Source organism: Ranitomeya imitator, chromosome 5, assembly GCF_032444005.1.
Source record: "Ranitomeya imitator isolate aRanImi1 chromosome 5, aRanImi1.pri, whole genome shotgun sequence".
Lineage (NCBI taxonomy): Eukaryota > Metazoa > Chordata > Amphibia > Anura > Dendrobatidae > Ranitomeya > Ranitomeya imitator.
In genome coordinates, this window is record NC_091286.1 from 580571351 (window position 1) to 580643439 (window position 72089).

At 42.8% G+C, this 72089-nt stretch overlaps 1 protein-coding gene across 1 annotated transcript; it reads left to right on the plus strand.

Annotated features, from left to right (window-relative positions):
- Positions 1 to 681: 681 nt before the first annotated feature.
- GRK7 (G protein-coupled receptor kinase 7) lies at positions 682 to 47696 on the plus strand. The gene is made up of 4 exons (XM_069727873.1): positions 682 to 1404; positions 5629 to 6066; positions 22543 to 22817; positions 46918 to 47696. Exons 1-4 carry the CDS (start codon positions 799 to 801, stop codon positions 47258 to 47260), a joined length of 1662 nt encoding a protein of 553 aa, XP_069583974.1. The 5' UTR covers positions 682 to 798; the 3' UTR covers positions 47261 to 47696.
- Positions 47697 to 72089: the final 24393 nt, after the last annotated feature.

Here is a 72089-nt window from a genome sequence, read left to right on the forward strand (position 1 = left end):
GTAAGGAAAAACTTCCTTAAAGACATATTTTTTAAAAAATATCAAGGTTGGACGGTGACTTTGTCAAAACTTTTAATTTTGTCCCTCTGTGTAATTGAGTTTGACATGTCTGAACTACAGTATATCATTACCCAATGTAGTGCTAACAGTCCGAATTTGCTTTTAAGCTACTTTTCTAAAATATGTAGTGCTGAGACAAATTTAATTCCACATTCTTATTTTATGGTCTGTGTTTAATTCACAAATCATCTAAAATTGAGGGAAGATCTTTTACTTTTCTACTTTACCTAATTTTGTTGCTATAAATCTGATCATCAAATATGGTCTAAAAAAATCTGTCAGTTCTCCCACTGCTTTTAGAAGTTTGATCCAATTATATAATTTGAAATAAAAAAGTAATGCAGAAAAGTAGATGTGCAAAGTGTATAAGGTGTAAAAGATTATGTAATTTCTTCTGCTCCATTTCACAACTTCTTTCCTCTTTCTGCGTCCATGTGCTAATGTCCCTCTGCCTATTGTGACACTCCTTGCTGTATGTAATCAGCAGCTATACATAGCATACCGAAAGCTCCTTACAGCAGAGAAACCTCTTACCAGTCACTTTCCACAAATGGTACAAGCAAAGGGTCTTAATGAAAATCCCTTAGTGGTATTTAATGGTAACTCCGTCAGCTGGACCCACTGTCACATTTCCTGTGGAGAGAGGAAAGGGAGCCACAAGAGCGCAGAGAGGAGAAGTCATTGGTCCTGTGACCCCTTTCCCTGCGGGTGGCGTATAGCTAACTCTCCGAAGCAGCCATGTGTGACATGGGAGGCCTCGATAATCTGATCGCTAACACAGCCTACTTGCAGGCTAGAAAAACTAGCGAGGGAGATTTGAAAGAAATGCAAAAGAGGCGAAAAAGTTTGTCGCTACCTTCTAAAGACACTAGTCGCAATGAAATAAAAGACTCTATACCCCTGGACTATCAAAGTATCTGTGTAGACCAACCAATTGGCCGGAAACTATTCAGAGACTACCTAGCCTCAGTGCCTGAGTATCAGGAGGCGCAAACTTTTCGGGATGAAATTACTGACTGGGAACTGGAGGAGGACTCGGCCAAGGATCAATTATTACAGAACATGATTAGCAAAAGGTTCAAAGATGGCGCTGAGGGTAAATTGCCTTTCATGAGTGAAGATCTTTGTAAAAAAGTCCAGCAGGCACAGGCCAGTGAGCACCCATCATTGATTCAGCTTGCCAAGGAGGAGGTAAATAATTACCTGAAGGAGGCACCATTCCAGGACTACCAGAACAGCGTCTTCTATGATCGATTCCTCCAGTGGAAAGCCTTTGAGAGGCAACCGATCACTCACAAATACTTCTATGAATTTAGAGTTCTGGGAAAAGGTGGCTTTGGAGAGGTATGAAATATTTACAGAAGTATTGCACTTTCAAGCACCATTGTATTAGAAATACTATATCTGGCCATAAATGCAGAAATATTCCGGTTCATGTGACTGATGGTGTACATGGTAATCAAAATGTCTAATTTTTTATGGGTTAGAAAGTCTTTTTTTTTTTGCGTATTGCTCTAAATTCCTCTGATTAAACGTTCAGATCTGTATGTGATTTTGGGAGCAATGGTTGTATGGACGAGCGCTGTTGATTTGCCCTTTCCTCATCCCTACAACTGGCTCATCCCTACAATCTGTCTCTGTGACATGCCAGGAGATGTTTAAATATGAACCTACCTTTAAATACAAGTATGAATGTCATATCCCTAACAAGGCAGTGTGCCAGGCAGTTCGTGGGCCTGGTGAGTGCCACTGTTTCCTTATAATGTGGAGTTAAAAATGGACCAGAAAAAAATCAGCATGAGGTTTGTATGTTCCATCTTTCCATGGGTATCCTATGGGAGGTAAATAAAGGAAAGTCATAGTTTTTTGCAGGACCAGATGACTATCTCATGAATCGGGACCTCCGGAGTCTCCCCAGATAGATGATCTACGGATCAGGCAGGTTAGACTTTCAGGGTGGATAAGCTGCCATCATGGGTGTCTATCAGTAACTTACTCCTCTCTCTTTATTAAAAACCAATGCTCTGCCGAGCTGAGTGTGCATGGTGGTGGAGTCTTTGAACGACACCAGTAATTATTAATTACATACATAAAGTAGCAAAAATAATTAAAAATATGAAATCTATTTATAAGAAAACTTCAAATAAATGACAAATACTGCCTATGAATAAATAAGAGCATTACCTCTAACTGGTTATTTCCTGATGCCGGGCATGGAGCGTGGACAGATGCTTCATCTTAGTCTAGATTGTGAAATATATCGATTGGGTAAACCATTACAATTTGCCTTCTCAGCACTTATGCCTACGAGTTGTTCACCAGTACAGCAGAGGTGGTTCTGCTTCCACCATTCTCTGCTGATAACACTTCAATATGATAGAAATCAAGCGCTGTAGCCTGGTGAATCCCCCGGAGAAGCACTGAGCTATGACTTAATCAATATCTGATCAATATGAGCTATTGGGACTAATGGAATTGTGGCTGCTTGATAATCATGCTAGAATATAGTAAGTGATAATAATCATAATTGGGTCTCACCCCACAAGTGAGTCCTATATGCTCCTGTATAACCTGGGCTTCCATACGTAAACCTAATCAAAGCAGAAACAATGACAGCTACAAGTTGTGGAGGAAGCCATAGTACCGTAATTACATTGCACCAATGTTTTACAGTAGCTTTAATATACTGAAAAGATGTAGAAATTGAATTTTTTTTTTTGCTGGATGATGAAGGTTGTGTATATGCCTCTTAAGACTTTGATGTCTAGTTGATATGTGACTAGCTCCAGCTACTGATTCACAAGGATGACGGGATAAATCTTCCTCAGTTAATGATCCACTTCAATCTGTCTCAGCAGGAGATGATTGTATGGTTCTTTCGAAATACGAGCCTATATAGTCTCATATATAAAGCTTAGTCATTTATATGGGGAGCCATATTTCTTTTCTATTATGCTTTTATAGGGCCATGATATTCAGCAGAACAATAACCATGGCATTCCTTTTCCCAATCTAATTTCAGTCCTATACCAGGATAAATTTCTCTTCCAAATTTAGTAATCTGCTAGTCCAGTTTTGGGATGTGGTAGGACAATGCACACAATAGAAGAAACCTAAGTAAATACGATAAGAACATATAAACCCCATGAAGGTATGTAACAGTGCAAACCAGTGAGAGACCTAGTTGTTAACATTGCTTTTCATCTTTATTAAATTATTTCGTAGCAAGAAGCCTTAAGGTTTTTGGTTTCTCTGATTTACCGTAGTTGATCATTAGTTTAATGACAGCTCCATTCAGGAGGAAACCTGTAGTAATAATGACTCTGTGTGGACTTATGGTCCTGCTGTAAAACTATCTGATGGGCAAGTGTTATAGCCCAAGGTGAATGATTTCTCCTTGGAATTACTCTACAATACATCAATGCAATTAGGAGAGACTGGAAACCTGACATCCCCTCTACCCTCAGTAATTCCCTGTAATCCTCTGCATACTGTGAAGACTTCCTACTGTGAAAAGAAGCATTTCTTCTTGTAATCACCAGGGTGAAGAGGTGACCATCTCCAAATTCAGCCACAGTTTTTTTTATAGATGGGGTGCTGACAAAAACAAGATTTGGGGACAAAAATACATTTTTGAGATCACCCTTAAGTTGTTTGTAGACACAAAAGTGAGTGATTGGTGGCCTGGGCTAATATGAGAATCTTTTTCTTAAATCTCTACATATACAGTACATAGATGTTTTGCTTTATTTAATAGACCCTTACTTTTGTGGGCAATAAAAGCTTTTTGTCGGTATTCTCCCCTCTATGGCAATGACAGGAAACAGGTTTTTGGTTGGAAGAGTCAAATGCAGGAACGTTAGGACCATAGGCGTAATTATAATAGATGCAGGGGTTGCAATCCCACCTGGGCCCTGAAACCTAGGGGGCCTATAAGGTTCCTTTTGATCTATATGAAAACACCAATACTATTAAAGACTAGCAATAATTAAGGGGCCCGTTGGAGCATTTGCATTGTGGTCCATGCGCTTCAGGTTAAACCACTGGTTAGGACTATGAGAAACCCTCTCCAACACATTTATGATTGGATATTGAATGTCCTGAGGAAAATGTGTACATGTGTTAACCTCCTCACACATTAGACTAATGTCGGCCCAACCTGCCAATATTGACGAGTTTGGCCAAAAGTGTCGTGAAGTAAGGGTGCAAGGTGTTCAATTTTGGACCACTGATCCTTTTTGCCCCAAAATAAGGAGCCGCCAAACATGTTTGGTAGCAACTCTCTCATAGAGAATGCAGTTTCGCTCAATCCAGCGGGCGCTCCTCTATATGGGGTAGACAGCTGGAGAACCAATCAAACCATTGTTTGGCCGACAACCATCTAATGTGTAGGGTGGGCTTTAAAGTTGATGAGATGCTCCATAATAAATGTATATGAAGGAACTGGGAGAACATGTACATTTATCTCAAGGAATAGAGGTGAATAGAAATCTCTGGCTTATCTTCTGGCGGAACAAAGGATTGGACATATTGAAATCCATTATACTCACCCTAAATACATATTCCTGGGCCAATTGAATTGAAATGTAATTGTTTTAATCTCATGTTATTATTTGTGATTTGTTTCCAAAGTTTTGAACACAGAATCAGCACCTGCAATCGAAGAATCTCAATAATAGGACATTTGCTAATAGTAACCTTTTGACATGATAAAGGATTTTCTGATCCTATTTTCTTGGGACATACCTGTTACTGTTTGACCCTATTTATTAAAACTGACTAACATTAAATCTGTCTTTGTTGCCCAAAACAACCAATTGCAGTGTAGCTCCCATTTCTTAAGTTGCTGTAGAAAAATGAAAGCTTCACTGTGATTGGTTGCTATGGGTATCAAAGAAAATGTTAGTGGAAGACAGTTTCAATAAATGTGCCCCTAAGCTGGCTTCCAATCCGAGAACTATTCAATACTTAGAATTAACTTATAGATCTGAAGTGCAATCAAAATCTGACACTGTACACAGCTTGAAAAAAAAAACCATATCCTGAAACATTACCCACAATGGATATGAAAATATATTATTTCTAACATAAAAAGGACTGGTCCTCCCAAATAATACTGTTTTGTATATTACTCTTTTTTGTTAGTCCATATAGTACTCTAATTGTTACAGCAGAGGTTTATTTTCCACAGTTAGTCTTAACACTTTACCTTGGGACAGGAAGTTGCACTCATAGACAGCCATTTTGAAATGTATGTAGGTCTTTGTGTTACCCATTTACCTACCATCTAAACACTGACTGGCCTCTTTTCCACTCCTGCTTCACACTTTATGTGGGGATATGCTACTCATATGGTCACTTTAATGTGGCTTTTGTGACAACTTAGTGCTGAGATTATCACATTATTGAGTACCATGGGGTAAGACTTACAGGTTCATGTACTTCTCTGCAATAGTAAGCCTCAGAGAAGTCACATAATAAGTCATTTAGGGGTAAATAAAATACACAAATCTCTGACAAAGTGTATATATGGCTGCAAGTATTCTAACACATTGTTATTGGCTGCAGGTATGTGCCATCCAAGTGAAGAACACAGGACAGATGTATGCATGTAAGAAACTGGACAAGAAACGTCTTAAGAAAAAAAATGGAGAGAAGATGGCTTTGTTGGAAAAAGAGATTTTAGAAAAAGTTCACAGCCCCTTCATTGTCTCTCTGGCCTATGCTTATGAAACTAAAAGCCATCTGTGCCTAGTGATGACCATTATGAATGGAGGAGACCTCAAGTTTCACATCTATAACATTGGAGAAAAAGGGCTGGAGATGAAAAGAGTGATATTTTACTCAGCTCAGATCTGCTGTGGGCTTTTGCACCTTCATTCTCTTCAAATCATCTACAGGGACATGAAGCCAGAAAACGTTCTTCTGGATGACAATGGCAATTGCCGGCTGTCTGATTTGGGACTTGCGGTCAAAGTAAAGGAAGGAAAAGCCATCACAAACAGGGTAAGTAGCACATTGTTAAAAGACTACTGACATCCCATGGCAAGGGAGAAGAGGTGACTGAGCTATTTTACCTTGTATTATAAGAGCAAGTCTTAATTCCTTGGGATTTGGCCTCCGCTAAGGACCTTATGTGGCTATTTAATTTTAAAGGCAGATGGTAAGCAGATTTTGCCAATTAACTATTTGAGAGCTACTTAGCTGCCAGTTTACATAATATATGAGGTGCTAAGGTCTACATGTCCCCGTTGGTAGTACTTTGAGCTTCACATGCTTTTGTGCCATGTGACTTGCTTGAGATACAGGATCATTGGTATATCGGTGATGCCGGGAATGGTAGCCTTGTCAATCTCCATAATTGGCTTCCTTAATCAGCTTCCAGGAGAAGTTTTGGCCTCCGATGGCCTAGCTGTTGATTCTTGCGTAAGTTTATCAGTGTGATTCCATAGAGAGATAACAGGGTGATTATAGTTTGACACGAGGATATTGTCCACTATGTCAAAAGAAATTGTGTCAGGACTACAAACCACCCATTTTGTATAGGAATCCAAGGGGTAATGTTTCTCCATGTGGACAGTGACATGTCAAGCCAAATATGCCAAGGTGAAGAAACTTTTAAGCCTTGCAGTGCCCCTCTGGGAAATTAAATATGCAAATTGTCTCTTCAGAGAGGAGGACTAGAACTCTAGTGCCACCTATTGGAAGTAGCAATCCTAAAAGTCAATATTGACCCTTCAATGAACCTTACCACATGACTAAGGATAAAAGACAAAACCAGAACCTCAATTTGCAGACACAGTGTTTCAGTCTACTGCCCCTCGTCAGTGCAAAGTATGAGATCTGGTTTGGTGAGAGGTGTCTGACCATGATCCAATAGGTAACATTTATCCTTGGCTCTCCTTTCTCCTTCTGACATGCAAAAGTGAGGAGGCTTGACATGTCATTCTCCCAGTCAGAGGCCTCTCACACAACCAGACCAGATCTCACACTTTGCGCTGACAAGGGGCAGTACCCCGAAACACAGTGTGTGCAAGTTGAGATTCTGTTGAGATTTTGTGTACTGACGAATCTTTGAAAGAACATTCACAGAAATATTGTTTGTCAGTTGCCGTTGTCATTGGACATGTACTGCCAGTATGAATAACTCTAATGGCCAGTGTGGACTGAAATGTGAACAGATGATTATAAAAATGGTCGACTACTGGATGACTGTTTTGGTTCCATCAACCTACTTCTATCTAATTTACGGTCCCCTTTGGAGTAACAGAAGGTGACAGACAGGTCAGAGATGCAGATCCTATCATAAAGGATCAAGATTAACATAATGCAAATGAGGCGCATGAATAAGCAAAATCACGACTTTAATCAGCATAGCTGCCAACTACAGAGGTATTCCTACAGGTAGAAAGGAGAATAAATATCCGCTGATAGCGATATTGGATACAGCATACGGACTAGTCGCTGATAAACAAGGAGACAGAAGGGGGAAATGGGTAAAAAACAAAACAAAATAAAGACCATAAAGTCCACAACTTATAATAAAATATAAATAATCTTTATTAGATACAGTATAGAAAACAGGTGAGGACACAGTGCCACATCAAGTACAAGCCACCGCATAAACGCATGACTGCACCAGGGGCGCACAGAGCCAGGGGACCATGGCTGCCTAGATTTCAATAAAGTTATCAAAACCATTCCCTCCCTAATAAGGGGGTATAGAAAAATAGTGAAAAATAGTAAATTACGTATTGTAATAAATGATTATATCTGCACCTGTGTGGCATATGGAATCTAACAAAATTCTAAATTAGACAAACAAATTGCTTATAGTATAAGAAACTCAATGCCACCAAAGGCAGAAATTCTAACAACAGGGGAATGAATGTTATTACCTTTAGATAGAAAGCAACCGTACAGGTTCCCGGGGTCTGTGCCCACCCTGACGCACGTTTCGGAAGCACTCCTTCAGGGGGCATGAGGCATATGTAAAACCAAGAGCCAATGTCATAAAATAGCATTAAAACAAACATAATTACAAATGCATACTGTAGTAGGGGTGAAACCCCTTTAAAATATATACCTTTGGAGTTTGCATATTGGTATGTTCTTCTCATGCTTCAAAAAGATAAAGTTACCTTATTTGGCTTCCTATGAATTTGGCTATAATGTGTATATGTCAGAGAGAGGTTAGATTAGATATTAAAAAAATACAATTTGATAATTCATGTATGAGATAACAAATTTTAGCAGAAATTAGTAGTTTTTTGCAAATGTTCAATAACAAGGTTAACGTTTCTCCTTGTGGAGGGTGACATACCGGCTCTGGCAAGCCAAGGTAAGGAGGCTTATTCGCCATGCAATGCTCCTCTGGGAAATTTAATATGCAAATTGCCTCTTCCTGATCTTGATGAGGAAGTGTAGTGGAGTTAGCTGCTCCTGATTCATGAAGTAGCGCCCTTCTCTCCGGGGTGCCTGATCAGTGGGGAGCGCCACAGTGCGCCACACTAGAAATCTTACTCCAGTCAGGGGCTGGAGTGATATTTCTGACATAGGGAACACTCTAGCTCATCATCAACTAAATGAGCTGTGGCATCAAACCTCCGCTGCACTCCCATCCTGCCTTACCTCCACCCATTTCAGGGGAGCAGGGAGAAACTGGGGTTAAAACTAAACATGTGGGAAATTTTTGGTGCAGCTCTGAGTTGTGCCAAAATTTTGCAACTTTTCAAAGCTTTTATAACCCTTTTTGGGCATAAAAACTTTGCAGATCCGAGCTCATAGTCTTAATGTGGCTGTGTCATCAAATTTCACAATACAAGTTGCATACACTATGAAATACAGCTCTGGCAAAAATTAAGAGACCACTGCAAAATGTTCAGTTTGTCTGATTTTTCTCTTTATAGGTATATTTATTAGTAAATTGTAAATTGTTCTTTTATTCTATAAACTTCTGAGAACATGTCTCCGAATTTCCAAGCAATAAATTTTGTATTTTTTTCTGACAAAGAAAAATGGTCAAAATAAAAAAACAGTGCTTTCAGACCTCAAATAATGCAAGAAAACAATTTCATAGTCATTTAGAAACAACAATACTAATGTTTTTACTCAGGAAAAGTTCAGAAATCAATATTTTGTGGAATAACCATGATTTTTTATCACAGCTTTCATGCGTCTTGGCATGCTTTCCACCAGTCTTTCACACTGCTTCTGGCGCAAAAATGTAAGCAGTTCTTCTTTGTTTGATGGCTTGTGACTATCCATCATCCTCTTGATTACATTGCAGAGGTTTTCAATGGGGTTCAGGTGTGGAGATTGGGCTGCCCATGACAAGGTTTTGATGTGGTTGTCTCTTAATTTTTGTCAGAGCTGTAGGTCTCTTAGAACTGATGAGGCTGATGTACTTACTTTCAAAATTGATGTCAGAATAATTTTATAATACTAATAATACTGATTATACTGAGTCTAGGAAAGAGCAAGCAGTTCATGAGACTAATTTCAGTCTGTGACGGCGAGACTGTCAGCTGCAGCTTGTTCTGAGCAGTCTGAAATCTCAGGAGCAGCAGGGAGGAGGGGCACTGAGGAGGTGTCAGTCAGGCTAGATGGGTGGAGATTTAGTGGAACCTGAGATGAGGAACACTGATGAGCTGTCAATCCAGACGGGTGGGAGGAGATTGAGTTTAAACTTTAACAAGGGATTATACAGCCATTATGACATTGATTATCAAAGTAAGTTCACCATCCTCATCAGGTCAAAGAGATCCATTTAATACTGTATGCAGAAGTTTGGATCTGCTTTAAAGGGAACCTGTCTCCTCAAATTGGCGGGATATGTAAATGACTTTTTTCCGGTCCGATGGGCAGCGTTTCGTCTTTCATTTCTCCACCCCATCCATCCCTGTTGTCGACAATATGTTCGAGAATTAGAGTACTTGTCCTCCATAGTTTGCGCGTGCGCAATGCAATCTTCGCTCGCGCATGCGCAGTATGCTTTGTCCTATGGAGGACAAGTACTCTAATTCTCAAACATATTGCGGACAACAGGGATGGATGGGGTGGAGAAATGAAGGTGAAACGCCGCCCATCGGACAAGAAAAAAAGGCACTTACATATCTCGCCAATTTGAGGTGACAGGTTCCCTTTAAATCAGGTTAAGTGTACACAGAGAATCCCCCTCCATAAACCACCACAAAAGCTGCAAAAAAAAGGAAGAAAGCGATCAGAAAGTAATGTTTGTTGTATCTGGTTATCCTGTATTTCATTATCAAGACTGTTAGTGAACTGCATGTTTGCACAAATATGACAGATCTTTGTCTTGCTTCATTTCAGTATTAAATATCAGTTTTTACAGAATATTTCCACTGAAATGTGTCTAGAAGATATTTTCCTGAATGTGTATCCTTCAGCGGATGCGTGTGCTTTGTCATTGTTAGCTTGCTGGTTATAACTGAACTCCACTTATAACTATCATCAATCATCTCATCTGTTTGGCTTCCAACATTTCCCTCATTCCAGGACAGGCAGATATCACTATAATTTGTGTATAGTAAGGATTTATTTGCTAGTAATTTTTTTAAAGGGAACTTATCACACTGTTAATCTGCACATATAGGATTAATCTGCAGGTTAATAACATTCCAATGCTGTCCGCCCGCCATACTGAAAACGCGACCATCAGGAGGAAATGATCTTTTTCCCCATAAGAGCTGCCGGTTTTCAGTCAGACAGGCGCAGCCGACGCGGCTACAGTCACTGCTCCCAGCATGGTGAGTGGCGGCTGTAAGCATACCCCAGTTCTTTGATTCACAGCATGCTCTGCACAGTTGCACTGCAGAGTGAGCTGTCAGTCAAAGTGATGAGGTGTGCTTACAGCCGCTGATCACTGGTGAGTACTGCATGACTGAAAGCCGGCAGCATCCGGGAGGATTAAAGTTCATTTTGGCCAGATGGCCGTGCTTTCACTAAATCAGACAAGCAGCATTGGAATGCTATTAACTTGCAGATAAATCCTAAATCTGCTGGATTATAGCATTTGGGTCCCTTTAAATTAAGGGTGGGGAGCCTCACGCCCCAGGGCCATTTATGGCCCTCGATGACCTTTTATCAGGCCCCAAGCAGATTCTCAGGGACAGCATTCTTGGGCAGGGAGGTGTATTTTGATTGCAACCAGCTCATTAACTTCTTCTTGCTCTGTTAGCACACACACAGTGTTCACTACTGAACACTGAAGGGCATGCAATGAAAGATTACGTCCTGACATCAGTGCCACAGTCAGGATGTACTTTGTGGGCGGAGTTTATACGGCCCCCGAAGGATGGAATAAACATCCAAATGGCCCTTGGCAGAAAAAAAGATTCCCCACCCCTGCTCTAAAACATTCTAGACATTTAAAGATTTTGCATATCTGTCCCATAAGAGTCTAGGAAAGCATTGCTACAAGAAAGGATCATCAGATTCTCTGGAATTGTGAAGGGCCCGTCGGCCATAGACGTGTGTCTACCATACACATTTCTAATACTACATTCCCGTGATTCCTGCTTTCGGGGTATGTATCTGCTGCGGACCTCCTGCAGTGGAAAATCCTCAGTGTCAAAAACCAGTGCAGATTTGATAGCGGATAAGCAGTTGCTCTTCTGCAGGCGACGTTTGCGGCATAAATTGACAAAATGCAGATTAAAAATCCACAGCTTTAGTCAAATGGAGAAATTGCTTTTTCATTTCCTTTACTTGCACAATTGTGCAGTATTATAATATTTCCTGAGACAATTTCCTTGTTTTACAGGTGTTTTGGATAAATTAATATTCTGACTTTCAGGAAGATTTTGTCAATTATGGGAAAGGAAAGTAGTTGAATGTCGGAGCCCAGATTCTTTTAGGGTTTTTAGACCCAAACCATTTGAAAGTAAAATATATCATCACCTGTCTGGGGTTGTCCCTTTTATTAAAAAGCAAACACTAGGCGGCCGCAGGCAGGCGATTTTTTTCGGCATCTCAGTGAGGGGCGCTGTGGAGGTTTCTGGGATCCTATTCTGCATGCAGGGATTTCACAATTCGGAAGTTCAGACTTGATATTGCATGAAAGTTCAGACATGAATTTTGCTAGAAAGTTGGGTACTTTTGGGAGGCATTAGCAACACTTCTGGGCAATTTTTCTAATAAATATTATTTAAAAGGAACCTGTCATGTAAAATAATGCTATTAACCTGCCAAAATGGGGTTTATATGCGGTTAATAGCATTCTGACACCGTGCAGCCGCCTGCAGAAATGGGGTTTATCTGCAGTCAGTAGCATTCTGACACCGTGCAGCCACCATACTGAGAGCCCCGCAGCCAGAAGGAAATTAACTTTATACCACCCAGCAGCATCGCTCTTTCAGTCACAAGTGTGGCACCGGCGCGGTTTCAGTCACTGCTCTGAGCCGGCTGTCAGTCAGCGTTAGGGGTGCAGATAGAGGTCACGCTCACTATGCACAGACTGAAACCGCACAGGCGCCACCCCCGTGACTGAAAGAACAAGGCTACCGGGGGGTATAAAGTTCAGTTCATTTCCTCTCGGTAGCAGGGCTCTCAGTGCTGACGCTGCATGGTGTCAGAACGCTATTAACCTGAAAATTAACCCCATATCTGCAGGTTAATAAAGTCATTTTACATGACAGGTTCCTTTTAAATATCATTAATTTGAAATATTGCCCAGAAGTGTTTCTAATGCCTCCCAAAAGTACCCAATTTTCTAGCAAAATTCATGCATGAACTAGCAAGTTGTGAGATCCCAGCATGTAGAGCATCCCAGAGCTGTCCGCAGCCCCCTCAAGATCCCAGCATGTAGAAGATCCCAGAACTGTCCGCAGCCCCCCTCACTGAGATCCAAGCATGTAGAAGATCCCAGAAACCTCTGAAGCCCCCCTAACTGAGATCCCAGCATGTAGAGGATCCCAGAAACATCCGCAGCCCCCCTCACTGAGATCCAAGCATGTAGAAGATCCCAGAAATGTCCGCAGCTCCCCTCACTGAGATCCCAGCATATAGAAGATCCCAGAAACGTCTGAAACCCCCCTAACTGAGATCCCAGCATGTAGAGGATCCCAGAAACGTCCGCAGCCCCCCTCACTGAGATCCAAGCATGTAGAAGATCCCAGAAACGTCCGCAGCTCCCCTCACTGAGATCCCAGCATATAGAAGATCCCAGAAACGTCTGAAGCCCCCCTCACTGAGATCCCAGCATGTAGAGGATCCCAGAAACGTCCGCAGCCCCCCTCACTGAGATCCCAGCATATAGAAGATCCCAGAAACTTCTGAAGCCCCCCTAACTGAGATCCCAGCACGTAGAGGATCCCAGAAATGTCTGCAGCCCCCTTCACTGAGATCCCAGCACGGAGAAGATCCCAGAAACGTCCGCAGCCCCCCTCACTGAGATCCCAGCATGTAGAAGATCCCAGAAACGTCTGAAGCCCCCCTAACTGAGATTCCAGCATGTAGAGGATCCCAGAAACATACGCAGCCCCCCTCACTGAGATCCCAGCATGTAGAAGATCCCAGAAATGTCTGAAGCCCCCTTAACTGAGATCCCAGCACGTAGAGGATCCCAGAAATGTCTGCAGCCCCCCTCACTGAGATCCCAGCAAGTAGAGGATCCCAGAAATGTCTGCAGCCCCCTTCACTGAGATCCTAGCATGCAGAGCAGGATCCCACAATCCCTCCGCAGCCCCTCAATGGCAAATCACAAGTTCTATGTGCACACGTACAGGATTTCGCGCAGAAAATTCCTGAGAAAAACTTCCAACAGGTGGCGCTATAGAGTTTAAGTCCTCTTTTTTTCAGAAGTGGCAATTTGCATATTATATTTCCCAGAGGAGCATTGCACGGCGAATAAGCCACCTTACCTTGACAAGCCAGAGATGGTATGTCACTCTCCATAAGGAGAAACGATACCCCTTAGACCCCAGTCCAGAGCCTCTCACCTAGCCAAATTAGTTCTCATGCTTTGCACTGACGACGGCCAACAGCCCGAAACACCGTGTCTGCGAATTGAGATACTGATTTGGCTTTTATCCTAAGTCATATTGCACGACTCGTTAAAGGGTTGATTGTGACTTGTAGGATCGCTACTTCCAACAGGTGGCGCTATAGAGTTTAAGTCCTCTTTTTTTCAGAAAAGGCAATTTGCATATGAGAAAAACCTGAAATTTTCTGCAAGAAATCTGCATGCGTTTTTGCTGCGTTTTTGCGGAAATCCGCAAAAAAAATGCAAAATTAATGAACATGCTGCGTTTTTTTACCGCGATTCCTTTTTTTTCGTGGAAAAAAACGCATCATGTGCACAAAACATGCGGAATTCATTCTAAATGATGGGATGCTTATTGTATGCTGTTTTTTTGCAGTTTTATAGCGTTTTTATCGGGAAAAAAAACGCGAAAAAACAGCAACGTGTGCACACAGCCTTATATTATGAGCTCTTGTGCTGAAGCAGCGCTGGTGCATTTTGTCCTCAGCAGTTACAGCTCTGCATGCTGGGAGCCCACATCTCAGACGTTTATATCCAACTTTTTTGGAGAAAATCGTGCACTGCGTCCTTTAGATTGGAATTAGGGGCACTCCTGGACATTTTTTCTAATTAATGTTATTTAGTAAAATCATCAGTCTGCGCTGCACACTGTTTTCTTAAAGAAAAAGGTAATCCCTGAGCAGGTGATAATTGCTCAGTAAATATGCAAGATACTTTAAGGCCGGTTTCACACGTCAGTGGCTCCGGTACGTGAGGTGACAGTTTCCTCACGTACCGAAGCCACTGACACACGTAGACACATTGAAATCAATGCATCTGTGCAGATGTCATTGATTTTTTGCGGACCGTGTCTCCGTGTGCCAAACACGGAGACATGTCAGTGTTCGTGGGAGCGCACGGATTACACGGACCCATTAAAGTCAATGGGTCCGTGTAAAACACGTACCGCACACGGACGTTGTCCGTGTGCAGTCCGTGTGCCATGCAGGAGACAGCGCTACAGTAAGCGCTGTCCCCCCCACATGGTGCTGAAGCCGTGATTCATATCTTCTCTGCAGCAGCGTTTGCTGTAGAGAAGATATGAATAATCCTTTTTTTTTTTTGTTTCTCGTGTTTAACATAAAGATCCCATAGGGGTGGAGCTGCATATTCATGACTGTAAATGAGCAGCCCCACGTGACCGCTCATACAGTAGAAGGTGCGGCCAGGACAGGAAGCAGCGCCAGCCAGCGAGGGAGCCGGGTGAGTATTTTAATAACAGCGGGCGGGCGTACAGGGGGTGGGAGGGGGGTGGGGACATGGATCTTTATGTTAAACACGAGAAACAACAAAAAAAAAAGGATTATTCATATCTTCTCTACAGCAAACGCTGCTGCAGAGAAGATATGAATTGCGGCTTCAGCACCATTTGGGGGGGACAGCGCTTATCTCTAGCGCTGTCTCCTGCACGGTGCATGTGGTACCCAGTGGGCACACGGGCGGCACACGTGTGCCGCTTGTGTGCCAGACTGATGTGCCACAGAAACGCACGGGCACACGGACACGGATAATTCCGGTACCGATTTGTCCGGTACCGGAATTATCTGGACGTGTGGGACTGCCCTACAGCTGAACGCTCCAGTCCCGAGTGCCGGCGGCAGTGCCGTGTATTGATGCGAGAGACTCGCGAGAGTTTCTCGCATTGCACTCACAAGTGTGATCCCGGCCTAAAAGTTTCAATAACAATTTAATTCTGTTCATTGAAATCTCTGGTGCTTGTAGGCATATGAGTCCAGTGGGCGGTCCTACTCAGTGATTGACAGTCATCGAACCCCCACCTCCTGGACTCATATACATGCAAACACCAGGGATTTCAATGAATAAAATACAAAGTATGCTAAATCTTTTCCCACAAGCCAATTCATCATTCTGCTCATCGTCTCCTCTATACCACCCTGTTCACGGATCAGATGCATATACAATGTGACAGGTTCTTTTTAAACAGACCGAACATCACTGATATACAATAGCACCTAAATGAATGGGTGTTGACTTAATTTGTATTCATTACTACAGGGTTTTTTTAATTTGAGGATTAAAGGCAAGTAAAAGAAATATTTACAACTTAAAGTTTTATTCCAAGAATTGCAAATTACCCCCTACCAATAAGAAAATGCCTAGCACTGTACTTGGCTTTCTCCAGCAGTTCCATAGACAATGAATGGAGCAGAAGTCACGCATGTGCTGTTATTCCTCTCTGAGGAGCCCCAATCTTATCATTGTGGACCCATGTTGTTAGGAACATTTGTGGTCTCAGCAGTCAGCCCTCTAGCAACCAATATGTTATCCCCTACTCAATGAAGAGGATATAACCTTGCAATTCTGGGAATAACCTTTTAAAGGTAACCTGTCACATCATTTCAAGCATCTAACCTGTGCCCAGGGCATCTAATCTGCTGGCATGAGTGCAGAGGCTGCTGTAATCACAGGACTATATTAGCCATCTCGTTACCTCTGCAGGCACACCGACAGCTTATTATTCCCTGTTTGGGTAAGATATTAATAGTATTTTTATATCTTTTTCTATGGTGTATGTTTTTAATCAAACCTCTTCCAATGCATAGATAATCTTCACAATTAATATTTACCTATTGTAGGATCTGAATCACTCCAGTAGCAGTGGTGGTAAATGGCAGACAGCTTTCATGGAATTATCAGGATTCTCATTTGTCCCTTTCAGTGTTTGGAGTTAGTATATTTGTACTTGTTGTGTAGTCTGCTGATTTTATGGCATTGAAATCAGACAGTCTGATCATAGAGGACAAGAACAAGCTCTTTGGTGCCATCTATAGGAGGTAGCTGTCAATATCGACCGGCCCTTTAAAGGGACACTGTCACCTGAATTTGGAGGGAACAATCTTCAGCCATAGAGGCGGGGTTTTCGGGTGTTTGATTCACCCTTTCCTTACCCGCTGGCTGCAATATTGGATTGAAGTTCATTCTCTGTCCTCCATAGTACACACCTGTGCAAGGCAAGATTGCACCTTGTGCAGGCGTGTACTACGGAGGACAGAGAATGAACTTCAATCCAATATTGCAGCGAGCATGCAGCCAGCGGGTAAGGAAAGGGTGAATCAAAAACCCCAAAACCCCGCCTCCATGGCTGAAGATTGTTCCCTCCAAATTCAGGTGACAGTGTCCCTTTAAAGAGCATTGTCACATGGCTTACAATATAAAGCTAAATTTTCTCCAAAAAGAAAGACGTCTAATTTCAGACAGCTGTTTTGGAGTTCTTACATCTTGTCAGTACAATTATGGAGAATGATTGACTACTGAGACATGTTTGACAGAGGGTTTCATAAGCAAACATCCTTTAGGCCGCAGTCACATTAGCATATAGCATCCAATGCGAGAACATCAGACGTGATAAGCGCAGCTCCAGCTCTGCTGCAAGCGTGATCCGAGTGTCAGTGCTCTGTGCTTTGATTCTCTCGCATGAGACGATCGCAGCACAGCTGCAGAAGAGACGGAGACAGTAATTTCTCCATCTCCTCCATTGCCAGCATTCGCGGTACTCGCACTGCACTCTGATCACATCTGAGTGCAGTCTGATGTTTCACATGCACCCATTGACTTGTATAGGTGTGATCCGATTCTCTGATGCACTCGCAGCATGCTGCCATTGCTCTCTCATGCCGAATCGTAACGAGAAAATAATCACAGATGTGATCTGCCCCATAGAATAACATTGTGCCGAGTGCTGTGTGATGTTGTGCGGTCCTGAAAGACGCGCCACATGTCTGTCTCTGCGGGTGATCCGCAGACATCTCTGGACGCATAGTGACAAGGAATTTGTAGAAATCCCATCCACTATGCTGTCACATCTGGCCACTGCGGGTTGGATGCTGCATAAGTGCGCAGCGTCAAACCCGCAGCAGTTCCTGATCGTGGGCACATACCCTTATTGTAAAACGCTGCCTTTTTTCAGAAAAAAAAATACTACTTATGAACATGCCCAAAACTCTCTTATGAAAGGTTCTTACACATCCAACCAGTCTCTTACATTGCAAGGAGCAAAAATCAGCCAGAACCCTGACAAAATGATCTGCAATTGAGGGTCATTTAACGAGTATTCTGATTCTAAGGGCTTGTTTCCACTTGCGAGATATACGTCCGTGTCTCGCATGTGGAAACGAAGCTCTGGCGCCGGCACTCCGGAGCGGAGCGTGTGGCCGCATAGGAACACCTGGAGCCGCACGCTCCGCTCTGGAGTGGCGGCGCCAGAGCTTCGTTTCCACATGCGAGACACGGACGTATATCTCGCAAATGGAAACAAGCCCTAAGCCATGTATCCAGGCTCTTCAGCCGATCATAGGTAACGCCTAGGTTAGCTAGCTCCAATAGGTGGCACCAGAGACCCTGTTCTGCTCTTGGGTGAAGACTTTATTTGCATATATTCCTTCCCAGGGGAGCATTGCATGGCCTATAAATCTCCCTAAGCCAGTTTACCACTCTCCTTAATGAGAAACATTACCCTTTAGACCCTTATTGCCAACAAATCGAAATTTTGGCTTTATTCTAGGGGTGATCTAGTTACTAGCATGTTCCTGAAGCTCTAATCCATGTTTCTTATCTAAAATGCCTTGGAAGCTGAGGATTTTTTAAAATTATGATTCATAAAACCAGTATTTTTTGTCTAATAATAAAGACATTGGAGTCACCTGCAGATATTATAGGGTATGTCGAATTTAGTGAATCATATAAATTAATTTCACCCTCATTTCAACTGCGTCCTCAATTCCCCAGTATTCCTTTTACAGTAATAGCCTAGTTCTTCTCTCCAAAATGTTTGCTAATTGGTCTGACTCTACAATTCTTGGCAAAAAAAATACAATCCTCTTAGTGCGGAGCAGCAGCAAAGTTTCCCAATGCCAAGTAGTAATAAGTCTATAAGGCACTTATTGGCTGCAGAGTTGGTTCATATTGGCGTCCCGAATGCAGCTGCCGCACCCTGCCTGGAGATGCCATAGAACTTCTCCTTTGTATTAAAACCACGTGCTATGAAGAGTTGCAATCATCACCCTAATGTGCTCTGCATACTGACTACACAGAACTCCAGGGGTAGCCTGGCATAGCGCGGCTTCTATAGAGAAGTCATGAATAGCTTTAAGAATTGTGACTCCTTACCCACCCCTCATTGAATTGTTACAGGTCCACTGGCTAGCTGGCACTCGTCCATGAAGATCAGTTCCACCCTACGATGAATGCCACACTGCACAATCCCGAACTGTAAAGTGATTCATGTTGTACTTTGTGAGTCTTACGTTGGGGGAGTTTGTGTACACTTCCCTACTGCAAAGCAAATTTTAAGACCTCACAAAAGGGTTTATGGAGGCCATGCCTAAGATTTGCCCACAAAAAAATATTTTTTTAGAGGATATTCTAAGAACATAGCTCTCCAGATTTACGAGGTTAGAGCTGTAAATCCTATACACTAGAACAGAGAAAGCTACAGCCAAGCTCTTTGTGTCAGGGGACCCCAAGTCTCCTTGTAGGTAATGGCCCCAAAGGTGGAACTCTCATCTATCAGACATTTATGGCATATCCCGGAAAGAAAGAGCCCTGTACCTGAGTGCTGTCTTTGAATATGAGTGATGGTTGTATCCAAGTATCGAGGGGGTTGTCCAGGACTTTTATACTGATGGCCTATCCTTAACGTAGGTCAATATCTGATCGGTGAAGGTACAATGCTCAATACCACAACCGATTAGCTGCTCTCAGTGCTGGCGGAGGACGGATGTACACAGTTATGAAGCTGCACAGCTCTTAGAACTGTAGAGTGGCCATGGCCGGGTACTTCACATCCGTCCTCTATTTGAATTGATAGGGGGCAGAGGTGCAGTACTCATCCGCGGCCACTATGCAGTTGAAGGAGCTATGTAGTTACATTCCGCAAGTGAGCACATCCGGCACAGTCCTCACCAGATACAGCTACAGGTGGAGGTACAGGGTGTCGCACCCCTACCAATCAGATATCGATTACCTATCCTAAAGAAAATCCCTGACAACCCGTGTTAGAACTTGGATAAGATTTGTACTGTAACATATACTTCACATTATTTAGGCAGATAGGTTTTACCTACATTTTATTATCGATGCGTATGGCAAAGCTCTACTACATTTCTGTAACATTTCAGCACATAGCACCTGCTCATATCCACACGATAAAGAATTCATAGAGAAATGAATGCAATCTGCTATACGCACGGAAACACACAGCTGGCATACTGGCATGGTGACTCATGTCCTTCAGTCGCAACCAACATAGACTTGATTAATTTGCAGTTGCCAACACAATTCGTTATGGATGTCACATGAATCAGTGCAATCAATACAGTCATATTTGCCGGGGAAGAAGAAATGGTCACATCTTGATAGTATAGTTTTTTCATATACTGTATATGTTGTAGCGTTTGGTAGATTAATATACAATTCAGTCATCAATCAAATTCAAAAATAGGTGGAACCATGAAAGACGAGAATGTTTCAGTGCTCCAAATGACTGCACAGCAAGAATTACAGTATTTCATATAATTCCAACATATTTTGTTAAATGGCACAAATACAAAAACAAATGGTTAAGGGCTTAACAAAAAAAGGGAGAATCCAAAATTGAATAGCTTATGTTTCGTAATGAGGAGGCAACATAAGAGCAAAAGCCATTACATCTTACTACAATAATCATACTACAAGGACAGTTAATAGACTGCAGTACTGGTTCTTTTTGAGTAACAGTCACAACCTTTTGCACAGTTGTCACTTCTTTTTCTCTATGGTAATCAAACGGGTAGGTGGGACACTCAGTGAATTAGACTTAGCTTGAGATGGGTGCGAGTTCCTCTGGTGCCAACCACTGAGATCCTGTATTATTATTATTTATCATTATAGCGCCATTTATTCCATGGCGCTTTACATGTGAGGAGGGGTATATCAATAGTAGACAGATGGAAGGAGTGGCACACCTAAAGGCATGTGGAGATGCTTAAAATAGGATTTATTGACAGCATTTCATATCCATTGGTTACACTGCATTAAGTACAGTATTGCATAACTTTTCATGTGAACAACCCATCATCGGATGTATAAGCTATGCTTACTGCATGTAGCAAGACCAGGACAGCAGGGTATGCAAGTATGAGATGAAACAGGCCAGGTGTGTGGAGACACACAAGAAATTAAAATATATGTATGTATATAAGCACAGCATCACTCTGTAACGGCCAAGGTATATGCAAATGCTGAATATTTGAGATATGAACTGCATTATTGCTAAATAATATGTACTTACAAAAATAAATGTTCTTAGCACATAAATTGGCCAATTCAGGTATGCATATCAACCACAGCAAGGTGACACTTCTCTGATAGACCTACTCTAATATTTAGCAAACACATAAATAAAAGAAATTTACTAGAAAACTGGTAACTTGCTTACAGAAATTTGTTACCTTGATAGCAGAAAATGAAATGTGCCAAGAACATTTGTAAGAAGTTTCTAATCTGGAATCTTCATGGCAGAATGATAAGTGAGTACTTAGATTGAAAACAGCACTGATAGTAAAATGAAAGCTAGTAGGCGCAGAGGAGATTTTTAGACATCTGGCTGGAACTGAGTCAAAAAGAAGGAAAAGCAATCTCCTAACAAACAAGTTAAAGTTAAAAACTATGCTTTCTAACTGCTCAGGCCACATGGTTGCGTGAGCCTATCTTGGGTAATGACATCAATGGTATTTGCCGGGGATAATACAGTAACTCGGCATGGACTATCACACAGGGAACCAGACATAAGAACACAAGACCTGGTGCTGGAGCTGGGACAGGTGAGTAACATGGCTCCAGAAAGTCATTGTGAGTTGGTAGAGTTGAGGATTCCCAAAGTGCCAACAAACATACCTTAACAGTATTGAGAAGATACTCAGGAAGGTGCCATCATGTTCTCATCATCTTCAGCACAGTGTGGAGACTGTGGGGGAATCAAACGTTTTTAAGAATTTGGGCAGTATTGATTGAATTTAAAGCTTTATAGAGAACAACTGGTGTAACTCAAAGATTGCACACCCTTGTTTTTAGCAATTTGTTATTAAAGAGGTTGTCCATTTTGGATAACATCTCTTTTTAGAACAGTTTGCCAGTCAATTAGCTGATGCATAGAATTCCCCGCTGCTGAGACCACCGACAAACTACCTTGTGGAAAATGAAGCAATGCATGATGCTCATTGATGTGAAATATGTCTTTTTTGCATCTTTTTGACCTCTCTGGTCTAATAGAAGAAGGACGCACTGAGAATTTGACCTCTGCTGAAGTAGTTCTAGAATTGAGGCTTGCTTACCGTAATATATTTATACCATAATTCATGTCATCCTATGTATGTATTCTATAGTAGTGTATTTTGTAACATGACATATTCTTACTTGTTCTTTCTCTGTGTGTGTTGTAGGCTGGTACTAATGGTTACATGGCGCCTGAGATGCTAAAGGATGAGAGTTATCTGTATCCAGTTGACTGGTTTTCGGTGGGCTGCACTATATTTGAAATGGTCGCAGGCCACACGCCATTTAGGGATCCAAAGGATAAAGATAAAAGTAAGGATGAGCTGAAACGCAGGACATTGGAGGAAGATGTTGTATTCACCCATGCAAATTTTACTAATGAATCAAAGGATATATGTAGACTATTTCTCGCCAAGAAGCCTGAGAATCGGCTGGGAAGCAGGTGAGATTCACAATACATGACCGCTTTATGAGTTATGACACAGGGCACAATGTGTTACTTTTGGGTCTGTACAGGGGCAACAAAGGGTCCTGTAAAATGGAGATGATTCATTCTGATAAGGCCAACTAAAAACTGGAAAGCTAACACTCATGTGCCATTTTGATTTGCACCCAAATCTGTGTATACTCTAAAGGTACCGTCACACTTTGGCGACGCTGCAGCGATACCGACAACGATCCGGATCGCTGCAGCGTCGCTGTTTGGTCGCTGGAGAGCTGTCACACAGACCGCTCTCCAGCGACCAACGATCAGGGGAAAAACTTCGGCATCGTTGAAACTGTCTTCAACGATGCCGAAGTCCCCGGGTAACCAGGGTAAACATCGGGTTACTAAGCGCAGGGCCGCGCTCAGTAACCCGATGTTTACCCTGGTTACCATCGTTAAAGTTAAAAAAAACAAACGCTACATACTTACCTTCCGCTGTCTGTCCCCGGTGCTGGGCTTCTCTGCTCTGGCTGTGAGCACAGCGGCCGGAAAGCAGAGCGGTGACGTCACCGCTCTGCTTTCCGGCTGCCCGCCGCTCACAGCCAGAGCAGAGAAGCGCTTAGTAACCCGATGTTTACCCTGGTTACCAGCGAAGACATTGCTGAATCGGCGTCACACACGCCGATTCAGCGATGTCAGCGGGACCTCAACGATCAAAAAATGGCCCAGGCCATTCCGACACGACCAGCGATCTCACAGCAGGGGCCTGATCGCTGGTACGTGTCACACATAGCGAGATCGCTACTGAGATCGCTGTTGCGTCACAAAACTTGTGACTCAGCAGCGATCTTGCTAGCGATCTCGCTATGTGTGACGGGGCCTTAACAAGAATCTCAGTAAAGATATTGATAGCATATTACTGGTATAAGCTGTCAGTGTTTAATTCATGGAGAGTGCACATACATGATACCCACCAATCATTATAATGATGTGGTCTTTGTGCTTGGATAGTACCTTATTTGAGCCTTCACTTACAGACTCAACCTAATTCTTCCACCACAAAAACAGATCTCCTATTTCAAAATTGCTTCCAAATGACACATCATACCAAAAAAGACTGTCAAGCTGGCTTCACATATCCAACATTCATGGTCCAAGAGTGGACCATGATACATGGACTGGCCGCAGGTCTCCTGACCCAAACTCAACAACCTCAAATGCCAGTTTGTACGTTTCAGTCTGTTCTCAGACTGTGAATTTTGGATGAATGAATCCAGTCACACTGTGTGATTTCACTTATGTAGATATCAGATTTAGAGATCGTTCACACAAATGTATCCTGAGAACAATTGATGTTCCCGAAAAAATTTGTCAGTGTGTCCATGTATAAAAACACTGGACCATGCACTGTTCTCTTCTGTATCTTGGTTGAGACTCGCCTATACAAGTCTATGGGTGCACCAAAATAATCAGGCCCATAAGGAACCTCCATTTTGTATCCAAGTTTTACAGACCCATTGACATCATTAACCTAAGGAACTGTAGTTAGTCATGTACAGTTTAAAAAGTTGATGTATAAATTCAGATGCCACATAGATATAAAATATAGACATAGGGATGGCACACGGATGACAGAATGGAAAAAAATCATAGGAGTTTTCTGGATGAAAATTGGACAATTTTTCATGCGCTTGTCTGAGCCTGGCAGTAAGCATGAGGATCTCTCCAACTGTGACAAAAGGTGGTGAAAATCTCATGTCTGGGGGACAGACTGACTTCAGTTTAGGCAGGATGGGTTTTCATCTGCAGATCTATGTGCCACATACAGTACTGTACAAATATTTCAGGCAAGGATGGAAAGAATGCTACCAAAAAAAAAATGTTAATACTTTATTCGTATCAATTAACAAAATGCAAAGTGAATTGACAAAAGAGAAATCTAAATCAAATGAATATTTGATGTGACCGCCCTTTGCCTTGATTATAGTAAAGGTGAATGAGTAACCAATTATACTAAACAGGTGATAATGAGCATTTTGATATGTAAGTTGAAACATGGTTATTAACTGAAACTGCTGTGTGTGAGGATTGAAACTGGGTGAGAAGCAGCCAAACTCTGCTGCAAAGGTGAGGTTGTGGAAGACAGGTTCATGTTGCAGGTCATACACCATAGTAAGACTGAGCAAAGCAGCAAGACACAATATTGTATCAGCTAGGGCTCACAGGCAAGGATGTCAAAGCAGGCTGAGGTTTCAACATGTGCTGTTCAAGCTTTTTTGAAGCACCAAGTAACGGGCAACGATGAGAACTGTAGATGCAGTAGTCGGCGAAGGAAACAGTCCAGCAGATGAAATACGTATCAGACTTCTCTTCAAAATCAGAAGATGGGACCAGGCTACATTTATCTACTGTTCATACATGTCTGTCCAGAAGGCCATAAAAGAGGGACTGCCAAAAATCATACCTTTTACATAAAAGCAAGTGACTCAACTATGCATGAAAACATGGGAACATAGGAACAATGGCAACAGGGGCATTGGACTGATGAATCAAAATGTGGAATATTTGGCTATAACAGAAAGCAGGGCTGGAGAGCAATAATAATGAGTGTCTGCAGTCAACCATGAGCCATGGTGGAGGTTCCTTGCAAATAGAGTTGAGATTTTGGTCAGGATTATAACACCATGAGGAAGGCATCTGATTGGCTCCAAATTTATTCTGCAATAGGACAACGACCCCAAATATGCAGCCAACGTCATTAAGAACTATCTTCAGAGTAAAGAAGAACAAGGAATCCTGGAAGTGATGATATGGCCACCACAGAGCCCTGATCTCCACATCGATGGGTCTGTCTGTGATTACATGAGGAGACAGAAGGATTTGCAGAAGAGACATCCACATACTATCTGTGGTTAGTTCTCCAAGATGTTTGGAAGTATCTCACTGCCGAGTTCCTTCAAAATCTGTGTTTAAGTATATCTAGAAGGATTGATGCTGTTTTAAAAGGTGGTGACACCAAATATTGATTTCATTTACCGTAGATTTCTCTTTTGTTTATTCACTTCACATTTCGCTAATTGCTCAAAGCAATCTACCAACACATCCATTTTTGAAGGCATTCTTAATTTGAGCATTTTCTCTACACCCGCCTAAAACTTTTGTACAGTACGGTATATCTTTTAGACACATATCTACATTGTCCCAAATAATAGCTTATCAAGAAGTATAGCTGCAAGGCAAATAGGTTTTGTTTATCAATAGCAAAAGTAAATTGTTTGAGTTTGTTTTTTGGGCCTGTAGACAAAATTTACAATTTTTGGGGCCTGTACACCAAATTTACATTTTTTCCCAGCAGAGGGTGCTGTAGGTATCAGATAGAGAGGATCAGTCATCTCAAACACACAGCCTTAATTGGACTGTATATACAATTTATTGTACTTTTCAAAATAAATTAAGAAAATAAAAAAAAAAGTTAAATAAGTATTATTATTAATTTTATTCCCATTATAATTCACTACAAATTTGACATACCGTAATTCCATTGTTTTATGGCAATTCATGTAATACACTGATAATTACCAGTCATAGAGTAGGTCATAGAGTGGGTTTAGCGAGAACTGGTTGAACATTTTTCTGACTCAAAAGTTCTTGAAGTTTTTTTTTCGTTCATATTTAAAATTCCACAAAACATCAGTTATAGTCCAAAAGCGGAAAACTACTGACGGTATACACATTGGAAAAGCGTCGGTAGTGTTTCGGTTTAGGATGTTTTGTGTAATTTTTAATATGAACTAATAAAACGTAAGGAATTTTTATCCCTGTAGCTTGATAGTACTGGATATTTTGTCTTCCCACCTGAGCAGTGGCATTGATCTGAGCTCCGAAGAATTACGGACTATTGTCGTGAGCTGGCAATTCCTTATTTTTCAGTATTTCTTACTTAGTATGATATCATTAGGGATAGTAAAGCCTTATTTATTTTGACAAAATATAATATATAATTTTTTGGGGGGGCTGGAAAATGTGTTTATTTGCAAGATTTTTTCACCTATTGAGATAACTGCTTTGCCATTAGATGGAGAAAGAGTAAACTAAACTACATGGTTGGTAAAAAAAAAAAAACCTCGATAAACACATAAAACTTTGTGTGATTATAAAGTATTTGTAAAAAGCAAAGACATTAAGCAAGATCTAAAAATCCAAGACTGTGAAACCTTTGTGCTGGTACTGTGGTACTGGTTGTCATAGTAGATTATGGGCTACTAAAATATGTGGTCATGGACAGCCCTACGATCTCTCTGCCAAATTCACACATAGCAGCGAAGTTGCAAGGACATCAGAAATGGAATTGGATGTAAAGAGTTCTTCATTTTTTTTGTAGGAGAATGATTGAGCAACCATTTACCACAGTGTTAAAAAATGATTCCACCATCTCTTCTGTAGTCCCTCTCCCCTCTAATCGATGCCTCCGCGACATCATCTTGAGGGTCCAATCACTGTCATAGTGACTGAAGGTTGTTATGACGACACCGGGTCGTTAGGCTCTAGCAAGCTTGTTAGACATGCTCACAACATGCTCTAAGGCCGGCGTCACACTTGCGAGTTTTACGGACGTAAGAGCGCAGAATCTACGTCCGTAAAACTCGCAAAAAATACGGCACAATAATTCTCTATGCCTCTGCTCCTATTTGCCGTATTTTACTGATCAGTATTATACGGCTTTCTACGGCCGTACAAAATCGCAGCATGCTGCGTTTGTCACCGTACTGCGCAAGAAATACGCCAATGAAAGTCTATGGAAGCGTGAAAAATACGGATTACACACGGACAAGCAGTGTGACTTGCGAGAAATACGCAGCGCTGTTAGAGAGAAAAGCCGGCAATTCAGTGCGGTGTACAGTAAAATCACACTGACAGCTTACAGTCCAATAGGTAGAATAAATGTGTACACATAGAATAGGTATATATATATATATATATATGTCAGTGAGACACATATATGTATATATATTAATATTTATTCCAGCGCTATACAGCTTGAAAGCCGGTAATTCCAATACCGGCTTTTTCTTTCTCCTTCCTAAAACCCGACATGATTTGAGACATGGTTTACATACAGTAAACCATGTCTTCTCTCCATTTTTTTTGCAGATTCCACACTACTAATGTCAGTAGTGTGTATCTGCAAAATTTGGCCGTTCTAGCTCTTAAAATAAAGGGTTAAATGGCGGAAAAAATTGGCGTGGGCTCCCGCGCAATTTTCTCCGCCAGAGTAGTAAAGCCAGTGACTGAGGGCAGATATTAATAGCCTGGAGTGGGTCCATGGTTATTGGCTCCCCCCCCCCCCCGGCTGAAAACACCTGCCCCCAGCCACCCCAGAAAAGGCACATCTGGAAGATGCGCCTATTCTGGCACTTGGCCACTCTCTTCCCATTCCCGTGTAGCGGTGGGATATGGGGTAATGAAGGGTTAATGCCACCTTGCTATTGTAAGGTGACATTAAGCCTAATTAATAATGGAGAGGCGTCAATTATGACACCTATCCATTATTAATCCAATTGTAGTGAAGGGTTAAATAAAACACAAACACATTATTTAAAATTATTTTAATGAAATAAAAACAATGGTTGTTGCAGTATTTTATTCAACGCCCAATCCAGTCACTGAAGACCCTCGTTCTGTGAGTAAAAAAACATAATAAACCAACAATATACTTACCCTCCGCAGATCTGTAACGTCCAACGATGTAAATCCTTCTGAAGGGGTTAAAACATTTTGCAGCAAGGAGCTGTGCTAATGCAGGCTGCTCCTCGCTGCAAAACCCCGGGGAATGAGTCTAAAAATAGATCAATGATCTATATTTAGCTTTATTTGCGGTGAGGCGCCCTCTGCTGGCTGTTCATAGATCGTGGGAAATTACCTAGAAAGCCAGGGAGCTTTCTAGGTAATTTCCCACGATCTATGAACAGCCAGCAGAGGGCGCCTCACCGCAAATAAAGCTAAATATAGATCATAGATCTATTTTTAGCCTCATTCCCTGGGGTTTTGCAGCGAGGAGCAGCCTGCATTAGCACAGCTCCTTGCTGCAAAATGTTTTAACCCCTTCAGAAGGATTTACATCGTTGGACGTTACAGATCTGCGGAGGGTAAGTATATTGTTGGTTTATTATGTTTTTTTACTCACAGAACGAGGGTCTTCAGTGACTGGATTGGGCGTTGAATAAAATACTGCAACAACCATTGTTTTTATTTCATTAAAATAATTTTAAAAAATGTGTTTGTGTTTTATTTAACCCTTTACTAGTATTGGATTAATAATGGATAGGTGTCATAATTGACGCCTCTCCATTATTAATTAGGCTTAATGTCACCTTACAATAGCAAGGTGGCATTAACCCTTCATTACCCCATATCCCACCGCTACACGGGAATGGGAAGAGAGTGGCCAAGTGCCAGAATAGGCGCATCTTCCAGATGTGCCTTTTCTGGGGTGGCTGGGGGCAGATATTTTTAGCCAGGGGGGGGCCAATAACCGTGGACCCTCTCCAGGCTATTAATATCTGCCCTCAGTCACTGGCTTTACTACTCTGGCGGAGAAAATTGCGCGGGAGCCCACGCCAATTTTTTCCGCCATTTAACCCTTTATTTTAAGAGCTAGAACGGCCAAATTTTGCAGATACACACTACTGACATTAGTAGTGTGGAATCTGCAAAAAAAATGGAGAGAAGACATGGTTTACTGTATGTAAACCATGTCTCAAATCATGTCGGGTTTTAGGAAGGAGAAGGAAAAAGCCGGTAATTGAATTACCGGCTTTCAAGCTGTCTAGCGCTGGAATAAATATTAATATATATACATATATGTGTCTCACTGACATATATATATATATATACCTATTCTATGTGTACACATTTATTCTACCTATTCTACTGTAAGCTGTCAGTGTGATTTTACTGTACACCGCACTGAATTACCGGCTTTTCTCTCTAATATATGTGTCTACTGACATATATATATATATATATATATATATATATATATATATATAGACAGTATATATATATTTTCTTTTCTTTTTGGGACACATGGATCACTTCTATAGCGGTATGTTGGTTTTGCTAGCCTGCGAGAAAACCACGCAGTACGGATGCCATACGGATTACATACGGAGGATGCCATGCGCAAAAAACGCTGACACACCCTGCCTACGGAGGAGCTACGGACCACTTTTTTCGGGACTTTTCAGCGTATTACGGCCGTAATATACGGACCGTATTGTTTTACGCTGTGTGTGACGCCGGCCTAAGAAGCTGGTGTGAGAGCTGAAGTGACAGTTAGCTAGAGGGAGTAAGTAAAAAAATTGGAAAAATATTTTTTAAAATCACAAAATAAAAAATATATACAGTATATACTGTATCCATAAATCAGTATTTTTATGTACATAAAAAGAAAGCAAAAAAAGTACACATATTTGGTATTGCTGCATCCGGAACCTCCTGACCAATAAAATTGACACATTTATTAAACCCTTCAGTGAACACTGTAAAAAAAAAAAACCAAAAAAACCCCCCACTTTTTCATCATACCGCCGAACAAAAAGTGGATTAAATCGTGATCAAAAAGACGAAGGTAAATAAAACTTGTATGGATAAAAATGACATCTTGTCCTGCAAAAAAAGCAAGCTGCCAAACAGCTCCAGCAGTGGAAAAATAAAAAAAAAAAGTTATAGCTCTCAGAATACAGCAATGCAGAAATAATTATTTTTTCTATAAAATAGTTTTTATTGTGTAACAGCGCCAGAACATAAAAAAAATGGTATAAATGTGGTATCGCTGTAATCGTACTGTCCCGAGGAATAAAAATGCCTTATCAATTTTACAGCACAATTCCCCCCCCCCCCAAAAAAAAATAAAAAAAAAAATCCTGAATTGCTGGTTTTTGTTCATTCTGCCTATTAAACATTGGAATAGAAAGGGATCAAAGACTTTCATGTGCTCGAAAATGGAACTAATAAAAATGTCAACTTGACCCACAATAAACAAGCCCCAACATGACTATTGTCGGCAGAAATATGGAAAACGTATAGCTCTCAAATTATGGCGATACACACTAAAAGATGCTTTTTTTGCGCAACAGCAACTAAGCATAAAAAAATATAAATCTATTAGCGCACCTATCTGAAGAATAAAGTCGTCTAATCACTTATACCACACGAAGAACAGCATAAAAAATAAGACCAATTCTTGACCTGCTGTTAATTTGTTCATTCTGCTTCCTATAGATCGCAGTAAGGCTCAGCGCACATTTATTCTGCTCTCTGCCCTGGGTTCTTACACCAGGGCTTTGGTGTAAATCTCTGAAATACATGATTCAGATGAAATCTTCAGTGGAAGATTCTCTATATTGAGGCAAATGGAGGCACTGTGGACGCTGTCTGGCCTGAATTTTCACAGTTCAGCGTTATAAACTTTTGTGAAGCACCTGGGAGTTCAAAGTGCACACCACAAATCTAGATACATTCTTTAAGGGGTTTAGTTCCCAAAATGGCATAACTTGTGGTTTAGGCACATCAGGGGCTCTCCTAACATAAGATAGCGTCTGCTAATGACTCCAGCAAATTTTGGGTTCAAAAAGTCAAATGGTGCTCTTTCCCTTCCGAGGGCTGCCATGCGCCCAAGCAGTAATTTTTCTCCACATATAGGGTATCTGCGCACTCAGAAGAAACTGAACAAAAAATTGTTACCCGATAACTTCCGGGAGGCGGTGCTACGAGATGGCCGCATTTTAACAGAGCTCCCCAACAACAGTCTTAATCTGTTGCCATCATGCCCTAAAATCAGGCAACAAGCGGGGATAAGGACCAGGCAAGAACCCCCAGCATTGGGTCCAGCTTTCTGGGGACACGAGAGGTTACAAGCACAGGTAGTTCTGAGAAGCACAGAGCACGTGGCTTCAGACGGCAGCGGCTGCGGGAGGTCACATTGGATTGCTTACCCCATCCCCCCTGCACTACAAGGGAGGACAGCGAATACTCACCGGTGGGAGATCCAGAGCAGCGGCAGAGACCGGCACGGAGGAGCACGTGACGGTGTGAAGGAGAAAGCAGGAGGTGGTGGTACCGCGTGGCAGGCTGAGATGGCTGGCGGCGCAGCTCATGGGACCTGGTGAGCAGTGAGGCCGGAGTGCACAAGTGGTGCTTATCTGCCTGTGTGGGTAAGGAGCCAGAGTACAGGGTCTCAGATTGAGGCACTGTACAGACATTACTGCAGTATTTAATGCCTTCTTTTTGACACTACAATTTAAAAACCGTAAGCAGTTCCAACTAGTGCTGCCCCCTGCTGGATTTAAGGTCTGCTCTGCTGTCATTGTGACTTTTTTCTTTTCTTTCTTTATGTGTGCAGTAGATCAGTGCTACATTGATAATTGGGAGATCTTTGTTCTAATAAACCTGCATTGGGGGAGCTGATTTGGAATAATTTCTGCCCCTTTTGTAGGATCTCTTCTAATGCATATCGGACTGGTCCCCTCTCTGTAGGTGTGGAATGATAAACTTTTTAATGTGAGTGAAACACTCAGTAGTGACGTCACTAACAGATTGACATACGCTTATCTAGTCTTTCATACACTATGGAAAAATTTGTGGCCAAACCTGGAAAAACAAATAGGCCCTCCACCTGGCAACAGAATACTACTTCTCCACCTAAAGGTACCTTCACACTGAGCAACTTTACAACGAGAACGACAACGATCCGTGACGTTGCAGCGTCCTGGATAGCGATCTCGTTGTGTTTGACATGCAGCAGCGATCTGGATCCCGCTGTGACATCGCTGGTTGTCGCTGAAAGTCCAGAACTTTATTTGGTCGTCAGGTCGGCGTGATTCGTCATGTTTGATAGCAAAAGCAACGATGCCTGCAATGTTCTTTCACAGAGCTAACAACCAGCGAGAGCAATAAGTACGTAACTGGATCGCTCCTGCATCGTTCTGGAGCTGCTGTGTTTGACATCTCTACAGCGACCTAACAGCGACGCTCCAGCGATCTAGTTTAGGTCGGATCGTTGTCTATATCGCTGGAGCGTCGCTAAATGTGACGGTACCTTAAAGTATCTACTGATATGGAACGTGAGGACATGCAATCTATTCCCCAGGCCATTACAGACATTTTGATGCCAAAAATAGATTCACGACTGGTAGCATTCCAGGCAACTTTAGATGCCATTTCTACTCAGGTCAATACACAAGGGGCACGTATAATGCCCGCAGAACAGAGAGTGTCTGATATGGAGGACATGATAACAGAGCTTTCAAGGAAGTTGGATCAGAGAGACAAAAATTTCACTTATCTTCTAGAAAAAGTTGACAATTTAGAAAACAGGTCTCGTCGTAATAACTTGAAATTAGTGGGAATCCCTGAATCGATCAAAGCAGCTGATTTTATGGGAGTGGTATCGGAATGGCTCCCGAAAGCTCTAAATTTGGCACCGCCGTCAGGTGCCCTAAAAATCGAGAGAGTTCATTGCTTGGGTCCTCCTAGAAATGATACAGATTCTAGGCCACGTCCAGGAATTTTCCGACTATTGGACTTCCAGGATAAAGTCAGCTTATTGTCGGCATACAGAAAGAGGCAATCACTATTTTATGATCACCACAAACTGTTTCTTTTTCAAGATTACTCAGCTGTGGTCGCAGCTAAATGTAAGGCCTTTAACCCCGCATGTGCGATTTTAGCTGGAAAAAATATTCGTTTTGGCCTACAATTTCCTGCAATCTTACGTTTCTCCATGAAAGGGAAAAACTGGGCCTTCAATGAGACAGAAAAAGCACTAAAACATCTTCAGCCTTCAGATCAGACCTGAAGACAGTGATCATCTTCTTGGTTCTTTCATTTGTATAACTTATAGGTTGATGTCACTCTTTAGGTTTACTGGTTGAGACATTAATTTCTTTTGCTCCAACAGGTTTACGCTCATAATTATCTTGAGCATGGTTAATAAGGTGGTTAGTTTGTTAATGTTAGGGGGGGAAGGTCCCTGCGTGTGCTCATATAGTTTCTTGGGTAATGTGGCCTCTACGCCCACTCGCTGGGATGGGTATGGAGTTTACACGTATCTGGTAATATGTTGGATAATTTCACCACGTTCAGATATAGGTTAAATGACAGATAATGGATGTACAACTAAATCCACAATGCATTCATTATATTGGTGTTCTTGAAATGTGAATGGGCTAAATTCCCCAATTAAAAGGAAAAAAGTTATGCATTATTTACAACGTTGTAACTTTCATGTGATCTTTTTACAGGAGACTCATTGGATAAGGCACAAGCATCCTTCATTATTTAGTAAAAAGTATGTTTTATGTGCAGAGGCATCATATTACAAAAAACAGAGGGGATTGGCGATACTTGTCAATAAAGGCATTAATTATGATATCTTAGAAACTTTAGAGGACCCAATGGGTAGGTTCTTAATAGTAAACATAAAAATTGAAGGGACTCCTTATTGCCTGGTAAATGTATATGCACCTAATGGCCCAAACTTACAATTTCAGACTCAATTACTCACTAAATTGGCAAGCTGGGATACGTCCAATCTAATAGTTGGAGGTGACTTTAATGAGGTTTGTGACCCGTCTATGGACAGATCAGGTTGGGTAGTCATGGGGCTGTAACACACAGGGGTCGCATACAGAAACTGATAGACTATCTAGGGCTGACGGATGTATGGAGATGGCAACATCCTACAGAAAGGGATTATTCCCATTATTCGCATGTTCATAAGGGTACCGTTACACTATACGATTTACCTACGATCACGACCAGCGATACGACCTGGCCGTGATCGTAGGTAAATCGTAGTGTGGTCGCTGGAGAGCTGTCACACAGACAGCTCTCCAGCGACCAACGATGCCGAGGTCCCTGGGTAACCAGGGTAAACATCGGGTTACTAAGCGCAGGACCGCGCTTAGTAACCCGATGTTTACCCTGGTTACCAGCGTAAAAAACAAACAAACAGCACATACTTACATTCCGGTGTCTGTCTCTTGCCGTCTGCTTCCCGCACTCACTGACTGCCGGCCGTAAAGTGAAAGCACAGCACAGCGGTGACGTCACCGCTGTGCTCTGCTTTCACTTTACGGCCGGCAGTCAGTGAGTGCGGGAAGCAGACGGCAAGGGACCTGACGGACACCGGAATGTAAGTATGTGCTGTTTGTTTGTTTTTTACATTTACGCTGGTAACCAGGGTAAACATCGGGTTACTAAGCGCGGTCCTGCGCTTAGTAACCCGATGTTTACCCTGGTTACAAGCGAACGCATCGCTAGATCAGTGTCACACACACCGATCTAGCGATGACAGCGGGAGATCCAGCGACGAAAGAAAGTTCCAAACGTTCTGCTACGACGTACGATTCTCAGCAGGATCCCTGATTGCTGCTGCGTGTCAGACACAGCGATATCGTAACGATATCGCTGGAACGTCACGAATCGTACCGTCGTAGCGATCGAAATGGCACTGTGTGACGGTACCCTAAGTCCCATACAAGATTAGATTGTTGGTTACTGGGTTTATCAATGGTTCCACTTGTTCTAACAGATATTTTGGATATTCACATATCCGATCATGCCCCGGTGGTTTTTAACCCTAGATTGGTGATCCCGGTTTGTAAGGAGCAGAGGTGGAGGTTCCCCTCTTATTTATATTCGTCTGAGGATTTTAGGGCCTCACTGCAGATGTCATGAAATATATAGAAGGAGGATAATAAGGAACATTGTAATGATGCACACTTGTTTTGGGCGGCCTCTAAAGAGGTATTAAGGGATCAAATCATCTCTTATGTTGGGAATAAATGGAAACAATTATTGGAGGCTATATTAGTAGCACAGGGAAAACTAACTCAGGCCTATAAAAAATTTAAGCTGTCCAATACATCCATAAATAGACAGAAATTTGTAGAAGCCAAAGAGGTGGATGAAAATATTGAACATGAAAGAGCGCTATACAGCTTGGATTACCAGAAACACAGGTATTTCAAATGGGGAAACAGGCCAGGGAAGTTGCTTGCCTCTCTCACCAAACCATACAAACAAGCGACTAGGATCAGCAAGATTTGTAAACGAGACGGGGAAATTACATCGGATAATAAACAAATAATTGATGAATTTGAAATTTTTTTTAGCTCTCTATATGCAGCGGGAGGAGAGGAGGTGAAGGAGGATTCGTGTTTCTTTCAGAGTGGGGTGGTTCCTAGCGTTACAGAGGATCAAAAGAATTTGCTTAATTCACCCATCACCATTACGGAGGTACTGCAGGCCATCTCTACTCTTAAGATTTCTAAAGCATCGGGCCCAGATGGCTTCAGTGGCGAATATTATAAAATTGTGGGTTCTTTGGTGTGCCCACATTTATGTGAGTTGTTTAATGGAATAATGGAGAAGGGTTACATTCCAGATAGATTTAATGAGGCCTGTATCATGCTTCCGAAGCCTGGGAAAGATCGATAAAGGTGGAGGTCTATCGTCCAATTTCATTACTCAATGCAGATTTGCAGTTCCTTACAAACATATTAACAACTAGGATTCAGCAGATCATTCCTGAACTAATCTCACCACATCAGATGGGGATTATACATGGGAAATCAATAACTTACAAAATAAGAACGGCGATTGGCATCATATTTTGTAGTAGACAATGATGGTAAGAAAAACATAGTTGTAGGTCTTGACGCAGACAAGGCCTTTGACAGGGTCTCCTGGAACTATTTACATAAGTTGTTAGAAATTAGAGGGTTTGGGTCATGGTTCTGCACTGCTATTATATTGATCTACAGAAATCCCACATCTAGACCCTTTATAAATAATTCTCTATCTTTTAATATTCAAAGGGGTACAAGGCAGGGATGTCCGCTGTCTCTATTACTATTTAATTTGGTGTTAGATCCTCTACTAAGAACGCATCAATATTAGTCTGATGTTCAGGGAATACGTTCGGGGAGTGTTGAGACTAAACTATTAGCTTTTGATGATGATATTCTGTTATTTATTGCAAACCCGGCACAAGCTATTCCAATCATAATATCGACAATTGAAAATTTTGGAACCCTCACTGGATTTAAAATTAATTACAACAAATCAGAAGCCTTGGCAATATTTAGATTGGGCAGAATGTTTGGAGGCTCATTTCCATTCCAATGGAGAGGGGAATCTATTGGACATTCGGCTTCCAGCAGATCCACATAACTTATATAGTCTTAATTATAGACCCATTATTCTTAAAGTGACTAATCTCCTTAGTTCATGGAAATACTTTACTTTGTCCTTCTCAGGGAGGTGCCATCATGATAGTTTTCCTGAAACTATTATATTTATTTCAAAGTTTACTGCTTTTTTTATCCCAATCGGACATCAATCTATTGAATGAGATCTTTCAACAGTTTATTTGGGGAATTAGAGATCGATCACGCATAAGGCTATGCAAACTACAACTGCCAAGATCGGAGGGAGGTATTATTTTCTCTGACATTGGCCGATACAACATAGCGGCAAACTTTAGATATGTTATGGAATGGTTATGAGGGTCATCCCACTTTGCTAATGTTCACTTAGAGAGGCAGATCTATCCCCATATATCTTTAATGGCCTTGGTACAGTTGACTAATGAGTAGCTCCCCAGAGATATTAAACAATATCTTATACTATGGCAAACTATTTTGTAGACGAGAAAGGAAATTGTGCAATTTAAGGGGTGGATTATCACCCTTCCAGCCTTTTCTAGACAATCCGCTATTTTTAAAGGGTAATCCTCCTAAGGTCTATAGGTTTTTGGTGCAGCAGAAATGTGTCTCAGTGATAGATCTGTTAGATCAGTGTTTTTCTATGATAACTTTTGATGAAGCGGCAACATCGTTTTCCTTTGTTTGGAGGAAGACCGTTCCTGTTCCTGCAGTCTAGCCCTCAAATATTTATTATTATTATTATTATTTATTTATATAGCACCATTAATTCCATGGTGCTGTACATGTGAAAAGGGGTTACATACAGGGTTATAGATATCGTTAACAGTAAACAAATTTACAGTGACAGACTGGTACAGAGGGAAGAGGACCCTGTCCTTGCGGACTTACATATGTAAATAATAAACTGGGAATGGGTATGAGTGATAGATTGGATATACTCCTTAGAACAGGCAGATCCCAGCTGGTGTCAACTAGTACCATATATTCTGTCCTGCGTAGAGAATTGTCACAGGCCCGGTGAGATGGTCAAAAGATATTGGGGGATTAGAGGTTCAGGACCTTTTGGAAGCTACTATGGCACAAAGAAAGGTTATTCCTTATAGCAGCTATACTGATATGCAGGGGCGTAACAACTGCGGTCGCAGGGGTCGCAGCTGCGACTGGGCCCGAGTGTTTAAGGGCCCGCCCAGTCCAGCAAACAAGCAGACAAGTCACGCACCCTACTGGCCACGCCCACAGCTTCCCCAGACTTCCAGCAGTGTGCGGCGAGTGGGAGTGTCCGTGAAGGACATGTGACCTAGCAGAAGGGCTGGGCGTGACTGTCACTGAAGCTTGACAGAGTTGGAAGGCAGCAGCTGGTGAGTGAAGCGGCTGTAAAGTGCTGATGTGCTGCTTACACCTGACACACACACACACGCACACCTGTTCTGTGCGCACAGGACCTGTGATGAGGTCACAGGAGGGGAGGAGTCAGGGGTCACATGATCAGTGGCCTCAGTGTATGCAGGACTCTGCTGTGCTTGATTGTCATGGTGCTGAATGAGGGGAAGTTTATGTGTGAGGTCCGGAGGGGTTTACAGTGTGGATGTAACAGAGCCGTGTGTGTACAAGGTGTACAGAGCGGAGCCGTGTATTTGTGTAGTGGAACAATATGTACGAGGTGTACGGAGCGGAGTCAGGTGTGTACGAGGTGTACAAAGCTGAGCCGAGGGTGAAAGAGGTGAGCGGAGTCGTGTATGTATGGGGTGTATGGAGTGGTGCTACGTGTTTATGAGGTGTAAGGAGCGGAGGCGCGTTTGTACAAGGTGTAAGGAGTAGAGCCGCGTGTGTACAAGGTGTAAGGAGTAGAGCCGCGTGTGTACAAGGTGTACGGAGCAGAGCCGTGTGTGTACAAGGTGTATGGAGCAGAGCCGTGTGTGTACGGGGTTCTCGGAGCGAAGCCGTGTGTGTACGGGCTGTAAATTTCCGAGTCGGGAAGAATGGTACACGGCTGTGGGCAGAGCCCAGCATGTGCACTGTGGGGGAGTATTGCGTGTACTCGCCAGCGTCAGAATGTGCAGTGCGTATGCTCCGGAGCCAACCAGTACACCCAATACACCCCCACACTGCACAGGTCCGGAAATGATGCACTGCAGCGTCATACCAGGAAGAAACAGCACACAGATTTCAAACACCGGGAGTGCGCTTGGAAATAGAGCGAGAGAGGACATGAACGCCCAGAGTCTGCACTTCAGAAGACATCGCCCTAATTAGTATAGGGACATGTTAGTTATAAAATCATTTTTCTCAGCGATTACAGGGCAGTATTAGGTCAGATTATACAACATTGCAACAAAACTATAGTGTGCGAAATGAATAGGGAAAATGTGAATTTCGGTGGGAAATATGTTGGCCCCCCCATTTGAAAGTTTGCATCGGGGCCCCTCACTTTGTAGTTACGCCACTGCTGATATGGCTTTACTGCTTTTGCATAGGGCTTATATCACCCCTTTTATCCAGTTTAAAATGTCTCCCACAAACTCTTATTCATGTACAAAGTGTGGTTTACACAATACTGACATTTTTCATCATATGTGGAGTTGTAATAAGATTCAAAAGTTATGGCATGATAGTCACTCTGAACTGCAACAATTAAGTGGGGTCAAATTTCCTCTTACCCCACAGTGGGCAATTTTCAATGTCCTGGAAAATACCCAGAGAGCGTTACCCAAACATGTAAAGGCCATATTGGTGATTTGGGCCTCAGCGGTCAGGAAAAGTATTTTGCATCAGTGGTTAAATTCGAATGTTCCATCGAAATCATTGATATTAACAAAAATTACTTTCCTGTTTAAAATGGACTGGCTGGAGACTTTGACCAACAAAGAAAAACTGACGGAGAAATTCTTTACTAGATGCTCATTCTACATTCCCTCTCTGGACATGAACTCTAAGAACAGACTCAAAGAGCAGTTTTAGAACACCAATTGGTACTTACTACAAAGCATTGGTGGAAATGCACCAATTTAAGGTTATTATTTAAATGTTGGCACACGCAAGGGGGGAAGGGGGGAGGAAGGGAGGGTTGGCAGCTGATGTTGCGGATTCAACTTTAAGCTGTATCTTGACAAATAATATGTTGTTTCATGTTAAAATAGTAAAAACAGTTAAAAAAAATTGTTACTCTTGTAGAAATGGAAAATTTGGGGCTAAAAGAACATTTTTGTGAGAAAAATGTGATTTATTATTTTCACGACTCTACATTAGAAACTTCTGTGAAGCACCTGGTGGTTCAAAGTGGTCATCAAACATCTAGATACGTTCCTTGAGAGATCTAGTTCCCCCTGGAGTCACTTGTAGGGGGTTTCCACTGTTTAGGCACATCCGGGACTCTCCAAATGTGTCCTCTAATGTCTCCAGCAAATTTTTCTTTCAAAAAGTCATACTCAGAAAAAATTGTACAACAAATTGCACAGTGCATTTTCTCCTGTTACCCTCGTGAAAATAAAAAGTTTGGGGCTTAAGTAAAACTTTTGTGAAAAAAAGTAGACTTCATTTTTTCCTTACACTTGTCATTAGTTCCTGTGAAGCACCTGAGGGGTTGAAAAACTTCTTGAATATGGTTTTGAGGACTTTGAGGGGTGCAGTTTTTAGAATGGGGTCACGTTTGGGTGTTTTCTGTCATATAGGAAAAGGGTAAAACTCGGTCAAAGGAGCGCCGAAAGGAAACTCTGACACCAGAATCGGGTTAAGCCGCAATGCGTTTCAACGGAAGTACCGTGTTCATCAGGTGGACATACGCTGAAACACGTTGTGGCTTAACCACATTTTGGTGTCAGAGTTTTCTTTCGGCGCTCCTTTGACCGAGTTTTACCCTTTTCCTGTTTCTGTCCTCTTTCGGATGTGTTTGGCTGGAGCTGCGGGGGGGGGGGGGACTGTGCGCCCTCCCCTCGCTGGGGCTACCTTTCCAGCGCTCCTAAAGAATCCGCCTGTTACTGACTTTGTTTTCTGTCTTATAGGCCCTCCAAAGTCTCTTCAAATGTGATGTGGTCCCTAAAAAAATGGTTTTGCAAATGTTGTTGCAAAATGAGAAATTGCTGATCATTCTTTAACCCTGCTAACTTCCTAACAAAAGTAAAAAAAATAATAATTATGCAGATCTAAAATTGACAAGTGATAAATGTTATTTATTAACTATTTTGTGTAACACAACTCTCTGGTATAAGGGCATAAGAGCTCAGAGTTTGAAAATTGTGAAATTTTCAACATTTTCTCCAAATTTCCAATATTTTTACAAATAAACGCAAGTTCTATTGAACAAATTTCACCACTATCATGAAGTACCTCATAAAGTGACACTGGTCAGAATTGTAAAATTTGGCCTTGCCAAGAAGGTGAAAACAGAGTTGGGGGGTGAAAGGGTTAAGGAGGACCCATAACCTCTAGTGACTCTGTTCTCTATAAAAATAACAATTCTGGGGCATCTTTTATCAGAACACTGCATTGTGGAGTTCTGATATTATTTCTCCTGGAAATGTATGAATAAATTGACATCTGGGTTGTCGCCGTCTGTAATCATATTCGGTGACCCACTGTCAGCCCTGAAGTTTAAGGACACGTTTCATTAAAGGGAACCTGTCACCAGAAAAAACATTATTAACCTGCAGATATGGGGTTAATCTGCAGGTTAATACCATTATATCGCTGGCCGGCGCCTACACTTAACCTAAAGCTGCGGGGAGAAAATTAACTTTATTCTCCCCAGCAGCATTTCTATTTCAGTCACGGGGAGGTGCCAGTTCAGTTACCGCTCTGACAACACAGAGCGGCGGCTGTAACCGTGCCCCCAGCCTCACTGACAGCTGAGCCCCAATGCAGAGGGAGTGTCAGTCAGGGCCTATAGCCTTCCACTCTGTATACTTAGAGCAGTCACTGAACCAGCGCCGGCACCACACCCATATCTGAAACCGCAACCCCGGCCCTGACTGACAGCTGAGCCCCAATGTAGAGCCAGCATCAGTCAGGGCCCAAGGGGCGAGGTTTCAGTCATGGGAGCGGCCCAGGTGCTGGTTCAGTCACCGCTCCGCGCCTCCGACTTTGACTGACACTCACTCTGCATTGGGGCTCAGCCATCAGTCAGTCCGGGGGCATGGTTGCAGCCATCGTGCTGTATTGTCAGCGTGGTGCCTGAATTGACACTGCCCCTGTGACTGACATGGGAACACTGCTGGAGAGAATAAAGTTCATATTCTCCCTGCAGCATTGGGCTATGTACAGGCGCCAGGCAGCATTTTAACGTTATTAACCTGCAAATAAACCCCATATCTACACATTAATAGCGGGGTTTTTTGTGACAGGTTCCCCTTAACAATAGAAATAATAATTTCCTGATGTTAATTTAATTCATACATCCAGCAGGAATAACAGAGGAACAGCTCAAGGCAGAGTAGAAACAAAGATCCAGAATTGTTGTTTTACCAGGAAACCAAGTACTTCATACAGACAAGCATTTATAGTTACTTTTCCTGCAAACTTATTTAGACCTAAAATGCATCAATCCTACTATTTCAACTAGATCCTTACATCAAATATATTTTTTCATTGAGAGAAAAATATTCTCTGCAGGACTGTCATAGCTGACAATTCCTTCAGACTCTCCAGCTTCCAATCAAATCTTTTTGCATCTACATTCACATCTGCATTGCAGAACAATTTATCCCATGGAAATGATAGACATCCAGATGATAACTTCCGGGGTACCCCTTTAAAGAGGTTGTTGAATCTTCTATCTTCAGGCGCACACGGCTCCCCAGAATCCTAACCTTCTGCTTACCAGTGAGCAGCGTGTTCCTGATGATTGATAATTCGGACCTGCCCGCTCTCTTATCCTTTGAGCACAGGCAGATTTGCTTCTGCAACGTTAGAAGGGCACAGCGGCACTGAAGATGGTCAGATTAGGCAATAGCCCAGCCTCCGAGCAGTGCTGACAAACCATGTAGCAAACAGCTTGCAAGTGCTGCACTCTTTTCCTAGGAGAAGGATCTCGGACTGTAGAGGTGGCTGGTAATCTAAGCAACGAGCAGTAAACTATGAAATGAATAATTGTCCCCATTCTCTTCTACTCTTGGATTGTTAATAAGAGATAAATTGCAAAGTTGATTGTTTTTACAAGCACATTGCAATTTTACCTATTTAAGAAGAGACAATCCTTTAAAGAGAATCTGTCAGCTCATTTTCAGACCCCAAACTAACATTATTTATGTAAATTCTCTGTAATGTTGATTTCATCCATACTTTTGCTTTATAACTCCAGGCCTCTGTTTAATAGAAATCCATCATCAAATTTGTATATAGATGAACCACAAGTGCAGGGGGCATGTCCTTGCACTTACAGCTCTCCGGTCTCTCTGTCTTCCCACTAGTCGCAATCCCCTGTCAATGACTGACAGGTTGCTCCAATGTATGACTTGCTCTCTTGCACAAGATCTTGTGCAAACGCTGTCATTACCAGGCGACGCATGCGCAGATGGATAGTCTAACTCTCAAATATCATCAGGACCTTACTCTACATCTGAGATCTCAGGTGGGGTAATAGGTTGCAGAGAAGAAGGGCCTGTCAATCACTGACAGCAGGCCGGCGATAAGTAGATAAAGAGGGCGGCCGGAAAGCTGCAAGTATAAGTTCAAGCCCCTGCACTTTGCATAAGAATTTGATGATAGGCTTGTACTAAACGGATACATGGCCTTATACAATAAAGGTATGGATGTGATCAATATTACAGACAATTTATATAGATAACGTTAATCTGAGATCTAAAAACCTGGCCTGTCAGGTGTTGTTGGCGACAGAAGACGTGTTCTGCATTATAAACAGATGCCACGAAGCAAGTGTGAACAGAGTCTTAAGGTACCGTCACACTAAGCGACGCTGCAGCGATACCGACAACTATGTCGATCGCTGCAGCGTCGCTGTTTGGTCGCTGGAGAGCTGTCACACAGACAGCTCTCCAGCGACCAACGATCCTGAGGGCCCCGGTAACCAGGGTAAACATCGGGTTACTAAGCGCAGGGCCGCGCTTAGTAACCCGATGTTTACCCTGGTTACCAGCGTAAACGTTAAAAAATCAAACAGTACATACTTACATTCCCGGTGTCTGGTCATGTCCCTCGCCTTCAGCTTCCCGCACTGACTGAGCGCCGGCCGTAAAGTACAGCGGTGACGTCACCGCTGTGCTGTACTTTACGGCTGGCCGGCGCTCACCAGTCAGTGCGGGAAGCTGAAGGCGAGGGACGTGACCAGACACCGGGAATGTAAGTATGTAGTGTTTGTTTTTTTACATTTACAACGGTAACCAGGGTAAACATCGGGTTTCTAAGCGCGGCCCTGCACTTAGTAACCCGATGTTTACCCTGGTTACCAGTGACGACATCGCTGAATCGGCGTCACACACGCTGATTCAGCGATGTCAGTGGGAGATCCAGCGACAAAATAAAGTTCTGGACTTTCCCCAGCGACCAACGATCTCCCAGCAGGGGCCTGATCGTTGGTCGCTGTCACACATAACGATTTAGTTAACGATATCGTTGCTACATCACAAAAAGCAACGATATCGTTAACGATATCGTTATGTGTGACGGTACCCTTAGTTGAATGTCTTTGTAAGTAAAGTTTCGCTCATAACGGCCTTATTGCGTCAGTGTTATCTCTGTACCATGAGTCTACCTAACAGTGTAATATTTCCAAACATCCGTATATGCTGTAATGAGAACAAGGATTTCAAACCCACCTGGACTCAGATCAATAGTCCAAAATCAATAGACCTGGACTAATGCCCAGAATGCATTCATGTATACAACTCTTCAGAAATAATTTCTACGATCCTATGTAAGTGATAAAATGTCTTACGGTAGCCTCTTCTCTATGCTGGAAAAGCTCTCAGTATAGTTTTCGGTTATATTCAAAAAATTACATTTTCTGGAAAAATGTAAATAAATTTGTAGCTAGCATTCAATACGTCAACGCTAGCTTGAGAATTTACGCTAATGTGAGGTTAGTTTGCTTTTCTTTTTTTTTTTCTTTAAAGAAGGGGTTGTCCAGAATTGAAAAAAAAAAACTTAATGCGGTCTAAGCTGCAATACTATAGTCGTGAACAAATATTTTGAGACTGACAGAAATTTTGGTTTTCACACAGTTTGCTGTTTCAGTGTTTTATGTATTTTATTCCAATGTTTCTATGGTTACTGAAGTGCAATTATAAGCATTTAATAATTTTTTATACTTTTATTGACAAATACATCAAGTTTATGGAAAGACTCAATATTTCATGTGTTGATGTTGACCCTTGTTTTTCAATTCAATAGTTCTGCAATTTGCCCTGGCATCTGGAAATCAGCTTCTGGATCAAGTAATGATTGAATAAGTGCATAAGAGTGTATCATTATTTCTGTGTTTTAGTTTGCCCACCACTTTATAAAGATTGACCACAGGTTCTCAGTGATCTAGATTTCTGAATTTTCCTGACAATGGAACCAAAATATCAATGTTTTGTTCACCAAGCCACTTGTAGTTATCACTTTTGCCTCGTGAGATGGTCTCCATAATGCTAGTCCGATTATCCACCACCCTCGGATCCTTCAGACGGAAACTGAAAACCCATCTCTTCAGGAAAGCCTATAGCCTACAATAACCAAGCCACCACCTCACCGCCGCCAAAGCCACCGCCTCACCGCCGCCTCACCGCCCCCAGAGCCGCCGCCAGAGCCGCCGCCAGAGCCGCCGCCTCACCGCCGCCTTACCCCTACCTTCTGTCTCTTCCCCACTATCCCATAGAATGTAAGTCCGCAAGGACAGGGTCCTCTCCCCTCTCTACCAGTCTGTCATTGTAAACCTGTTTACTGTAAACGACATCTATAACCCTGTATGTAACCCCTTTCTCATGTACAGCACCATGGAATTAATGGTGCTATATAAATAAATAATAATAAATAATAATAATAAAGAGCATCGTTCATCACTAAACTGCTCTTAGATCGTTGGGAGAAGTTTCTTTTAGAGGATGTTTGGGTTCCATCTTTATTCATAATATTATTCTTAGGCAAAATAGTGAGTGGCTCCACTACCTTGTATGAAAATCAGCTTCACTCAAGAACAGTCTTAGGATACTTAACAGACACAGAACTTATGACATTGTTGACCTTTTCTTCTCTGGACAATCATTCTTCCAGATGTCCCAAACAGTATGAAGGAAGCTTCATTAGATGTAATAACTTTACTCCAGTCCTTGGCAGTCCAACACGTGTTCTTCCTGTAAGCCTGCCCTTGATGTTTTCTAGAAGATGATTGTCTGGAGAAGAAAAGGTGAGGGCTCCCTGAATGTTCATTCTAGGAAGCGGTCTCACTCACAATTTTGCCTAAGAACATTGTCATGAATATAGAATGGGATCTAAAAATCCTCCAGGAACAAATTGTCCCTTTGATCCAGGAGAAGTTTGGTGCTGAACATTTTCCAGTGTGATGTAGAACATGTCACAAGGTAACAGTGATAACTAAATGGCTTGGTGATCCAAACATTCAAATTTGGGGTCAATAGTCAGGAAATTCCCTAGATCTCAATCCCAATGAGAACCTGTGATTAATACTCAAAAAAGCCATACAACCAATAAAGCATATAATTGTAACGTATGTGTAATATGTGTAATATACAAGGAAATTCAGAAACTCTGAGAACTGTCCGGTAGCACCATCTATACCAATCTAACCTCCATTGAGGTTAACATTCACATTCATGGAGAATGAGTATACCAACATGGTGATTATGCCATAGACATAATTTTTTTTCCAAGCTGTTTTCCTGCCATTGTAATCTATCTTTTACACTGATGTTTTATGTAATCTCTTGCAGAAGCAATGATGACGACCCAAGAAAACACAACTTCTTTAAATCGATAAACTTCCAAAGGCTGGAGGCCGGAATGGTGGATCCGCCGTTTGTACCAGACCCATCTGTGGTCTATGCCAAGGACATTGCAGATATAGCTGATTTCTCTGAGATCAGAGGGATTGAATTTGATGAGAAAGATGCCAAATTCTTCAAGAGATTTTCTACTGGTGCAATACCAATTAGCTGGCAGCAGGAAATAATTGACACTGGACTATTTGATGAGCTTAATGACCCCAACAGGGAAAGCTCTGGGAGATACATAAGTGGCAGCGAGGGAAAGTCAGGAGTATGCACTCTAATCTAGTTGGCCCTCACTGTATGTTAGTGGGAAAATGGGACATATTCTCTAAGCAGGTTCCTACAACTGAACATTTGATGCGTATAACAACCCAATGTACATTCCATCCCAGCCCTCAAAATTGGACAAAATATGAGCTTGTGTGACACAGGTAGCTTCAAGATCAACCATCATCTTGACTATTTATGTTTTGGCAGTCTTTTAAAAAAGATCTTTTGATTCTCAGTGTGTTGCTTCATTGTGACTTGTTACACAACAGTCTCCGTATTTATAAACTCTTCACAAATGTTTGTTTTTTTAATTAAAGGAAGGAAGCTTCAGGAAAAAGGGTATTTGTGGGGTTTTTATTGCTTTTATTGTCTAAGTACATTATGTATAATGTGATATTGATTTCTGACTGTCTTGTATTATTTGTCTTGTCAAAAATAAATCATACAAGGTTTCTATTAGATTGTTTCCCAGAAAGGAACTTACTGTGGTCCTCAGAATGGGCTCATCCTACATTCTGAAGGGTGATATAACTGTAGTTTATCAAATACATTTACAGGAGTTGTCGACTTTATATTTTACAACATGTGTTGGGGACATCAATTTGTTGACAATTATCAATCTCCTTTGACTTCTCCAGTTGAAAAATACTGTGCATGAGAAAGCTGTTTTTAATTGGAGGAAGCTGATGGACAGGTCTGGTCACAAGTTCCTCTATCAGCAGCCATTTTGAGAACATTAGAGCTGTGTAGATTGTGATAAAGGTGAAACCAAAGAAATGAGCCAGAGCATAAGTTGGTATATGTGCAGTGTATAAGAGTGGAGCGCCCCCAGACACAGGGCCACGAGTTTTCGGTACCGGGCCTCTCTGGTTCGGTTCTGAGGCTGTCACGGTGGCTAGACCCGATCCGCGACCCTGCTAAGGGGCGTCCAATAAAGGTGGTACAGTCTATCGGGGATTCGTGACGCCACCTGTGGTGTTCGGTCAGGGTGACCAACGCTGCTGTGGGGTCCGCTGGGGTGATGTGATGGCAGCTGGATGGTATACCTTCCCATAGGTGAAGTATGTCCCCAGGGCTTCCCAGTAAGGTGGATGGTGATGGTGTGAGGTGCAGACAATAATGAGGACACAGGGTTGCAGTCTCTTTACCTCTTTACTGAAGACTTCAGGATCCTCAATCCAGAGCACGCTTAACAGGGCTATCTGAGACCGGCCGGTCCGATGGGCACTTCCAGAATTCCCTTTGCAGGTGGAAATCGTTGCCTACCAATAGCGCCTGTGTGTTGTAGTGCTACCCTGCTGAGCATTCGGAATAGTCCTCACAACTTCTGTTCTCGTTCATTCGTTCTTTCTAATATGTTCCAGATGTTTCTAGTTCAACGTCCCCAGGTATGTTATGGCTAGGACGCACCCGTATGACGGGAAGGCCTGGAGGTCTTCCGGGACCCTAGAGACGCCCCTCTCCCACTGTTGCCCCTTATGTCTTCGTAGGTGTTTAGGTGAGACAGCCAACCTATAATTAACTGTCCTGCGGAGTTTGAAGTAAGGCGTAGAGTCAGTTACTCACTCGGTGTTCCGGCCACCGGCTACGCGCCTCAGTAGGATGTTGCCTCGGTCTCACGGCACGACTCCTACTGGCTCTACTTTGTGCTTGATCTCGTTTCTCACTGTCTCACAATATCCTTCGCTTCGTGTCTCTTTCTTAGGATACCGCCGCGGGGTGTGCAGGCGCGTTTCCGTAACGTTCTGTTCTGGTCGCTAGGTGCCTGCCAGGTTCCCACGCCTGACAGGGACCCCCCTGTGTCTTCTCCCTGCAACACCCCCTGCCAAGGGATGTTGCCTGAATCCAACCCAGTCAGCTTCTGACTAACTTTCTATCCAACCCCTAGTTTTACCAGTGTGAGGAGGGGCCCAATAAATAAAGCCTTTTGCTCCCCCTAGTGGCCGGAGTGTGAAGTGTAATGTGTGCTGGTGATACCTGGTCAGTGGAATTCCTTCGGTGCCATCAGACGTACCATCACTCCCCTTAGTGGCAGAGTGTCATACTGCAACGACCAGATCTCTGGGGCGCTGCAAGAGCATAATGAAACTGTGGCCATTTTATATACAAACCATCCAAACAAGTGAAAAAAGCCATCCCACTGCGACAAAGGGTACCCAATGGAGGTCATCTAACACAGAGTAAGGTTCTAGTACTGGAGACAGGATAGGATGGTTTCGATTTGGTACACGTTGTCGCGATGGGATTGCTTTTATGCTTTCTTGATCAAAATAGTGTAAATTAAGTACCCTATGTTATTTACATATATTATAACTATTTACTTACAGTACTACAGGGTATATGCTCATTTTCTTTCTTGGGTTTTGTCTGTGAAATGGCCACAGTTTGGACATGTTTTTATACATTGCACGTATGCCAACTTATGCTTCGGCTCATTTCTTTGGTTTTTCTGTAGTTTCTTGTACTTTGTACAAGCAGGGGCATTGCCCCCCTTCTGAGCTAAGCGTTTCATCTGTATAGCTTCCCATGGGCAGGTGTCTGGACACTTGGGTCTGGGTCCTGCTTTGCCCTTATCTACATGGAGGTGGGCTGAGACAAGATAAGGTTTTAATGCTAGAGGCAGGATAGAACCATCCTGATTGGGTACACCTTGTCGCGTTGGGATATCTTTTACCTTTTTTTGATCATAATAGTGTTAATTAAGTACCCTATGTTATTTACATGTACTATTATTATTTACTTACTACAGGGTACATGCTCATTTTGTTTTTTTTTCTAGTAAATATGTAATACTTATATATCAGTAGGTGCCACAAAATGATGTCTTAAATACAACCCCTTTAAGTGTTTAAATATTGTTTGAGTAATCATACTTTTATATAAAGCATATACACGGAGGGGGAAATTTATGATACTGTCTAATTGAAAATGTGTTTGTATCCATAGTATTTAATAACACTGTAGTTTATGTTGTGTATGGTTCTTGTAAAATGAAAGCTGTACATTCACTACATATAGGCAGCAAAGTTAGATTTTCTTTAAGACGGTTCTTATAAATGTGCCACCATACTGTATGTCTAGGTTGTAAGATCATGATTTAGGATTCCTCGCTTACTTCCTAGTGGCATTCTCCAAACCCTAAAACAGCATCTCTCATCTGTGGGGTTCCTGAAAGTGCATCGGTATCCAACTATGCAGTGAGTCCACAGAACCCGTTGTCACTTAATCTGGCCTCCAACCATCTTTTCCTCAGTATGAACAAGCCACTGTGGCCTCCAGCCTGACCATGTCCCCTTAATGAACAAGCCACTCTGGCCTCCAGACTGATGATTGCTGACACCTTAATGAAGAAGCCACCCTGTCCTCCACCCTAGCGACACTTCCTAATGAACAAGCCACTCTGGCCTACAGCTTTCCAACACTTCCTAATGAACAAGCCACTTTTACCTCCAGCCTGATGATGCCCCCTTAATAACAAGCTACTATGGCCTCCAGCCTAATTAACAAGCCTCCTTGGCCTCAAGCCTGGCGAAGCTTCCTAATGAATAAGCCCCTCTGTCTTCTAGCTTGCCAACACTTTCTAATGAAGAAGTTTTTCTGGCCTCCAGCATGATGATGGCCCCTTGATGAAAAAACCTCTCTGGTCTCCAGTATAATGTTGACCCCCTAATTAACAAGCCTCCCTGGCCTCAAGCCTGGCAACACTTCCTAATGAATAAGCCCCTCTGTCCTCCAGCTTGCCAACACTCCTAATGAAGAAGCCTTTCTGGCCTCCAGTGTGATGATGCCCCCTTGATGAACAAACCTCTCTGGCCTCCAGTGTAATGATGACCCCTAATGAACAAGCTAGTCTGGCCTCCAGCCTGACAAAATTCTCTTGTGAGGAGTCTGCTCCAATCTGTACCCCACCAAATGCTTCATGATGAGCAAGTTGTGCTGGCTTCCACTTCTCAGACTCAACCATGCACAGGCACCACACACAAACTGTCCTCAATCAACTCTCTTTTATTAGCTTTTCTCTGCTCATTTTATTAGTGTTTTATCTTCACAAAGCACAAACATATCAGCTTTAGGCTTTTCCATGGTAGCCAAATTTTAGAAGTCACCACTTTTGCGGTTGGTAACATCATGACATCGCATGAGTCATAGTTATTAGGCTTCATGACGTTGCAGGCATTGGATGGCTGAGGATGCCAACGATGTATAGATGAGTATATGTATACATATGTATACATAAATATATACAGTGGAGAAAATAAAAATAGAGAAAAAGGGTTATTCAGCTCATCCGTGGGATCAAATCCTTCGGCAGTGCAGGGACATGAGAGCTGGTGTAGATAGCAGGACGAAGACAACTGATGAGAAAATGTGTCCAGTAGCAGGTACGGAGGAGTTAATTTAAAAACAACAAATTTATTGAAAAGTTATCGAAAACGTGCCATTTAAGAAAAGCTAGTTCCTGAGAAATGCAACAACTGACTCGTTTCAAACTATGCATTCTTAGTCATTATGCCACATTATGACTAAAAACGAATAGTTTGAAATGTGTCCGTTGGTGCATATTCCAAGGACCTGCATTTTTAAAAAGTTATGGTACTTTTTTAATAACCTTTCAATAAATTTGTTGTTTTTAAATTAACTTCCCTGTACCTGCTGCTTGTCACCTTTTCTCATCACTGGGGAAAAAAAGTATTTGATACACTGGAGAGGTAGGTAATTTTTATAGCATGTATACTTTAACTGTGAGAGACAGAAACTAAAAAAAAATCCAGAAAATCATATATAATTTTTGCATTATTAATTTGCATTTTATTGTGTGAAAAAAAGTATTTGATATAATAGAAAAAGAGAACTTAATATTTTGTATAGAAACTTTGTTTGCAATTACAGAGGTCAGACATTTGCTGTAGCTTTTGAGCAAGCTTGCACACTCTGCAGCAGGGATTATGGCCCACTCCTCCATACAGATCTTCTCCAGATCTTTCAGGTTTCGGGGCTGTCACTGAGCAACATTGAGTTTCACCTCCCTCCAAAGATTTTCTATTGGTTCAGGTGTGGAGACTGGCTAGATCACTCCAGGACCTTGAAATGCTTCTTACAGAGCCACTCCTTAGTTGCCCTGGCTGTGTTTCAGGTCATTGTCATGCTGGAAGACCCAGCCATGACCCATCTTTAATGCTCTTACTGAGGGAAGAAGATTGTTGGCAAAAATGTCTTGGTACATAACCCCATCCATCCTCCTTTCAATAAGGTACATTCGTCCTATCCCCTTTGCAGAAAAGCGCTCCCAAAGTATGATGTTTCCCCGATGATGCTTCACGGATGGGACGGTGTTCTTGTGGTTTTACTCATCCTTCTTCTTCCTCCAAACATGGGGAGTGGAGTTGATATCAAACAGTTCTATTTTGATCTCATCTGACCACATGACCTCCTCCCATGCCTCCTCTAGATCATCCAGATGGTCATTGGCAAATGTAAAACGGGCATTGACTTGTGCTGGTGCGAGCAGGGGAACCTTGCATGCCCTGCAGGATTTTAATCCATGATGGCGCAGTGTGTTTCTAAGTCCATAGACTGTTCTTTGGTCTTGCCGTGGTGGAGAGGTTAAACTGTAATTGATTGTGTGGACAGGTGTCTTTTATACAGGTAACAAGTTCAAACAAGTGCAATTAATACATAGGTAATGAGTGCAGAGTAGAAGGGCATCTTAAAGAAAAACTAACAGGTCTGTGTGGTTGGTAGGTGATCAAATACTTATTTTATGCAATTAAATGCAATTTAATCATACAATGTGATTTTCTGGTTTTTAGTTTTAGATTCCATCTCACAGGTGAAGTGTACCTACGATAAAAATTACAGACCTCTCCATTCTTTTTAGGTGGGAAAACTTGCAAAATCGGCAGTGTATCAAATACTTTTCTCTCTACTGTATGTACAGTACAGACCAAAAGTTTGGACACACCTTCTCATTTAAAGATTTTTCTGAAGGCATCAAAACTATGAATTAACACATGTGGAAATATATACTTAACAAAAAAGTGTGAAACAACTGAAAATATGTCTTATATTCCAGGTTCTTCAAAGTAGCCACCTTTTGCTTTGATGACTGCTTTGCACACTTTTGGTATTCTCTTGATGAGCTTCAAGAGGTAGTCACTGGGAATGGTTTTCACTTCACAGGTGTGCCCTGTCAGGCTTAATAAGTGGGATTTCTTGCCTTATAAGTGTGGTTGGGACCATCAGTTGTGTTGTGCAGAAGTCTGGTGTATACACATCTGATAGTTCTACTGAATAGACCGTTAGAATTTATATTATGGCAAGAAAAAAGCAGCTAAGTAAAGAAAAACGAGTGGCCATCATTACTTTAAGAAATGAAGGTCAGTCTGAAAAATTGGAAAAACTTTGAAAGTGTCCCCATGTGCAGTGGCAAAAAACATCAAGTAAAACAAAGAAACTGGCTCACACGAGGACCGCCCCAGGAAAGGAAGACCAAGAGTCACCTCTGCTTCTGAGGATAAGTTTATCCGAGTCACCAGCCTCAGAAATCGCAGGTTAACAGCAGCTCAAATTAGAAACCAGGTCAATGCCACATAGAGTTCTAGCATCAGACACATCTCTACAACTGTTAAGAGGAGACTTTGTGCAGCAGGCCTTCATGGTAAAATAGCTGCTAGGAAACCATTGCTAAGGACAGGCAACAAGCAGAAGAGACTTGTTTGGGCTAAAGAACACAAGGAATGGATATTAGACCAGTGGAAATTTGTGCTTTGGTCTGATGAGTCCAAATTTGAGATCTTTGGTTCCAACCACCGTATCTTTGTGCGACGCAGAAAAGGTGAATGGATGGACTCTTCATGCCTGGTTCCCACAGTGAAGCATGGAGGAGGAGGTGTGATGGTGTGGGGGTGCTTTGCTGGTGACACTGTTGGGGATTTATTTAAAATTGAAGGCATACTGAACCAGCATGTCTACCACAGCATCTTGCAGCGGTATTCCATCCAGTTTGCATTTAGTTGGACCATTTATTTTTCAACAGGACAATGACCCCAAACACACCTCCAGGCTGTGTCAGGGCTATTTGACCAAGAAGGAGAGTGATGGGGTGCTATGCCAGATGACCTGGCCTCCACAGTTACCAGACCTGAACCCAATCGAGATGGTTTGGGGTGAGCTGGACCGCAGAGTGAAGGCAAAAGGGCCAACAAGTGCTAAGCATCTCTGGGAACTCCTTCAAGATTGTTGGAAGACCATTCCTGGAGACTACCTCTTGAAGCTCATCAAGAGGATGCCAAGAGTGTGCAAAGCAGTCATCAAAGCAAAAGGTGGCTACTTTGAAGAACCTAGAATATAAAACATTATTTCACACTTTTTTGTTAAGTATATAATTCCACATGTGTTAATTCATAGTTTTGATACCTTCAGTGTGAATGTACAATTTTCATAGTCATGAAAATACAGAAAAATCATTAAATGAGAAAGTGTGTCCAAACTTTGGTCTCTACTGTGTATATATAGTATACATATATATGGGACCACGCATTGTGAATAAACCTGGTTATTCAAAGATGTGCTTCACAATGTAATCCTGTCGATGCTTGTAGACGGGAGTCACCTGGGGACTGCTTTGTTGCTTGGTATGAGAAACCAACTGATGTTTTGACCTTCTTAGGCTTTTCAGACCAATTTCTTGTGGGGATCCGAATTTCCATGCTAAGGTTAGTGCTTTTTAAAAGTCATGATCCTACTTGTTAACCTCTAGTCATATAATTTTAAGAATTCTATTAGTACTTTGCATTTCAGTATTGCCATCGAGGAAGGAGGCAAAGTAGCATCTCTCAGTCGTTAAAAATTTTTTTTACACCAACTGCCAAAAAATTATATGAGCTAAAGAATTTTTGTAAAATTTATTTTTTATCAATGTACATTTACCAATTAAAACCAGACACTGATACATATTCATTATATACATATTGTTTTCATCTAATTGTAGATGTATTTTATTCTATTTTGTATATATGGTTATGGGGAGGCCATCTTGCCTGAGCTATTATTAATAGCATTCGGAGATATACTTTACAGCATTCACATGGGCAAAGAAGATGTTTACTGATTTTTAAGGGAGAGTATTCTAGACAAGCTCTGTGACCTGTGTAGAGGGCACTGTGTAGGAAGGGGAGAAGGTGAGCTATAACCACCTTCTATTGTGAATGGTGTATTTTCTGCTATGTATATATGTTACCTTTCATTGTAATCCTGTCCATGATAATAAGGTGATGACTGCTGAAAAGTGATCTCTACAGAATAGTGTCTATTGTGGTAAATTGCAAGAGTTCAGTATTTTTTTTTAATAAAGATACTGAAAAATCTAATAGAAACTTTAAAAAAAATCCCTAAAATTCTTAAAAAAATAGGGCAGATGTAAAAGCTTCAAATAATGGGGTATTTGTGCTCTATGGCATACAGTTGTGCTCAAAAGTTTACATTCCCTAGAATTTTTGCTTCCTTGGCCTTTCTTTTCAGAGAGTATGAATGATAGTACCAAACCTTTTTCTCCACTCATGGTTAGTGGTTGGGTGAAGCCATTTATTGTCAAACTACTGTGGTTTCTCTTTTTAAATCATAATGACAACCCAAAACATCGAAATGACCCTGATCAAAAGTTCACATACCCCATTTCTTAATACCGTGTATTGACCCCTCTAACATCAATGACAGCTTGAAGTCTTTTGTAGTAGTTGTGGATGAGGTTCTTTATTTTCTCAGATGGTAAAGCTGCCCACTCTTCTTTGCAAAAGGCCTCCAGTTCCTGTAAATTCCTGGGCTGTCTAGCATCAACTGCGCTCTTGAGATCTCCCCAGAGTGGCTCAATGATATTGAGGTCAGGAGACTGAGATGGCCACTCCAGAACCTTCACTTTGTTCTGCTGTAGACAATGACAGGTCGACTTGGCCTTGTGTTTTGAATTGTTGTCATTCGTCCAAGTACATCCCATGCGCAGCTTTCAGGCTGATGAGTGCAAATTTGCCTCCAGTATTTGCTGATAACGTGCTGCATTCATCTTTCCTTCAACTTTGACCAAGTTTCCTGTGCCTTTGTAGCTCACACATCCCCAAAACATCTGCGATCCACCTTCGTGCTTAACAGTAAGAATGGTGTTCCTTTCATCATAGGCCTTGTTGACCTCTCTCCAAATGTAACATTTATGGTTGTGGCCAAAAAGTCCAGTTTTAGTCTCATCACTCCAAATTACGTTGTTCCAGATGTTTTGAGGCTTGTCTCTGTGCTGTTTTGCATATTGTAGTCAATGCTAGCACAAAAAAAAGGATTCAAAGATCCTCCAAAAATTACAAAAAATAGCAAAAAAAATAGCTCAGGCGGGCTGCCCAGCGCTGTTAAGATGCATCCCATGTGAACAGACACCACAGTTTACAAGACAGAGTGGTCCCAACTGCACCCCGAAAAAATGCAAAAAACACATATAAAAAAAATGTGAGGTATTAGTTTATATTCTGGCCAAAATATGTAATCTCGTAACCCAATGTCAAGGGTCCCCACGCTTGCGAGTCCTACTCTAACCAATGCTAGCACAAAAAAAGGATTCAAAGATCCTCCAAAAATTACAAAAAATAACAAAAAAGGCAGAGAGGCTTACCTGCCTAGGCCTTCGAACTTTGTGGGATTTGCGCAGTAATGTCTTTCTTCTGGCGACTCGACCATGCAGCCCATTTTTCTTCAAGTGCCTCCTTAGTGTGCTTCCTGAAACAACCACACCACTAGTTTTCTCAAAGGAAACCCGACATTTCATCTGCCAAGTACAGTACAATCACAGGCAGAACCGTCAGAATAGAATAGATAAATAGATAGGTAGATAGATAGATATGAGATAGATAAAAAAGATATATAGGCTAGATAGATATATTAGAATAGATATATAGAATAGATATGTAGAATTGATAGAATAGCTATATGTCCTGTAGATATATATTTTCACAAGCCGCCTACATGTAATAAACTTGCACCCTTTAGTGCCTATCATGTGACACTAAAGGCTGTTTCGCCTGGTTTAACCTAATAAATGAATCATTTTAAAAATGACATGGGGTCACCTCTATTTTTGATAACAAGCCAAGGTAAAGCAGACAGCTGTGGGCTTATATTATCAGGTTGGGAAGGTATATGGCTAGTGGGCCCTTCCCAACTTAGAAACACAAGCCCGCAGCTGCTAATATGAGATGTGCCAACGCCAATTCTAGTGCTTGACCCTATTGCCCTGGTGCAGTAGTAGTTGGTAGATGGGGTTGATGTCAGCTGTGATTTGTCAAAAATCATAGTTGGCATCAAGCCTTGGAGTTAGTAATGGAGAGGTGTCTATCAGACACCCCCATTACTAACGCAGTAATCAAAATTAAAAACATACACAAAAAAATAGTTTATTTGAAAAAAACACTCCCCCACACTTTCCCTTGTTCACCAATTTTTTTTTTTTTAAAGCCGTACAGGTCTACCATAGTCCTGGGAATCCACCGTAGTCCACCAAACCTACAGTAGTCAACAAGACCTTCACAAAAACAAACAAGACAATGTCCCTCGTTCACCAATTTATACCATGTATATGTATGTATAAATGTTCCCATGCAGCCCCGATGTAGTCCAGCGGTCTGCGAATCTGGCCCTGGAGACTGTGAATAGCAGTAAGTAATGTTACTGCTATTCACAGTCGCCAGTTACTGACGTCACCAGTAATCGGAGTTGCCAACTCTGGCTGTGCTCTGTGGGACCTGGTGACTCTGAACAGCGGTGCAGTCAGTAGCTATACCACTCATCACAGTTGTCGAGTCTTATAGAGGGCAGCGTGACTTGGCGACTTCGATGAGCGGTATAACTACTGACATCACCGTTGTTCAGAGCCGCTGGGTCTCGCGGAGCACAGTGCAAGTCGGCAACTCTGATTAGTGGTGATGTCAGTACCCAGTGACTGTGAATAGCTGTAATGACCAGAGGTCCGAATAAGATCCAGTGAGTCACAAACCAAGACCAAGGCAGAAATCTCCAACGGTATTTACTCAAAGGCAAAATAATCAAGGTAATATGGAGAATATTAAGGCAGATGCACCCCAAAGATACACTAGCTCAGCAGCAGCTGAAATCACTGTGCCACTCCAAGGTCTCCTGAGAACTGTATACTACAACAGACTAGTAAGAAATTTACCTAACAGGCAACTAAAAACAGGAACAAGTGTAAATTGAATGTAGTGTTATTAAGGGAGCCCCTGGAATGGCACATTGAGTATAACTTACACAACTCTAATATAAGATACACCTCTAAAGTAACAATTTAACACTCTGAGCAGAGATACCCGGGTATCTATAACTATGGTACCGTATCCTGAGATGGATTTCCTCTCAGGCAGGAATCCGCACAGGCTGCAGCCAGTCCTTATCTTCAGCGCCAATAAGTTACAGCAAGCTCCTCTTGTCTTGTCGGCCGATGCCGAGCCCAAACGCCGGGGACTTAGTTAGTGGTCTCACGATGTAGTCTCTGCTTCTGTAGCTCCTAGGAATGCTTCCACGACAATCCGTCCGTCTCTGTATCAGCAGTCTGTCCAGACTTGTTCCTCCACTCAATGCACAGGGAATCCACAGACTTCCAAATACGTACTGGGTTCTTAGTAAAGTCTCAGTCTTTTCTTAGATAAAGGGTTAGCTCCTCTCCAGGAAACGTTAGCAACACAAGTCTCTCACAGAGTTAAACAAAAGGTTAGCTCTTCTCCAGGGGAACGTTAGCAACAAAAAGTCTCTCAAAAGCTTCTTTTCCTCCAAAAACACTTGCAGTAAAATCCACACACAGTCTCTTTTTTTAAGATCTCACAGCAGCTTCTCCTTTTGCTTCCCGCCTTTTCTCTCTCAGTTCTCACTTCTTAGTTTCACTTTACACCGGAGACACTAGACCCCACCCCCCAGCACACATTGTCTCTGGGAGTTTTGCACGGTCTGTCCTTTGCTGCAACAGGCAAAAACCACAGGGTCCTAGTGCCCTTTCAGTGGGACAACAGTTCACCCTCTTACATGTCACCCCACTAGAGGTTGGCGTCCTCGACATACCTTCCCACTCAAATTCATCTTGAGCATATCGCTGAGGCGGTATTCCTGCCGTAGATCGTGTAGTTCTCCTGAGTCCTACATCAACAGGTGCGACCTTAGAGGGAGCTAGAGTCTCTTCCGTGGTCATGTTAGTGGGCGTAAGTGGAGTTGTCTCCTCCTGCGGCTCGATGTCCTGTGATACAGCGTCAGGACCAAGCAGTTGACCTGATGCACTCTCCTCAACAACATCCTCCATATCCCCAACATTCTCATCACCCGAGGCCAGATCGGTCACAGGGGGCAAATAAGCAGGCGCAGGAGTAAGCACACCATCAAACTCAAGATCATTCAGAGTTCCCGCCCCTTGGAACATGGCCTCTGGCTCTAGGGGAGTAGGCGCCGAATCTTCAAACCAGCACCATTGTAACATGTTACGATGCAAATTACGGGTTGGCCCCCCTGTCCCCACCGGTTCGACCTCGTACACTGGAATCTCAGGGTTCACCTGTTTTTTTACCAGATACGGTATCGCCTCCCATCGGTCACTCAGCTTTCCTGACCGTCGTTTTGTCCTCACCAACACTCTGTCTCCCGGAGAGAACAGCTCTGTTTGTACAGGTCGCGTGTCCTTATGGACCACCTGGCGAAGGCGGTCGCCCACCACCTGATGCACCACCCTCAACCGCCGCCGATGCTCTCGTACCCACTCGGATGCAGTCCGAAGGGGGGCGGAGGAGGGATCTGGCATGTTCAAATCCTCAATGTCTCGGCCAGGTCTACCAAACATCAACATGTGTGGTGAGTAACCAGTAGTACTGTGCACCCTGTTATTGTAAGCCCACATCAATTCGGGGAGATACTCAGGCCAGCATGTCTGTTGCTGACTCTCTAAGGACCTCAACATTTGCAACAGGGTCCGATTAAAACGCTCACACGCCCCATTACCCTGAGGGTGGTAAGGCGTTGTTCTCGACTGCTCGATACCATAGAGCTGGTGCAACTCTTTCATCAGCGTCCCCTGAAAGCAGGCCCCTTGATCTGAATGTATTCTCTGCGGACACCCGAACACTTGGAAGAAATGTCGGCACACTGCCTCAGCCGCCGACTTGGCCGTCTGATCTCTTGTCGGCACCGCTACAGCATACTTGGTAAAGTGATCTGTCATCACCAAGCAATAGGAGTACCCTGACGTAGAGTACCCTATCAACACGTAGTCAATCATGAGTAGTTCCAGTGGAGCTGAAGTCTTAATAGACTGTGTGGGAGCCCGCTGCTCAGGGCTTTTGTTGAGCCCACAAATTCGGCACTGCTGACACGCGTCAGCCACCATCCCTCCCAACTCAGGGCAGTAGAGGACTCGCTGCAACCACTGAAGTGTCTTTTCACTTCCAAAATGGGCCCCCTTCTCATGCGCCTCACGAGCGACCACTGGCCCCATCCCCACAGGAATTATCAGTTGGTACCGATGCTGCAGCTCCGATGGCAGGTACACCTTACGATACAAAAGACCTTGTTCCACACACAATTTATCCCATTGTCGAAGGAGTTTCATTCCTTCCATGGACAACTGAGCCTTGTCCTCTGCACTGGGCCAGGCCTTGTTTTGTACCCAACGGCGCACAAGTGCAACGTCCGGACACTCATCCTGGACTCTTGTCCAATCTGAGGGTGTTTTACCCAGGACACAGGGCATCCCGGTGGCCACCCCACTTGAGTGTACCACACTTTGGAAGATAGGTATTTGCCCCAAAGCTGGAGTTTCAGTATCCTCAAGTTGTTCGTCAACATCTTCCCCGGATGACCCAAGGGGAACTCTTGACAATGCATCTGCATTGCCGTTCTCTCGACCAGAGCGAAATTTAATGCGGTAATTGAACTTGGCCAGTCTGGCGACCCACCGCTGCTCCAACGCCCCCAGTTTTGCATTCTCTAAGTGAGCTAGTGGGTTGTTATCTGTCATGACTAGCACCTCAGCTCCTGTTAGATACTCGGCGAAGCGTTCTGTCATTGCCCACACCAGGGCCAGCAATTGCAGCCGGAATGAGCTGTAGTTAGCCGGATTTCGCTCGGAGTCTCTTAAAGATCTGCTGCCATAAGAAATCACTCGTTCTCGGCTGTCCTGCACCTGTGCTAGTACTGCCCCCAACCCATGAAGACTACCATCGGTATACAACAAAAAAGGGGTGTCAAACCGGGCGTAGGCCAGCAATGGGGCACTCGTTAGGGCGGTTTTCACTCCATCAAATGCCTTTTTCTGTAGGGGCCCCCATGGAATGGGGCGATTTCGAGGACCCAGCGCTGTCCCTCTCAAAAGTTCATTCAAGGGACTCACCACTTGTGAGAATTTAGGCACAAACCGCCGATAGTATCCTGCTAGGCCCAGGAAGGCCCGCACTTCTCGCAGGTCACAAGGAGGTGGCCACTCTTGTACCGCCTTAATCTTACTGGCTAAAGGTAGTACCCCGTCCGGGGTCACCAGATGCCCCAAATATTCAATCTGGTTTCGTAACAGTTGACTTTTTTTGGCTTTATTTTCAGGCCGTAGCTCTTGAGCCGCCGGAGAACTTGACGCAGCTTCTCCAGATGATCTTCAAATGAGGTTCCGAACACCACAATGTCGTCTAGATATATCAGGACTGATTCAAAATTTAGATCGCCCAAGCAATGTTCCATCAGGCGTTGGAAGGTTCCCGGGGCGGTAGCGAGGCCAAAGGGCATCCGGTTGAACTCAAAGAGCCCCATTGGCAAGACAAACGCCGTCTTGACCCGATCTTTTTCAGCCATTGGGACCTGCCAGTACCCGCTTGCCAAATCCAACGTTGAGAAATACTTGGCCCGACCCAGGGCCGACAGGGATTCTTCAATACGCGGTAAAGGATATGCGTCCCGTACGGTGTGGGCATTCAATTTCCGATAGTCCACACAAAATCGGAGTGTCCCATCCTTCTTGCGGACCAAGACTACAGGGGCCGCCCAGGGACTCCGGCTCTCTCGGATCACTTGGTTGTCCAGCATACTGGCCACCATGCTCTTCACCTCTTGATAGAGCGCCGGAGGAATTTGACGATATCTTTCTCTAATGGGTGGAGTATCCCCCGTTGGAATCTCATGCTCAATCGTCTGGGTACACCCGAAGTCCTCTCCATGTCGGGAAAAGGTCTCTTGATGTTCCCACAAAACTCTCTCCAACTGCTCCAACTGCACGGGGGTCAGCTTCTCCCGATCCACTCCCATCTGCTCCATGATCACATGAACATTCCATTCCTCCGTAGGAGGTTCAGTCCGGCCTACCTCGACCGCGAATGTCCAGGATGACTGTTGGTCTGGTCGCAATTCGAACCCTGCATTTTCCGACACCTTCTCTGCCGGCACGAACAGTTCAGCCAGTATGGTCCCAGCGGGAATTGCAACAGCTTCATCTAAAACATTGATGCATCGGACCGGCACTCGTCCATTCTTCACAATCACCAAAGACCGGGCCACATGTACCTTGGCAAATGAGGAACCCTCTCGGGCGGGCTCAAGTAGCACTTCAAGCCCATTCAATCTCTGTGCAGCTCCCACAGGCAGCATTAAGAGTTCCTCTTGTCTGGGTCCCAGCAGGATCGGGGCCCTCGAAGTCACTCGGACCCGGCCCACCCGGCCACCTGGGACCGCACTTTTCAGCAAGTCGCAACTCAGCACTAGACGGTGTAGAATTCTCTGTGTGGGTCGGTGTCTTGTCGCACGGGCCCAGTATCGGGGTCCTTCACTGGCATACATCTGGTGATTCAAATCTCGCAGCACGTTCATTCCGAGCGTCACTTCCATCCCTCTTCTAGGGGGGTGATCCACCAGTACTACCCCTTTCTGCCCCAGCTCTTGACCAAACATTTTTAGTTGCATCCACACGATCCCTTTGACTGACAATTGACCATTATTTGCGGCGGTCAGTCGTATCACTCGGCCATCCTCTGGAATCACTAGTCGACTGAAGTATCTCTCATATACTTCTAGAGGCATTATAGTACATTCGGATCCCGTGTCAACCAAGCACCTCATCTTCCACCCTTCAAACTCTGCTTCTATCACTGGACTACATGCAAACAAATCTTGTTCATTCCGTCGAGGGGTTTGTATGGGTGGGGCCGCTGCTGCTTGCCCTCTCATGGCAGCGGACGGAAGTTTAAAGCCGGCGACGGGGTTTCTGGGGCTGTAAGCGCCCGGCAGTAACGCGAGATGTGTCCCTGGCGGCCACACTTCCAGCAGGTGATTGTTCCTCGTGGGCGAGGGCTTGACTCATTCTGATAGGACGACCTGGCCATTTGCGGGGTCACCGTTCCAGGGGGTGGGGCAGGAGGTTCCCGTGAGGGGGTAGAGGCGGGATCAACTGTCAGTTGAGACAATTTCAGCTTCAACTCCTTCACCTCAGCACGCAAAGCTTGTACCACGCTTACCAGCCCCTCTCCCCCCGACCCTGATGACCCACCTTCCTCCAGCTGGGCACTGTTCACTGACCCCTCGGGAACATAGGCTGATTTCTCTTCCCTTTCCACTGCAGCTCGGTAAATCTGCCAGAAAGATAACTCTGGTGCAACCCGGGCCATTTCCAACAGTTTGTCCCGGAGAAGTCTATTGGCTAAACCGGTGATGAATTGGTCCCGGAGCAAGCGGTCTACCTCCCGGAACGCCCCCATGGCCCCCGGGTCTAGTCGCTGCATCTCATTCAACATCTCTTGCAAAATATTAGAGTACTGCATCAGGGACTCACACTCTCTCTGGGGACGATTAAAGAATAGGGACCGAAGCTGGGCCACACGCGCTCGGCCCCCCAAACTCCCCTCTAACAGTTCCAAAATCTTTTCTAATGTATCCCTCTCTGATTCTGGGCGCACCATCACCATACGCCTAATATCACCCTCCAGTGCATTTAATGCCAGCTGAGCGCGTAACGCGGGGGTCAAATTACACATGCGCAGAATACTCTCTCAGCCCAATCTTGCAACGCCATATTGCGCCCATCGTATTTCGGCATGTGCTGAAGTAAAGCCCCTACAGGCACATACCCTCCCAGAGTCGCAGCGGCTGCCAGGGGAACCCCAACCCCCGAGGAGGATGCGGATACAGCGGGGTCATTTCCACCCTCGCCCTCGTCCATGACAAACACTGGATCCTGCCGACTACGCCAAAAATGTAATGACCAAAGGTCCGAATAAGATCCAGTGAGTCACAAACCAAGACCAAGGCAGAAATCTCCAACGGTATTTACTCAAAGGCAAAATAATCAAGGTAATATGGAGAATATTAAGGCAGATGCACCCCAAAGATACACTAGCTCAGCAGCAGCTGAAATCACTGTGCCACTCCAAGGTCTCCTGAGAACTGTATACTACAACAGACTAGTAAGAAATTTACCTAACAGGCAACTAAAAACAGAAACAAGTGTAAATTGAATGTAGTGTTATTAAGGGAGCCCCTGGAATGGCACATTGAGTATAACTTACACAACTCTAATATAAGATACACCTCTAAAGTAACAATTTAACACTCTGAGCAGAGATACCCGGGTATCTATAACTATGGTACCGTATCCTGAGATGGATTTCCTCTCAGGCAGGAATCCGCACAGGCTGCAGCCAGTCCTTATCTTCAGCGCCAATAAGTTACAGCAAGCTCCTCTTGGTTCTTAGTAAAGTCTCAGTCTTTTCTTAGATAAAGGGTTAGCTCCTCTCCAGGAAACGTTAGCAACACAAGTCTCTCACAGAGTTAAACAAAAGGTTAGCTCTTCTCCAGGGGAACGTTAGCAACAAAAAGTCTCTCAAAAGCTTCTTTTCCTCCAAAAACACTTGCAGTAAAATCCACACACAGTCTCTTTTTTTAAGATCTCACAGCAGCTTCTCCTTTTGCTTCCCGCCTTTTCTCTCTCAGCTCTCACTTCTTAGTTTCACTTTACACCGGAGACACTAGACCCCACCCCCCAGCACACATTGTCTCTGGGAGTTTTGCACGGTCTGTCCTTTGCTGCAACAGGCAAAAACCACAGGGTCCTAGTGCCCTCTCAGTGGGAATACAGTTCACCCTCTTACAAATAGCAGTAACATTACTTATTACTTTGCTGACCACAAGAAGTAGGGCAACAAAAGAAGTTGAGGGCTGTCTCCACAGTTGCATCTCCTGTGCCTGGATGGAGATGAAAGGCTGATATAACACCATCTAAGAGCAGTATTATCTAGGGACAGAAACCCTGATTCCAGCAGTGTATCATTTATTGGGCTGCATCCTGGAGTTCTGATAAAATCACAGTTTCACCTGCTGCAGATCTACCATTTCTCTCAATGCTGAGCTCCGTATGACCCCACCCACATTTCTGATTGGCAGCTTAGTGTACACTGTGCATAGGTAGAAAGCTGTCAATCAGTGGTGGGGGCGGGGTTATGCACAGTTTATGAATAGGGAGAGCTACTTGGAGGCGGGTATACTAGTCCTCTAGTGATAATCTCCTGCTGATAAACCATTGATTTTATTGAAACTATACTAAGCAGGATCTCTGTCTCTTCATCATGCTGATCTCAGATTAAATAGCAAAAATCTGTTGACAGATTTCCATTGAGTTCCAGATTTTTCTCTCATGATTTAGACTGAAATGGCAGAAATTCAGGAAGGTAGAGTAGTTTAGGAAAAAAAATGTTATACACAGGTAACTTGTGTTATTTCCTAACCAATGAATCAGTAAGCAGAATCAATATGCATTAGTGCTAAATAATTAGCAATTATTATGCTGGTGTCCTCATTGCAACCTGCTGTCTATGAGGAGAAGCAGGGGCTCGGGGAAGTTTGGTGATAGGTATATTCCAGTATTTCCTGAGATAAGACTGTGTTCTGTGGTCACAATGGTTCCGAGCACAGCAGTGGCAGGTCAGCCATGGTAGGAAGCTGATTATAATTGGCGCAGTGTCCCTGGGCCCAGGTTGGGTGATCTGTGATAAGTGAATCAAGGGCAGCGCTGGTGAAGAACACTCTGTGATTGATGGGACATCACCAGGCTCATGGCCCTTACTGAAGCGTCTAGTACAAAGACACTTCCTGGATTTCTGCAAGGACTGGCGAGGAATAGTAAGAAGAGCCAGGCACCTAATGAAAAGGTTCAGTGTTAGGTTGGGGAACATCCAGATCCTGTTCCAATGGCAGACCTGGAGAGGACGAAAGGAAACGGAGGACAATCACTTATTTTATTAGTGTGAAAGGGACTGATTGGAAATACACATGCAGGAGACACCTGAAATGATCTGTGTATAAACCCTGCTAATCTGCGGGATAAGGCTATATTCACACATCTATGTGACACGTCCGTTTTTAAAAACAGAACAGCACACAAATCGATAGCATTTCATTGGTCCATAAACAAAGTTTTAAAAATGGCTCCATGTCCCCAGACCAGGAGGCTCAGAGCAGGTCTTATTTTCATCCGTTTAGTGGATCAGAATTGGTTATTGAAAATGGACACCATTCTTTTTACTTCAGTTTTCCATTCGAGTTTCATCTGTTTTTAACTGATCTGCTGTTAAGAGTTAATGGACAAAAAGTGCAGACTACCTGGTTCAGGTTATAGAAATGGATGAGAAAAAAAAGGACTGACAGTGCGCTCTCACTTTTCATCAGAGCCAACGAGGGAGCGCACTGTCACTGTGAATTGAATGTAATATTGTACGGTGACAAGGGAAATGACAACTGACTCCTTCTCAGTACTGCAGGGATTAGCCTAGTCCTTGAAATGGATATCACACATGGTTGGGGGCAGATGCTGTGTCTCGTTTAAGTTTCCCAGCATGCACTGGGGAATCTCATACTAAATGTGATCAAACAGGAAGTAGGTAAAAAAAAGAAGCAGTTAGAGAGAGTAGAGAGGAACTATAAGAACTTTTTAATTAAAGTATATTAGAAAAGCAATTAGATTAATACATTACATAGACATCTAAGATCAATATTAGTTTTGGACCACCTCTTTAAAGAGGTTGCCTCATGTTATTCCTCTCATCCTCCCAGCTCCCTGCATGCTAGAGGTGATGCGTTCCTGATTGACGGACAGTTCAGACCAGCAGCATTGTTGTGCCGTTGGCCTGCACTAAGCACTTACAGGTGCTGCAAACAGAGGCAGTTTCGCTTCTGCAGCATCTGCGGAACAGAAGAGCACTAAACCTAAACACATCCATCGATCCTTTCAGCTTCAGAACAGGGTTTATAATTATTAGACCTGTTCTGAAACTGACGGGATCGATTCATCCAGATTATAATCTCTAGTGGAAAAGCTTCACAATTTACTGCAGTGGTCACCGGACATTGTATGCATCAGGTGAGTTGTTGAGGCTGTGAAAAGGAGCAGCACCAGCACAGGGGGTGCAGTCAATATAAAATGTTTCCACACCCCTATTAAAATGCAATCAAAGACCAAAGTGTAGAAGTGAAATGATCGTCTGCCTGCAGCACAGCATTGAAATGGTCATGCTCTAGATCCCTGGGAGATGTTGTCTGTCACTCTGCTGGAGAGCCTAATTCCGGGCCCTAAGTGGATGAATGCTGTCCCTGGATGTTGTCCCTGGGTAGAAGCCCAAATCCTTGTGTTTGCTTTGCCAGCAGCTCAGATAGGACTCAGGAGAACAATAAAATGGTAAAAACTGCAAACATGAGATGAGGACTGTTCGAGCTAGTTTTAATGGGATGCTATCATCACAAAATGTCCCATTGGTTAAACCAGATGTTTCTGTTACATGCATTAAAAACAAATTGGTAACATTTATTTTTCATATCAAGATCTTTATTAAAAAACTAAATTAGTAATCTTACTACTTCACTCTGGCCACGCGGGCATTTTTAGATTCATGCGTCCTGTCATTTCAGGAAGGATTTTCAGTAGGCATTTTATCATCAGAGGCAGGATTACAATGACAGGTAACACCTTTATAAGCAATTAATCTACCAGCCACAATAGATGACTGTGCTCACCCTCCTTTAGCAATTACTTTTTCACATGTGCATTAGATGCATCAATACAAAAGATAGGGTTGGGGTTTAACCATTGTGGCTAATTATTATTATTTTTGGTTTAAAGCACCATGGTGCTGTACATGTGAAAATGGTTACATACATATTACATATATAAAATAAACTGACAGGCTGGTCCAGAGCAGAAGGCTATGCCCTTATGGCCTTATGATCTACAGAGTAATAGGGAAGGAGACAGTAGGTCGGTGAGTTGCAGTAGCTGCGGTGGTAGGGAGGTGGCCGCGGGGTGATTGTAGGCTGTAGATACGGGTTTTCAGGCTGCTTCTTAAGGCTCCAAATGTGAGTGACAATCGGACATGTTGGGACAAAATTCCAGAGAGAATGCTATGGAAAAGTCTTGAAGGCATTTGGGTGAGGAACGAGCGGAGGAGAGAAGGAGGTCTTTTGAGGTTACATACAGGGAGGTGTGGGGTGATTAATTTGGAGATATATGGAGGAGTTAGATTATGGAGGGCCTTGTACATCAATGCTAGTAGTGTAAAAAGGATTCCCTGGAAAATTGGAAGTCAGTGAGGATTGGCAGCGGGGAGAGGTGGGGTAGTATCGAGGGGAAAGGTGGACTAATTGGTTTAATGTCCGTGTGTTATGTGTCCAGTGTGAAAATTGCAAGATTTTCATTGCCCCCAAAAAATGAATTAATTTGGGACCTTTCGGCAAATTTTTCCTGTTATTATGCTTTTCTGATATATTTCGTGTTGAACTGTATACACAATGTAATAGTTGCTTCAAAGCAGAATAAAACATGTTTCTTATTTTTACTTCACCTCACCATTGCGGAGATATTAGAGATCAAACTATTTGGAACCTAAAGAGTTAACTTTTAAAGTACATGTGGGTGTGATCAGACAGTTTTCACTAGGGGTGTGTACTTCTTCTCCCTGTATGATGCTGACCAATCATAAGTAGGTAGCGACATTCAAAGGAAAAAAAGAACATTCCCCCATCTATAGCTCACAACAGGTTACTCAGTCTATGAGATGTATAATGACAGACAGCCCTGATCTCATAAGTGCTTTCTTAAACATGTGGGGAACACATGCTCAGTCAGTGTGTGTAAGAAAATGTGGTCATTGTAGTTTGCTGGCCAAAAATTTACTGACAGCCAAGGCTGAGTCCATATAGATAGCGGCAGTAGACGGTTCTGCACACAATGTATGTTGGAAAAATATTTATTTTTAAGCAAGAGTGAAGCTGAAATCTACTCTGACCCTTAAGACTCTCTGTTCACATTCTTGTAATAAAAATTCATGGTTTGCTTATATTAACATGTATACATGGACACCAAGCAAATAAAAATTTGCAAAAGAGAGCGTTAAATATCCTATTGTTTGGTATGGATAATTCCTAATAATAATAGTCCAAACTTTTACATCCTGAAAATACAAAATGTCTTTATTAATCAAAAAGGTTTTGACACACAAAATAGTTAGTGCACATAAAATCCATACCATAGTGCACAGTAAAACAGGCGGGCAGCAATGTAGCTATAGAGCAAGGGAAAGCATCAAATGCGACCGCATGGTGAAACCAGAGGGCAATCAAACATTAAAGTGCATAGTGCATGAAAAAAGATATACATGCGCTCAGGTAAAATCACCACTGGTCGCATAATGGGCTAGAGGACCATAAGTCTTTTTGAGAGTAATCCTTAATTGGGATGGTGTATCTTGGTTTATTGTATCGGTTCTGGTATGGCTTTCAAAATAAAATTTGCGCCTAAGATCAAATTCAAATACAATTTTTCAAATTCAAAGGTTTGTTGGTTTTTAAAAAGATAACAATAAAGAGGAGAGTAATGTGAAAGTCAGAAAAGTACCAATCTCATAAAATAATTAATATGGTATACACATTCAGGCAGAATAAGGAAATGCTAATAATTTCACAGATATAAAAGTGCAAGTATCAAGTGGGCACTAAAGATGATCAAATCTTTTGAAATTTGCATATGCCAGGCAAAATTTTCTAATAGATTCGATTTGCGGGAAACTGCTGGTAGTCTAGTTTACCTGAAGTCTTTTAAGATGGCATCCAATCACTAGTTACGTCCAAGTGACCTCACCATAGAAACAGATAGTAATCCAGCAGTAATTAACAGCACATTTAGTAACTGAGAGCAGCCATACATAGAAAGAGCGCAGACGGGGAAGCGCCAGTGTCCCTTCGGAGAGGAGAGAGAGGTTACATGCATGGTTGTCGGCCGTGTCCTAACAGTACCCCTTAATACCCCTCTTCTTTAAACCTGCAAGAAATTTCTATAGAAGAAGTGGAGCAAGAATATTCTCTTTGGGCTCCCACAACCTTTCTCTATGCCCAAATCCCTTCCAGTCGACTAAATAAAATGTTCTCCCTCTCACCTTCTTCATTGTAAGGATATTCTTCACTTAAAAGATACCCTTGGAGCTGATGGGAGCAGGTGTGACACCGGGACCCTTGAAAAAGGGAATTAGGACGACAGGCTTCCGGAAGGACACATGGAAGGAACTGGGTATACTTAAGGAGGCTGGCAACTTCAATTTGTAGGATGCAGCATACATTTTTTGATGCCTTCATATGGACCGATGAAGCAAAGACCTAACTTGTAGGGCGAGATCTTAAGACGCATGTACTTAGAGGACAACTATACCTTATCTCCAGGATGATAAAAAGGTGGATCCAAGCATCTCTTCATACGCACAGATGATCTTTCCAGAGTGACCTTAGTGTCGTCCCATATCCTTGAGAAATTCCTAGTAAGATCATAGGCTTCTGGAGCACCAGAGGCATACGATACCTGTAGGGGAATTCCTGGCTGTTGCCTAAAAACAATAAAGAATGGAGAATTTGCAGAAGACTCACTTATGTGGTTGTTATAGGAGAACTTTGCTCATGGTAAGAGTTTGACCCAATCGTCATGATGTGAATTAGTGAAGTGCCTCAGGAAGGTGACCATTATTTGCTTGACTCTCTCTACCTGTCCGTTGGATTGAAGATGGTATGCAGATGAGAAATCCAAGACAATGTTGAGAACATTACAGAAAGCCCACCAGAATCTGGATGTGAACTGGAAATTATGTTGCAAAGGAATCCATGACGATGGAAGATGTGCTGAATGAATTTATCAGCAAGTTCTGGAGCGGACTAAAGGCCTGGCAATGGTGTGAAATGTACCACCTTCGAGAAGCAATGAATTACTACCCAGATGACAAAACAGCCCGAAGACATAGGAAGATCTGTAGCAAAGTCCATAGCAATATACTTCCAAGGAGCCTAGGGCACAGGAAGTGGTAGGAGTCGCCCAGTTGGGAATTGCCTAGGAATCTTGTTATGGGCACAGGAAGGGCAGGTAGAAACAAAAAAACTTCATGATTTCCTTTCGCATGGTAGGCCCCATGTCTTTTTGCTTGTCTTTTTTGGACACTTTGTTAGTATTACATATATTATATGTTTAGTTGTCACCCTTTACCTTCATTCCCATACCCCATGAAGGCGTCCTTGTTTTTTAATTGTTCTTTTAATGTCATTGTGCTGACACACCTGTTGCTGCTATTATAAATAAATATATTGATATTTCATTGTATTTGGGACTTTATTGGTCAGTCTTTTTTTCATTTCCCCCTTTTGCATGGTAGGCCCCAGTAGTGATGAGATATGAGCTGCAAAGTCATTTTCTGCCTGGCATGTCCGGTCACCTTGGAAGAAGGCCCCCATTGCAGAACTCACCTTTTATCAGATTCTGACACTAAAGA

Bases quoted from the DNA above. Each gene is read 5' to 3' on its own strand.
- GRK7 (XM_069727873.1), top strand. From the start codon at position 799: ATGTGTGACATGGGAGGCCTCGATAATCTGATCGCTAACACAGCCTAC. The intron at 1,405-5,628 runs GTATGAAATATT...TATTGGCTGCAG, and splicing joins GAAAAGGTGGCTTTGGAGAG to GTATGTGCCATCCAAGTGAA. The intron at 22,818-46,917 runs GTGAGATTCACA...AATCTCTTGCAG, and splicing joins GAGAATCGGCTGGGAAGCAG to AAGCAATGATGACGACCCAA.